General features: G+C 51.3%; 4 protein-coding genes and 1 non-coding gene across 5 annotated transcripts in view; 3 read left to right on the forward strand and 2 right to left on the reverse strand.

The window, feature by feature from the left end:
• Positions 1 to 5,413: 5,413 nt before the first annotated feature.
• AC3HAE_007825 (transfer RNA cysteine (anticodon GCA)) lies at positions 5,414 to 5,485 on the reverse strand. Its single transcript has one exon. It is a non-coding gene; the product is annotated as a tRNA-Cys (tRNA).
• A 4,890-nt stretch (positions 5,486 to 10,375) lies between these two features.
• On the reverse strand, positions 10,376 to 14,383 carry dcaf7 (ddb1 and cul4 associated factor 7). The gene is made up of 7 exons (XM_084478132.1): positions 14,020 to 14,383; positions 13,402 to 13,560; positions 13,156 to 13,267; positions 12,915 to 13,033; positions 12,287 to 12,496; positions 12,031 to 12,148; positions 10,376 to 11,702 (listed from the first exon to the last, which is right to left on the reverse strand). The coding sequence occupies exons 1-7, from the start codon at positions 14,155 to 14,157 to the stop codon at positions 11,530 to 11,532; spliced, it is 1,029 nt and encodes a 342-aa protein (XP_084334258.1). The 5' UTR covers positions 14,158 to 14,383; the 3' UTR covers positions 10,376 to 11,529.
• Positions 14,384 to 15,299: 916 nt separating this feature from the next.
• ccdc47 (coiled-coil domain containing 47) lies at positions 15,300 to 22,499 on the forward strand. The gene is made up of 13 exons (XM_084477628.1): positions 15,300 to 15,426; positions 16,683 to 16,990; positions 17,611 to 17,712; positions 18,163 to 18,337; positions 18,731 to 18,852; positions 19,061 to 19,126; positions 19,269 to 19,370; positions 19,536 to 19,646; positions 19,769 to 19,854; positions 20,328 to 20,386; positions 20,489 to 20,598; positions 20,952 to 21,119; positions 21,710 to 22,499. Exons 2-13 carry the CDS (start codon positions 16,691 to 16,693, stop codon positions 21,788 to 21,790), a joined length of 1,482 nt encoding a protein of 493 aa, XP_084333754.1. The 5' UTR covers positions 15,300 to 15,426; positions 16,683 to 16,690; the 3' UTR covers positions 21,791 to 22,499.
• Positions 22,500 to 23,608: 1,109 nt separating this feature from the next.
• Positions 23,609 to 53,588, forward strand: setd1a (SET domain containing 1A, histone lysine methyltransferase). Its single transcript, XM_084477004.1, has 21 exons — positions 23,609 to 23,621; positions 24,679 to 24,823; positions 24,936 to 25,034; positions 25,529 to 25,799; positions 26,206 to 26,333; positions 27,106 to 27,365; positions 27,966 to 29,730; positions 30,618 to 31,613; positions 35,721 to 35,891; positions 36,684 to 36,768; positions 37,273 to 37,424; positions 38,015 to 38,045; positions 38,254 to 38,467; positions 38,936 to 38,979; positions 39,687 to 41,074; positions 41,627 to 42,029; positions 42,964 to 43,145; positions 45,613 to 45,723; positions 49,900 to 50,019; positions 50,736 to 50,873; positions 53,074 to 53,588. The coding sequence occupies exons 2-21, from the start codon at positions 24,686 to 24,688 to the stop codon at positions 53,245 to 53,247; spliced, it is 6,870 nt and encodes a 2,289-aa protein (XP_084333130.1). The 5' UTR covers positions 23,609 to 23,621; positions 24,679 to 24,685; the 3' UTR covers positions 53,248 to 53,588.
• A 2,751-nt stretch (positions 53,589 to 56,339) lies between these two features.
• hsd3b7 (hydroxy-delta-5-steroid dehydrogenase, 3 beta- and steroid delta-isomerase) overlaps positions 56,340 to 61,788 on the forward strand; it is a gene marked incomplete at its 3' end in the record, with an annotated part of 80,876 nt that continues 75,427 nt past the window's right edge. The window contains exons 1-3 of the mRNA XM_084488805.1: positions 56,340 to 56,591; positions 58,445 to 58,600; positions 60,549 to 60,657. Of these exons, the coding sequence (XP_084344931.1) occupies positions 56,435 to 56,591; positions 58,445 to 58,600; positions 60,549 to 60,657 (422 nt within the window). The 5' untranslated portion in view covers positions 56,340 to 56,434. The remainder of the gene's footprint in view (positions 56,592 to 58,444; positions 58,601 to 60,548; positions 60,658 to 61,788) is intronic.

The raw sequence follows: 61,788 nt of genomic DNA on the forward strand, positions 1-61,788 counted from the left end.
CTTCTTCTTCTACGGTGGACTAACATGTAGGTGAACCCCTCTTCTTCTTCTTCTTCTTCTTCTTCCTCGGTGGTCCCACAGGTAAGAACGACATCTTCGGCGAGCCGCTCAGCCTGTATGAGCGGCCGGGTAAGTCGAGCGCCGACGTGCGGGCGCTGACCTACTGCGACCTCCACAAGATCCTGAGGGACGACCTGCTGGAGGTGCTCGACATGTACCCCGACTTCTCCGACATCTTCTGGAGGAACCTGGAGATCACCTTCAACCTGAGAGATGTGAGTTCCATCAGAGGATCACCACTCACCTGGGGGGTGGACTGTGTGGAGAAGGCCAGGTGGTTGGTGATCTACCACAGGATCACCACTCACCTGGGGGGTGGGCTGTGTGGAGAAGGCCAGGTGGTTGGTGATCTACCACAGGATCACCACTCACCTGGGGGATGGAGTGTATGGAGATGGCTAGTGTGTCAATGTCTTGGAGACATTGCTGTTGATGATATAGATATAGACATATATATGTATCTATATATATATATATATATATCTATATATAGATAGATATATGTGCCATGCAAACACTTTCGCCTTGCCTATTCTTTTGGATCAGTATATATTTGGATGGACTTTACATTAACGTTAAACAGTAACTTTAATGTTAACACATTCGAATGACAGCCCATTTCCAATTTCCCATTTTTTTACTTTACTTTATACTTTATACTTTATAATCATCAAGTCTCTTTAAGCCCTCAAGTTTATAAGAGCAGTGAAGTAAAGATCTCTACAGAACCGTAGCGGGAGCTAAGCTGCACAGTGCAGTCTAACCGGGCCCAGCTAGCATGTATCTGCAGGCAGAGCGCTGGTCCATGTGGGGGGATGAAGGCGTGATGAAGGGGTGATGAAGGTGTTAGGTAGGTGTGATGAAGGTGTGATGAAGGTGTTAGGTAGGTGTTATGAAGTTAAGTTAAGTTAAGTTACCCTTTATTGTCCCTTTTTGGGGGAAATTCTTTCTCTGCTTTTGACCCATCCGGGAGCCGGTGAACACCCAGAGCAGTGGGCAGCCGCAGTGCAGCGCCCGGGGAGCAGGTGGGGGTTTCAGGTGCCTTGCTCAAGGGCATCTCATCCGTGGATGAGGACATAGGAGAGTGTTGCACAACCACTCCCCCCATCCATATTTTTGCCTACCGGTCGGGATTCGAACCGGCCACCCTCCGGTTACCGGTCCAACTCTTTAACCAGTAGGCCACGGATGCCTGAAGATGATGAAGGTGTTATGAAGGTGTGATGAAGGTGTTATGAAGGTGTGATGAAGGTGTTAGGTAGGTGTGATGAAGGTGTTATGAAGGTGTTATGAAGGTGTTATGAAGGTGTGATGAAGGTGTTAGGTAGGTGTTAGGTAGGTGTGATGAAGGTGTGATGAAGGTGTTATGAAGGTGTTATGAAGGTGTGATGAAGGTGTTATGAAGGTGTGAGGAAGGTGTGATGAAGGTGTGATGAAGGGGTGATGAAGGTGTGATGAAGGTGTTAGGTAGGTGTTATGAAGGTGTTATGAAGGTGTGATGAAGGTGTTATGACGGTGTTAGGTAGGTGTTATGTAGGTGTTATGAAGGTGTGATGAAGGTGTTAGGTAGGTGTGATGAAGGTGTTATGACGGTGTTAGGTAGGTGTTATGAAGGTGTGATGAAGGTGTGATGAAGGTGTGATGAAGGTGTGATGAAGGTGTTAGGTAGGTGTGATGAAGGTGTTATGAAGGTGTTATGAAGGTGTGATGAAGGTGTTATGACGGTGTTAGGTAGGTGTTATGAAGGTGTGATGAAGGTGTGATGAAGGTGTGATGAAGGTGTGATGAAGGTGTTAGGTAGGTGTGATGAAGGTGTGATGAAGGTGTTATGAAGGTGTGATGAAGGTGTGATGAAGGTGTGATGAAGGTGTGATGAAGGTGTGATGAAGGTGTTAGGTAGGTGTGATGAAGGTGTTATGAAGGTGTTATGAAGGTGTGATGAAGGTGTTATGACGGTGTTAGGTAGGTGTGATGAAGGTGTGATGAAGGTGTGATGAAGGTGTTATGACGGTGTTAGGTAGGTGTTATGAAGGGGTTATGAAGGTGTGATGAAGGTGTGATGAAGGTGTGATGACGGTGTTAGGTAGGTGTTATGAAGGTGTGATGAAGGTGTGATGAAGGTGTGATGAAGGTGTGATGAAGGTGTTAGGTAGGTGTGATGAAGGTGTGATGAAGGTGTTATGAAGGTGTGATGAAGGTGTGATGAAGGTGTGATGAAGGTGTGATGAAGGTGTGATGAAGGTGTTAGGTAGGTGTGATGAAGGTGTTATGAAGGTGTTATGAAGGTGTGATGAAGGTGTTATGACGGTGTTAGGTAGGTGTGATGAAGGTGTGATGAAGGTGTTATGAAGGTGTGATGAAGGTGTTAGGTAGGTGTGATGAAGGTGTTATGACGGTGTTAGGTAGGTGTTATGAAGGTGTTAGGTAGGTGTTATGAAGGGGTTAGGTAGGTGTTATGAAGGGGTTATGAAGGTGTGATGACGGTGTTAGGTAGGTGTTATGAAGGTGTTATGAAGGGGTTATGAAGGTGTGATGACGGTGTTAGGTAGGTGTTATGAAGGTGTTATGAAGGGGTTATGAAGGTGTGATGACGGTGTTAGGTAGGTGTTATGAAGGTGTTAGGTAGGTGTTATGAAGGGGTTAGGTAGGTGTTATGAAGGGGTTATGAAGGTGTGATGACGGTGTTAGGTAGGTGTTATGAAGGGGTTATGAAGGGGTTATGAAGGTGTGATGACGGTGTTAGGTAGGTGTTATGAAGGTGTTAGGTAGGTGTTATGAAGGTGTTAGGTAGGTGTTATGAAGGTGTTATGAAGGTGTGATGAAGGTGTTAGGTAGGTGTTATGAAGGTGTTAGGTAGGTGTTATGAAGGGGTTATGAAGGTGTGATGACGGTGTTAGGTAGGTGTTGTGAAGGGGTTATGAAGGTGTGATGAAGGCGTTAGGTAGGTGTTGTGAAGGTGTTATGAAGGTGTGATGAAGGCGTTAGGTAGGTGTTGTGAAGGGGTTATGAAGGGGTTATGAAGGTGTGATGACGGTGTTAGGTAGGTGTTGTGAAGGGGTTATGAAGGTGTGATGACGGTGTTAGGTAGGTGTTGTGAAGGGGTTATGAAGGTGTTATGAAGGTGTTAGGTAGGTGTTATGAAGGGGTTATGAAGGTGTGATGAAGGCGCTAGGTAGGTGTTGTGAAGGGGTTATGAAGGGGTTATGAAGGTGTGATGAAGGCGCTAGGTAGGTGTTGTGAAGGGGTTATGAAGGTGTGATGAAGGTGTTAGGTAGGTGTGATGAAGGTGTTATGAAGGTGTTATGAAGGGGTTATGAAGGTGTGATGAAGGTGTTATGAAGGGGTTATGAAGGTGTGATGAAGGTGTTATGAAGGTGTTATGAAGGGGTTATGAAGGTGTGATGAAGGTGTTAGGTAGGTGTTATGAAGGTGTTAGGTAGGTGTTATGAAGGGGTTATGAAGGTGTGATGACGGCGTTAGGTAGGTGTTGTGAAGGGGTTATGAAGGTGTGATGAAGGTGTGATGAAGGCGCTAGGTAGGTGTTATGAAGGGGTTATGAAGGGGTTATGAAGGTGTGATGAAGGCGCTAGGTGTCTGTTGGTGGGTGTCTGACGCTGGTGTGTCTCAGGCAGACAGAATCCACCAGGTGACCCCCAGCGGAGACTCCGAGTGCGGCTACCACCGGCCCCGCCACCGCAGGCACTCCCTGCGCCGCCGCAACCGACCCGGTAACAAACCCTCCAGTGTGTGTATCTGTGGGTGTGTGTGTACGTGTGCGTACATGTGTGCGTCCCTGCGTTTGTGTATGTGTAGGTGTGTCAATGTGTATGTGTGTGTGTGTGTGTGCGTGCATGCCTGTGTGTACGTGTGTGCGTCCCTGCGTGTGTGTGTATGTGTAGGTCTGTCTGTGTGGGCTTGTGTGTGTGTGTGTGTGTGTGTGTGCGTGTGCAAGCCTATGTGTACGTGTGTGTATGAGTGTATTGTGAGTGTGTGCATGTGCGTTTGTGAGTGTGTGTGTGTATGTGGGTGTGTGCATCCGTGTGTGTGTGTTTGCGTGTGCGAGGATGTGTTTGCATGCGTGTGTGAGTGCATCTGTGTGTCTGTGAGTGTGTGAGGGGCGCCCCCTCCCCTGGTTGTGACCCCCGGTCCCTCCTGTGTGTGTGTGTGTGTGTGCGCGGTCGGCGCTGCAGACGGGATGGACCGCGACGACGCCTGCCCCGACCAGGCCAATCACCGCGGCAACGCCGCCGTCTCCACCACCTGGGACGAGCTGGGCAGCAGCGGCAGCCTGTACTCAGCGTCCAGCGAGGAGGAGGTGAGGTCGGCGGGCCACGGCAAGGCCCAGACCTACCCCCCCGGGGGGGGCGGGGGACTGGACCCCGGGGACTACCCCCCCGCCGAGGTGGACTACCTGCCCTCCACGGCCCTGGGGCCCGTCCTGGACCACTCGGGGTCCCCCTACTCAGGTGAGGGGTTAAAGGTTAAAGAGGGGGGCAGTCCGTCCAACAACACTGGTCGGTGCGTGAGCGAGTGAGGCTCAGGATGAAACGATAGAGTAACATACACAACAACATCTACATCTACATTTGGGTTTCTTTTATAAAAAATAAAATAAAATAAAATAAAACAAAGCGACTTGCAATAAGTACATTTGTCAGAAGAAGGAGAAACAATACGTCGCTGTCGGTACGGTAAGGATGTTCATAGAACCAAGAGCCAAGCACTAACCATCGCTAGGTTAACCCATGTGTATACAACAAAGATAGCTAGGATATGCTACACAATGCTAAGTACTATTTTTAAGTGCAAGGACATAAAACACACAGCAGTAGGAGCATTATGTCATTTATTATGTGCTTGTCGTTCCGTTGTTTTAATCACTGTATGTTCCGATAAAAAAAAAATATGGAATTCTATCTGTTTATCTCTCCATGTATCATTCGTTATTTCTATATCTTCTTTCTATAGCGTATTACGTCAAAGCAGTCGCTTGGGTTATTATTTAATTTGTATAAACCTTCTGGCTCACATTGTTGGACGGAATTGCGCTCACTCGAGTGAGTCGCTGTGGACCAGAGCTGCCTGCTGAACAAACAGAACGTATTCCAACGATATCGACCGTCCCGTCCCTCAGCCCCCATGGACGTGACGGGACTCTGCGGACTCTGGAACGAGCGGCGGGCCAGCCAGCTCTCGGACCGGGTGGCCTACCACCCGCCGCCCCGCTCCGTCCCGCGGCCAGGCCTCCTGGAGTCCAGGCTGGAGCTGCTGCAGGGCCAGCTCAACAGGTAGGCCCTGCTCCACCGACCCCCCCAACCCCCCCCCCCCCACCCGGGAGCGATAATGAAAAATGAGGGGGCACCCGGACTTGAACCAGGGACCTCTTGATCTGCAGTCAAATGCTCTACCACTGAGCTATACCCCCTGATGACAGAGTTTACACGCAGGGCCGCCTTTATGTTTACTCTCCCTGGGCGGGCCGACGCGATTAGCCGCCTCTGTGGTGTCACCCGGCAACAGAGCCTCCCTCGCTGCTGTGTTTGCATTTCCACTCCCGGAAGATAACATCGGGAGAGCAGGGAGTGTGTTTGGAGAGGGAGGGAGGGAGGGGGAGGGATGGAGGGAGGCGGTGAGGGTGTGGGAGGGAGGGAGGGAGGGAGGGGGGGAGGGCGGGAGGGAGGGAGGGAGGGATGGAGGGAGGCAGGGAGGGTGAGGGGGAGGGAGGGAGGGAGAGAGGGAAGCAGGGAGGGAGGGAGAGAGGGAGAGAGAGAGAGAGGCAGGGAGGGAGAGAGATGAGAGGGAGGGAGGGAGAGAGACCGAACGAGTGTGAGTGAGAGAGTGTGAAAGAAAGAGAGAGAGGTTGACAAAGCGAATGAGAGAGAGAGAGGCCCCATCAACAAATGGTGACGGCTCTAGGCTCTAGGCTTGGTTCTGCACGGCTCTGTGTGTTCGCCTCTGTTCAGCAGACTGTGGAGCATCACTACTATCTTCATGGACCCGTCGTGGTCGCCACGGCGACTACATTTCTCTCTCCTCTTTCCTCTCAGACTGGAGACGCGCATGACGGCGGACATCTCCATCATCCTGCAGCTCCTCCAGAGACAGATGGCCCCCATCCCCCCCGCCTACAGCACCGTGCCCCCCGCCCCGCGGCCCGCCGCCGCCCCCCCTCACCCCCCCGCGGCGGCCCCCCCCCCCTCACCCCCCCCCCGGGCCCGCCCCCCTCCGCGCAGCGCTGTCCGTCCCCCCGGTGCTGGTGGACGGCACCGCCACGCCACTACAGGTAGGGCGTGCACACGTAGACACACACACACACACACACACACACACACACACACACACATACATAGACACACACACACACACACACACACACACACACACATACACATACACATTAACACACACACACACACACACACACACACACACACACACACACACACACACACACATAGACACACACACACACACACATACACATACATATACACAGACATACAGACACACACACACACACACACACACACACACACACACACACACACACACACACACACACACACACACACACACACACACATACATACACATTAACACACACACACACACACACACACACACACACACACACACACACACATACATACACATTAACACACACACACACACACACACACACACAGACACACACACACACACACACACACACACACATAGACATACACGTACATATACACAGACATATACACACACAGACATACACACACACACACACACACACACTCACACACATAGACACACACACACATACACATTAACACACACACACACACACACAAAAACATTCACACACACACACACATAAACATAAACAAACACACACACACAAACTTAGAAACACACATATTAAAACAACACACATACTTACACATACACATGCACACACACACACACACACACAGACACACACATAAACACACATACACACGTAAATACACACACACACACACATGCACACAAATCATACCTGTGTGTGTGAACACGGCGTGTTCACACAGGCTAGTAAAATGTGGCCATTCTGATGGGTTCAAATGTAGTCACTGTATTTTAAAGATCCTTATCATCTCCTACATATACCAGACACTGCCCTCATCAGTCACATGGCGTTGTTCACTAATTGCAGGCAGCGTATTTGGGAAAAGCTTGATTATATCAACTGGTGGGGATCATACTAGTGAGGTCCCCCCTTCACCATAAAGCGTCTTTGAGTGTCTAGAAAAGCGCTATATAAATTCAATCAATTATTATTATTATTATTATTATTATTATTATTATACTGTCCGTGTGAACTCACCTTCACCCTCGGCGCGCCTTCACCCCCCCCCTCAGAGCCCGGACCCGGACCCCCGGCGGCAGTCGGAGGAGGAGGAGGAGACCCTGTCCAGCGGGGTGCACCTCACGCCGGGCTCAGACGACACCATGTCCCTGTCCCCGGACGGAGACCCCCAGCCCCAGCCCCAGCCCCGGCCCCCCCCCTCCGTCGCCCTGGGGCTCCGCTTCTCCCTGGCCACCCCCGGCGGGGCCCGCCTGTCCAGCGGGCCCCGCTTCCCCTCACTCCCGGAGCTCCTGGAGCCCCCCGCCGAGAGCCAGGAGGAGGTGCAGCAGCGGCACCTCTCCGACCCCAGCCTCCCCGCCAGTTAGTGCCCCCCCCCCGGGGTCTTCATTTGGGACAAAGCACGGAGGACGGATGCGGATCCCACCGGGTACCACCGGGTCCTCTGTACCGGGTACTGGGTATCGGGTACTCTGTACTGCGGTGTTTTTCCGTGCTGGTGAACATTGCCCCCCCCCCCCCCCCCCATCCCCATCCCCATCCCCATCCCTGCCCTATCCCCCTAAACATGAACCACCCCCCTCCCCCCCCACCGACCCCCCGATTCACTGGAAAGACCTCCTTCAGATTCACCACAGAAGAAGAGGCTTTGATGGGAGAGACCGGGGACAGCGGTCGGACCGGAGCCCTGACCCAGGACACTACTCCCCCCCCCACCCCCACACCCCACACCCCACACCCCACACCCCCACCCCCCACCCCCCACACCCCACACCCCACACCCCACACCCCCACACCCGACCCCCGAACCCCAGCCTGCTGAGCCACACCCCCCCGGACCTGAGCGGACATCGGACACATATACAGCACACATATATATATATATATACCTGTCTCACAGTCAGTATACCCCTTATTAATAGATGGTGTACGAACTGGTGTATAACTGTTAAATACGAGGGCAGCACTCAGCCTTTTTGAATTGTTTGAATCACTGTTCAGAATCCAAACGGAGTAGATACCGTTTCCTTGTTTGGTTCCATGTAAAAAAAAAAAAAAAGGTGTCCAAAGTTTGCTTTGAGCGCCAAACAGCCTGTAGAGCGTCGTGCTATTTCATGTTTCGCGGGAGTGTCGAGGTGTCCCTGAGCGAGACGCCCTCACCCTGACTGCTCCTGACGAGCCGGCTGTCGCCCTGCGTGGTCGACATTCTCACGGTGTGTGAACGTGTGAATGAATGTGTGTAAAATGTAATGTTGTGAACAAACGTCTCCAACACTGTGAGGAGGAGGAGGAGGAGGAAGGACGGCCGTACACTTCCTGGACGTGACTGATGAAGTGCTCTGTGAATAACCCGTTCTAGTGTACATTGTATCTAACAAGCCCCTATTTTAGGTAAGAGTAGTCATCGAATCACGGTAAGCCGTGGCAAGGATTCAGGATTCAGGACGGAACAATATGATACAACAGAGCATATACAGTATGTTACTGTATATCTACGCTGCTACACATTAGAGAGTCGACTATTGCTGTTTTTTAGAGACAATAACATGTATTTGATATTCGCGGTCCGCATTTTTACCAGGACATTTTGGTCACACTGTAGTGTTTCGATGTGGCCTCTTGAATCGTGTGCTCGTATTCGACTTGTGATGCCAACATTACCGTGTCCCGTCAATGTTATTTAGATGTTATGCTGTTTTTTTGTTCAACGTGCGGCGGAATGAGCTGGTAGGAGAGCTATTCTGGGACAGCACCGTAGTCAACCAGTGGACAGTGGAGGCTCCTTGTTTCCATGCAATGCGTCTCAACACCGTTACACACCTACTGTCTGTTAGCCTGGTCACCACGCTCGTGAAATTAAAAACGACACAGGATCGCCGAGGTAGGGTAGCAGGTGATGAAGATGATGATGACGATGAGATGATGATGACGATGAGATGATGATGATGATGATGATGAAGATGTAAATCCCATGCACTCAGTGTGATGTCTCGTCGTCTGCACCTGCTCTGATGACTTTGGGCGTTAACCCTGCAAAACAATCAGGAGAATGTTATAACCTTTTAAACTGATTATAATCCTGTATGAGGTTGATCGAAGCACAATTTCCTTACTATTGTAATTTTATCCTTTTTTTTTTTTTTAGATTAAAGATTATTTATTGCACACTACCATCACAGCTGATGTTTTATTGGATCGATGCTGACTGTTGACATTCGAAGACGTGTCGATTAAAAACGAAACATGCTAAAAAAGAGCTACGTCTGTTAGCGGCCCTGGAGAGGAATGGCGGTCCAATGAGAGGCCTGTTTGGGAGAGGAACCGTTGCTGGTGGTCGGTGGAAGCACGCCCCCTACTGACACCCCACCCCGACCGCAGAGGATCCGGTGTCAAACAGGTGGTCTGCCTAATGGCCAACTCAGCACTAATCTCCTTTTGCTGTCTGTCTCGGCTGCTGCTGCTGCTGCCTAATTCTCTGACTTGCCTATCCAAACCTCAGCAGGGGAAGAAGACACACAGAAACAAGCCACGTCAAGGCCCAGAAATAGTAGAGGGGCGGTTCACTTTTCCTCAGACATTCCTGTGAATGAATCAGATACCCTGCCACCAGATTGTTGTAGTATGTGTTGAAGTAATGGATCAGTGGCGATGAGGTGGCGTTCGGTAAGCTGGAAGGTATGCTATGAGCATTGGCTTCTGACCATGACTGTGCATCGGCCACAGATGAGCGCAGGCTGCGCAGCCCAGCTGTCCAGGATTTGGAAAGGATCACTATCACGTTGTGTGACTGCTGTATTTGAAGCCACACAACACAACTAGCGCAAGTGCATCTGACGATTGAGGGTCGAACAGAACGGCAATAAAAACAACCATCACAGTCATTGAAGAAGTCTTTAGGACCATCAACTGTCAAAAGGTTCTGCTTATATTATGAATTCAGTGTTACTTCTAACAAAACAAGGACACAAGACATTCTTCCTAGGGCACAGAATACCATTTATTAGTAGAGCAAATTCAATAATACAAACTTTATGAAAAAGGCTACAACATGAACACTCAACAATATCTTAGGTAATATATTTATATGTATATACATTTCCCCTTGCATTGGCATGCTACAAGGTCGTGACCTTAAAGTTCTAAGAAAACAGTAAAACAAGATTGGATAAAGACGTTTTACTATTCTCCTAGACCAAGATGCAGATCTCATTGCCTGGACAGCAGAAAATGCTGTTCTTCGTAACTCAAAAAAAAGAAAGCCAAAAAAAAAAGAAAATCCAAAGTCTTAACGATTTGCGACTGAACTTAATTGTTCCAAAAGGTTTGTGAGTGTGGATGGAGTATTTGACCTGTAAAAACTGTCCAAATACACTGTACAAATATGGACACCATGGCAGAACAGCATCTATCTCGCTCCTCTGAGAACTACCGAGATACTGGACGACTTTGGATACAAATATCCTGAAAGAAAAATGTCTTTCTGTATTTTACATGAAACTGATGAAACTGATTAACTGGCAATGAATGACATCAACCAATAAATCCCAAATGAAATTGTTCCTACATTTCTAAGAGATAATCTTCCCAGATTTGGCCATCCTTTACCAAGACATACACATCATATTGTGGTACACCTTCATAATAATCTCATGGCGGGCTGAAGTGAAAGCTAACATCAAGGAGAAAGTATATCGTTTTTTTCATTTATTTCCACTTTTATGTTAACTGCCAACTGCACAACAGAGTCCAAAGCGCTTACGGCCTTCATCATAACTACTCCGAAAACATTGAACTCCGTCGAGTAAGTCAAATAAATACGAGCAGGGGAGCGGGTTCAGACAGAAGACATGGCGGGGGGGGGGGGGGGACGGACGGACGGGGACTGAAGGCGTAAACATGGATAAAGAGGAGCTGGATGCAGGGGGGGCGGGCAACTCCGAAGAAGAAGAAGAAGAAGAAGAAGAAGAAAAACATAAGCCATGAGAGTTCACTCGCTGCCGGCTCCTTCTCTCGCCGAGATCCGTGTGGATGAGGACCACGAGACCTCCCGTCTGAGAAGTAATGTCCGAGTCTCTAGCAACGCTCCCCCCTGCCGCCCAGGGGCCGGGCCGGGACGTCCCGGGGGGGGGGGGCTAGACCCGCAGGATCTCCAGGCAGTTGTTGTAGCAGATGGCGATCCAGTCGGGCTGGGTGGAGGCCCACTGCACGTTGTTGATCTCCCCCTCGGCCGTGTAGGCCAGGATGGGGTCCTCGATGGCCCGGGGCATCTGCTGGATGTCCCAGATCAGCGCCTGGTGGTCGTCGGCTGGTGGAAGGAGAAACAAAGACACAGCGTTGTCCATCGACCCATAGAATAGAATTTAATGTATTGTCATTGCACAGGATACAACCAAATTGGATGGTAGTCCTCATGGTGCTTTATAAATGAATAGTAATAAAAAAATATATAAAACAATACAATGCCCGGCTATTCACAGACAACCCCCCCTCTACCCTCCCACATCCCCACACGATACGCCCTCTGTAAGGCAGGGGAGTACGGTAACAAACGTTGGACTTAGCTCCGAACCAGCAGTCACAGCATGTCAGGAGAACGGTAGTTTGGACGGGGGGTTATTTTTACGGCGGCTCACCGGCGGTGCAGATGTGGCAGGAGGAGTGCGGCGCCCAGGCGATGCCGTTCACGCAGGCCCGGTGGTTGTTGAGCCGAGCCACGGGCGTGCAGGGGACGCGCACGTCCAGGATCACCACCTGGCAGGAGGACGGAGACACCCGGGGGTTACAAGACAAGAAGACTCTGCAGCTCCACACAGAGAGACGCCGTTCCAAACACAACAACGCCTCCGCTGCTTGGCCGCCGCGTCGTGTCATGCCGCCACGCCCACTCACCTCCATGCCGTCCATGGCCATGGTGGCCAGGTAGTTGGGGTCCTGCTTGTTCCAGCACAGGCGGAGCAGCGGGTGGTGCTGGGGGTCTTCGTAGATGATGGTGCTGTGCTCCAGGTGGCGCAGGTCGAACATGCGCACGGAGCCGTCGGCGCCCACCGAGGCGAACATGTCGCGCCCGCCGCCGGCGCGGCTGAAGGCGATGTCGTACACCTGCGGACGCACAACGAAGCGGCATTAGCATACAGCACAGAGCCCGGACCACCTGGTCACTGCACATCAGTGTGGGGATCCCATTGGCTGATGGAAGACTAAAGAGCAGCACAGGTGAAGTGAAGCTGAATTGGTTTAAGAAGGAGGTAACCCAAACTGGTACTAATGAGATCAAAGTGAGGAGAAATGGTCATATTATCCAACATGGGAGTTCCAGACACTGCCATGTTTGGGAGTGTCTAGAACTTGTGGAGCCATAGGGTGTCATCATGCAGCCCTACTCTAAAGTCTCTCACACACACACACACACACACACACACACACACACACACACACACACACACACACACACACACACACACACACACACACACACACACACACACACACACACACACACACACACACACACACACACCTCTTTGTCGTGGGCGATGAGCTGGGTCTTCACGTGGCCAGACACCAGGTTGACTCTGCCCAGCACCTGTCCCGTCTCCAGGCCCCAGATGGTGCAGGTGGTGTCGATGCTGGAGGTGCCTACAAATCAACACCAGTCAGCAGGTTAGAAGAGTCAAATTGTAGAAAAGAAGCAGTTCTCCCTGGCCTTCACCAATTTGGGTTGCGAGCAGTGCAGCGAGTTCAGGTCCCGGTTCACTCACCCAGGAGATTAGGATCAACCTCATTCCAGTCGAAGGAGGTGAGTGGGGCACAGAAATCTGAGTTCTTGTTGTTGTTCAGCAGACACTCCAGACGCGTCTCGGTGTCGCTCACCTGAAATGGGAATGAACAGGATGTCAAAGTTGACATTTTACCAAGTCTCCAACCATCCAGCCATAGAGTGGCAAAAAAAAACTAATTGTGAGTGCATTTACGAGTGTATTCAGTTGATCATCTTAGGAGCCTACCCTCCAGATGCGCAGGTAGTCCCCGCTCGTGGCCAGCAGGTCCGGGTAGACCCCCTTGGTGTCCGGGATCCACATGATCTTAGTGGTGGGGTACGGGTGGTCGAAGGTGTTCCTGCAGATGAACTCCGAGCTCTCCTCCTCTAGACCCACCAGCTGAACCTGTACGAAGGGAGGGGAGGGGGGGGGGCATCGATTGGATGATTAGCTTTGATATTATACAATTTATGCAATTATTATTATACACAGACAGCGAGTCACACTATGTTTACGCTATGCGATGATGACCCGGTTGAACCTGTAATAATGGTGTGTGTGTGTGTGTGTGTGTGGGGGGGGGGGGTTAGTTAGCTAACCCTATAAACAATGCATCGATGGGCCGATCAGTTTGGACATCATGCAATTATACACACACACAAGCCAGTCACACTTTGATCACGCTATGCGATCTGCAGATGACAACACAAGTGTGTGCAGAGTAGACCCCGGTGACACCACCACCACCACGCAGGGGCGCTCCGGCCCGCGGGAGGGACGCTGCAGCTTTCAGCGGGCTAACGCAGTTAGCATAGCATCATCCAAGGAGAGAAAAAAGATAAGCGCCACAACACGGAGACTCGCCTTGTTGTTGTACTCCTCCACGAAGCTCCCCAGGGCCAGGCGGAAGCGTTTGTCCGGCCGGACGCTCCAGTTCATGGCGTACACCGTCCATGGCGCCTCGTATTTGTAGATTTCTTTCCGCTTTCCGTGCAGCGACATCCTCGGCTGGGCTGCGACAACGCTGTCGTCGGAACCCGCTGATCCGCAAACTACGAACAATCGTTACAAAGGTGTGATCGCGGTGGCTTCGGGTCGAACCGTGTGTCGGGATTTCAACCAGCGTGTCCGAAGCCCGTCATTAAACCCGCGCAGCCTTCGCACCTGAACGATGTTTTTCTTCAGCGGTTTAGCTGACAAAGACCATCTTTGCTAGCAGTGAGTGACCGAGTGACGACGCTGCGCATGCGCGGCCTGAACGCCACTCAAACCCCGGTTAAAAAAAACTCCCCCCCCCCGCGTGCACACCGCACACACACACACACACACACACACACACACACACACACACACACACACACACACACACACACACACACACACACATAACGCTTTTATTGGGAAAAAACAAAACAACGGGATTAATATGCTGATATGAAATTAACCGACGTCTTCGCGTGGCTTGGACGTTTTCTAAATATAACTATTGAAGTCCACCAAGTATGAGTGAGAGGGGACAAAGAAGACCCCCTAGTGGTAGATAAGTGGTACTGCAGCCACCCCACACACACACACACACACACACACACACACACACACACACACACACACACACACACACACACACACACACACACACACACACACACACACACACACACACACACACACACACACACACACACACACACACACACAGGCAGTGTTGCCAGATTGGGCCGGATTTTCCGCCCAATCTGGCAACGTTGGCTGCATCCGATCTGGCCCAATCTGGCAACACTGCACACAGGAGACCTGGGGGTGCCCCTAGTGGTAGAGAAGTGGTACTGCAGCCGCCCCCCACTCACTCACTCACTCACACACACACACACACACACACACGCACACACACACACACACACACACACACACACACACACACACACACACACACAGGGAGACCTGGGTGCCCCTAGTGGTAGAGAAGTGGTACTGCAGCCGCCCCCCACACTCTCACACACACACACACACACACACACACACACACACACACACACACACACACACACACACACACACACACACACACACACAGGGTGCCCCCTGGGTGCCCCTAGTGGTAAAGGAGTGGTAGCGCACCCGTCCCCCACTCACTCACACACAGGAGGAGACCTGGGTGCCGCCGCGCTGCCTTGTGGGTAGAACGCTGTCAAGTAGCCGAACGGAGCGGGTTGACGGTCAGACCACAGCAGTCCGCCGATTCATTCCACAGTCCTAACTACGTCTTGCCAGGTACTTTCCTCCTTCCTCCGGTTGAATCCCGAACTCGGTCCAATGTTTAGCCGCTCGTCGCGTTCACACTTAGCCTTAGCACGCTAACGCCTAGCGCCAGGGGAGTGGAAGGGAGCCTGTTAGCTCCCCACAAACATTCACGCCGTGTCGCTACTAGCCGTTAGCATGCTAAGGCTAACGCCAGATTTGCTAGTCGTAGTAAGTGAGTACTGGTGGGTGGTGGGGGGGATGGGAGCCGGTGGGATCTACACTACGAGGAGTTTCACGAAGCCCCCCCCCCCCCCTGCTCCTACAAATGAATGGTTTTCATCCAGGGAACATTTTTGACAAGTTGTTAATTTAAACGATTTGGGAATAGCGTCGAAAAGCAGTGTAAGTGACCCCCTTGGTCTCACAGGTTATTGTAGTTAAGTCGTCGAGTAAAGTTAATCAACAACTCCCTGGCCGGAAACCAGATCATGTAGTAGCAGTAAGGGCCACTAATCCCTAATTAGTATACGTGTTCCTCACGCTGGCAGCTGCGATCGAGCCGAGGGGTTTCTGTCTTTATTTTGTTAAAGTTGAGGATCCCCCCCACCCCCAGCTGTGAGTCAGCAGCCCGACGGCGGACCTGATGAGCAGCTTTCGTGTGGTTATATAGTATTGATGGTGGATGCGATGCAAAAGGTCGTCCACATTGATCAGGTGTTACCCCCCCTCCGGCTATAAAGGCTTACCTAATCCTTTCCCTAGGGTGCATATTTCATCACTTGGCATGGCTGAAGGATCCTGTGTGTGTGTATACGCTTTGAACTGCTTGTGTTGGATAATGTAACGACGCTTCAGATCGAAAATAAATTGATCCGAGATTCTAAAAACCCCACCCCAATCACTGGTGGAAACTTGCTCGGTCACGTATTGCTATCTACAGCCACTTGCTCCATGGAGTGCCCTATTCACGATAATACAAGTATCATCTGATGGTATTTAATGGCGTTTTAAAAGCTTGGGTTGTCCTATTTGTAGCCACAAACTGTTAAATCAGAAAACAATCTTTTAACAGCCTTATTGAACTCATTCAAGTTAGTTTATTCGGTACATTGCATTTATTCTCACAATCATCAACAACAAACAAACAAACAAACATTTTTTTCAAGCCTTTTTCGCAGCCAACCTTAATTCCTTTACTCTCTCACTTCCTCTATTTGACCCTCTCTGTCCTCCCTACCCCCTGATTCACCGTGTTTCCTGTCTCCGGTCGCGCCGTGTTGGTGCAGTTGCTACCATGAGGGCGTTCCGCCTCCTCCTGGTGCCTGTCCTGCTGCTGCTGCTCGCCCTCCCGTACTCCAGGGGGCGCTACAACAACGACGACTTTGACGACGGCGAGGACATCGCCGACTTTGACGACAACGACTTTGCCGAGTTCGAGGACATGAACGAGGACGGCGCCGCCGAGACGGAGACGGCCCCGCCCCCGCGGGCCTCCCCGTCCTCATCGCTGCCCGAGGAGGAGGAGGAGGACGAAGACGAGGCCACCGTGGAGCTGGAGGAGGAGCAGGACGGCTTTGAGGAGTCGGACAACAACGTGAGCCTGCGTGGTGGTCGGGCGGCGCGATGCACACTAGGGCAGTCAAAATTGCTCAAAAATGACATTCAAACTATTTGAATATCTATATTTGCGCATTGTGTCAATGACGCGCATTACGTCAATAACGGGACAAACTGATACAATGAGACATAACTACTTGTGTAGGTGGTTTATTTAAGTTTAAACATATTTGACAACATATTACCTACACACAAAAATAAGTAAATGAACTCTCTCGCTCTCTCTCTCTTTCTCTCTCTCTCTCTCTCTTGCAGACAGCCTCGGGTGTGTGTTTTTCCACATTCTAATATTAATTTTCACCTTCGAATGTCTATTTGAATATATATAAAACTATTCGAATATATATTCGAATTTAGAATATTTGTTGACAGCCCTAATGGACACCAGTCTGGCCTTGGCTGGGTTGGGGAGCAACAGATTGACACATATAGCAAAAACATTTTCTCTTCTGAGAAAAGCTCTTCTGTTCCTCTTTTATCATGGTTCTATGGTCTGTTGAAAACCTTTTTTGATTGCTCTCCGATGGCGAGGCTACAGGTTCATGGTGATTTCTGTCGACGCTCATTATTCAGATTATCATCATGTCTCTTTATTAGGACCAAGATATGTACAGCAAGTACGATCAGGAAGAGTTTGAGGGCATTGGGGACATGGACAAACCGGGCCATTCCATGAAGGACCCGCTCATCATCCACAAGGTAAGACCTGAATGAGTCCTTTCATATGCTGCAAGCACACTTTATCATCTTGTCCTTTGTGATCCATATTGAAAGCCTTATTGCTTTGAAATATTTATTTTTCCTTGAACGTGAATCATCTCCCTTAACTGCACCTCTTTGACAGTTCGACAGTTGCCATAGTTATAACGCATGCTTGTCTTGTGTCCCTCCTCCCCTCCCCCACACACCGCAAGATTCTGGCCTACTTGTAGTTCAGGGAGAATCATTTCCCTTAACTTTATGTTCCCGCTATAGACTGGCTTTTTGACGGTGTACGGTTGCCATGGTTATAACACATGCTTGTCCTACGTCTGTCCACACACACACACACACACACACACACACACACACACACACACACACACACACACACACACACACACACACACACACACACACACACACACACACACACACACACACCTTTAGGTCCCCGCCCACCTCCAGAACAGCTGGGAGAGCTACTATATGGAGATCCTGATGGTGACCGGCCTGCTGGCCTACATCATGAACTACATCATCGGCAAGAACAAGAACAGCCGCCTGGCCCACACCTGGTTCAACTCTCACCGGGAGCTGCTGGAGAGCAACTTCGCCTTAGTGGGTCAGTACCTTTTTAGTGGTTTATGTTGTACCGTTTTATGTGGCTGCAAATCATGACCAATAAAAGCACATCTCTGGTGCCTCTAGTGGTCGGTACCCTTTTAGTAGTTTATGCTGTAGCTGTTATGGGGTGTTATTGGTCATGATTTGTTGCAACATAAACAGTATGTCACACACTGCAATGTGGGAGGTAGGAGTTACCTTTTAGGCCGGGGGGCAATATAAACTTTTTAGAATTGTGGGAAAATCGACCAGTCGAGAAATGGGTTTAAAATGTAAGCCAGGATTTCTTTACCGGTCAAATATTTCCGCTATAGACTGGTGTTCACTTAGAACGCTGCTCCAGGTGTCGCTGCCTGTAACGGACGTGTCATACGTGTGTGTGTGTGATCAGGTGACGATGGGACCAGTAAAGACGCGGTCAGCACTGGGAAGCTGAACCAGGAGAATGAACACATCTACAACCTGTGGTGCTCCGGACGTGTGTGCTGCGAGGGCATGCTCATCCAGCTCAAGGTGTGTGTGTGTGTGTGTGTGTGTGTGTGTGTGTGTGTGTGTGTGTGTGTGTGTGTGTGTGTGTGTGTGTGTGTGTGTGTGTGTGTGTGTGTGTGTGTGTGTGTGTGTGTGTGTGTGTGTGTGTGTGTGTGTGTGTGTGCGCGCGCGCCATACACACACCATGTATTCATCTCAGTTTCTTATGTGACGTCTCCTCTCCTTGCTCCAGTTTCTGAAGAGGCAGGACCTTCTCAACGTGTTGGCCAGGATGATGAGGCCAGCCTGTGATCAAGTGGTGGGTGACCACCAGTCCTCCCAGCACAGCTCATATTCATACTAATGTCCGTGCATGCACTCCACTCGAGAGTCAAAAATCCGAAGCTGCTTGTTGATGTTTAGTAGTAACCATCACGACGGCTCTGTGTTTCTGTCCGTAGCAAATTAAAGTCACGCTGAACGATGACGACATGGACACGTTTGTGTTCGCCGTGGGCACCAAGAAGGCCATGGCGAAGATGCAGAAGGACATGCAGGACTTGGTAACCCTCCATAATGACTTGTCATTTTCTTGGATCGTGGATCCAACATTACACCATCTGTACTGTATGTATTGCTTTGTGCTGTTGGCATCGTGATCCTGTACTGTTAACGGGACGTTTTTGATCTATGACTCACTGTGCTTCCTTACCACTTCCTTACCACAGAGTGAGTTCTGCAGCGACAAGCCCAAATCTGGAGCCAAGTATGGGCTCCCAGAATCCCTTGCCATTCTCACTGAGATGGGCGAGGTCACAGATGGAGTGATGGACAGCAAGGTAGGCCATCTTCTGCTTTTACTTTTACATGTATACGTGTCGACAGAACATTGATGCGTCATGTATGTGGAAATGTACTTTGACAGAATTCTTTTTTTTCTTTTCCCAAATTTGTTTTTCAGATGGTACATTTTATTACCAGTCATGCTGACAAGATTGAATCCATCCATTTGTCGGACCAATTTTCTGGTCCAAAAGTTATGCAAGAGTACGTACTTGTTGTGTTGCTTTTTGTGTGGTCGTTTTTACAAAGTTACACATTCAGCTTTTGTGTACTGTCCCTGGCCCATCATTGATATCAATTATATGGTATGAATGATATTGTTATACATGATATGGTATGAATAATAGTGGTATAAACATTATTGGTTTACATGATATGGTATAAAGTATATTGGCTTACATGTTGAATAAGTTTTTCATCAACTGCGGTATGAATGATATTGGTATGCATGATATGGTATAGATGCTATACATGGTTTTTGCAATCATGGTATGGTGTTCATGGTATGGTGTTCATGGTATGGTGTTCATGGTATGGTGTTCATGGTATGGTGTTCATGGTATGGTGTTTATGGTATGGTGTTTATGGTATGGTGTTTATGGTATGGTGTTCATGGTATGGTGTTCATGGTATGGTGTTCATGGTATGGTGTTTATGGTATGGTTTGTGCGTTGCAGGGAGGGACAGCCATTAAAGCTGCCAGAAACCAAGAAGACTCTTCAGTTTACATTCAATGGTGAAGAACTCTCTCTGACCTCTCTCTTTGTAACACACGTCTGGTTTACTGAACATTAGTCCATGTTTAACATCATATCTCTTTTTGTTTGTGTGGCTGCAGTGCCTGGCATGGGCAACACCTCCCCCAAAGACATGGACAGCCTGCTCCCTCTGATGAACATGGTGATCTACAGCATCGACAAGGTCAAGAAGCTCCGCCTCAACCGGGAGGTGAGTGGTCGGGGGCGGGGCCTCTGCTCGTTATACTCCGCCCGTCACAGAGAGATCTCAGCGGGGGGGGGGGGGGGGGGTTCCGCACCTTGTTAGCGACAATCGAGGTGCAGACGTCTGTGCTGGTTACGAATGAAATGGCCTCTTGAGACGTGATCTTGTCTCCTTGTCCTGTTGATCAAGAGTATTTTCTTAAACTTGTAAGTGCCTTTTACTTTCTAGTTAAAGCCTTAATGTTTGAGAAACCTATTATTAGGTTGAGGTCGAGGATGCTCTTTTCCTTATCCATCCCCCCCACGTCTGTGTGTGTGTGTCCGTCCGTCCTGACGTTCTCCGTCCGTCCGTGCGTCCAGGGCAAGCAGAAGGCCGACCGGAACCGCGCCCGCGTGGAGGAGAACTTCCTGAAGCAGACCCACGCCCAGCGGCAGGAGGCCGCCCAGACCCGCAGGGAGGAGAAGAAACGGGCGGAGAAGGAGAGGATCATGAGCGAGGAGGACCCCGAGAGACAGCGCCGCCTGGAGGTGACCCGCCCCCCGCCCCCGCCCCGCCCCTGCCCCTGCCCCCGCCCCCGCCCCGCTGTTACTAGGAGGCTGAAAATGTGTAGCTGCATGCATGTGTAGATGAATGAATGTGTAGCACTGGCTACATGAATGTGTCGATGGCTTGATCATCAAGCCATCGACACATTCATGCAGCCACACATTAAGCCATCTATACATACAAGCCTTGATGTATAGATGGCTTAATGTGTGGCTGCATGAATGTGCAGCTACCTGAATGTGTAGATGCTTAATGTGTGGCTGCCTGAATGAATGGCTACATATATGTGTAGATGCATGAATGAGCAGACGACTGTGCAGCGTTCATTTGTCGAGTGCGGCGGTGTGGTAAACAAGGTCATGGGAGCCGTAATGAGTTTGATATTTTTAGTTCCACTCAATTAGGCCAGGTCTGTTTCTTGTCGGATAAAAGTAAGTGTTATTCCCGGGGGAATTCAACCGGGACTCAACCTATGAAGACAATCGCCACTTGACGATGGGCTGCTTTTGTTTAGTTTCACCGGTAATTAAACCCATGAACCGTTCCGCCGCTTGTGTCCCCGTGTTCGCAGGAGGCCGCCCAGCGCCGCGAGCAGAAGAAGATCGAGAAGAAGCAGATGAAGATGAAGCAGATCAAAGTGAAAGCCATGTGAGACAAGGACCACTACTGGGAAGAGGAGGAGGAGGAGAGGGAGAGGGAGAGGGAGGAGGAGAGGCTGAGGGGTGGGGTGGGGCTGGTCGGGGGGGGTTACAAGCACACACAATGCACCCCCATGCTGTTCTTCCGCTGGCGCTCACTGCTGTACACACTGACTCCGACCTCACACACCCCCCCCCCCCCCCCCCCCCCCCAAACACTCCAGACATTCCCTGCACACACGGAGGGTGTGTCGGCCGGGCTTCGTCTCCATGGAAACGTGCTTCCTCGTGAGTGCGTCAGGCTGTGGCTGTGGCTGAACGATGTTTTTGTGTCGTCGGGGGGGAGCCTGGGCTGACGGGAGTATCACATCCGCTGCAGCAGAATCACGGCAACTTTCATCCCCTCCTCCTGCTCCTCCTCCTCCCTCTCCTCCTCCTCCTCTTCCGTCTCTTCTCTCTGGAACAATCTTTCTCCGAAGTCCGCAAGCGACGTAGCTCAGTGAGCCTTTTAAATTTGTACTTCCAACCCGACTCTATGCGACGGCCATCTTTTAAATGTAATAAAGAACACTATGGTTGGCATTTGAATCGATGAGAATTTGGGATTTATCAAAACATTTATTCTTTTTTTATTTATTAATATTTTTGTCATTGGTTTTTCATGGGCTGTGTCTGTCTCTGATGGAATGTGCGAACAAATTGAATAAAATGCACTGAAGCTCATTTACTGTTTCATTTTGAGTTTGACATTTTCGAGATTAGTCCAGACATTAACTGTCATTCCGATGTTAATCTAATTGGTCTTTTGAGTTTTGCGTAGATCATTACTGATTTTGATGTGTGCTAATTTTAGCAGGCTATCTTTAGACATGGCTGCTAAATGAGGTCGAGCAGTCCAATAAATTTAAACTGCAGCGACAGTGTGTCACTAGGCTAGATGTTTATTAGGGTATATCAACTGTAGATGGGTCTTTAAAAAAAAAAAGTTACCTTATTTGTAATTGAAATAACACAAAGGATTGAGGTTCGAATTAAGGAACTTAAGCAGCAGCATAAAGAAAAAAAATGTTAAGGAACCGGGAAATGTGATATCAAAATCGGTATGTCTAAATGGGTGTAATGGCGCTGTCATACATGGAAAGTGATTCAACAAAATGTACGTTAATTACTGACAGCTAAATGGCGCCCCCATGTGGCAGCTTTCACCATTGTTTTCCGTTTACATTCGTTTCGCGCGCTTGTGTGATTGAATGTATCTGTACTAATACATGTGTACAAAAAGTATATTATAAATAAACAAAATGTGTTTAATATAACAATGACTAGTATTGTTGTTGCTTTTATTGCATGTTCAGCCCACTTACAGACATTGACAAATAGCGATCCCCCCAAATCCCTATGTCCACATTTGGTCTATGAACCATAGACACGGGGGTCTGAGAACCTCCATGGTTCACCGGGGAGGAGCCAGGGAGCCTAACCCTGACCGTTGACCCGAACTTAGTGGGAGACGGTCGGGTCGGTGTCATGAAGGTCCCCTCGTCTTTCTGCGAACTGCAGAGCACAACCTAACCCCAAGAGGGCGCTGTGTTAATCCTCCGTTTGAACTAGTTGTGGCTTCATGAAGCAGATTCGATTATCTTTTAAAAATATATATTTTAGTCTCTCGCGTATATTAACGTAAACATAATAATATGTATGTATTTACAGAAACACAACGACTAATTCTCGGGGCTATTTCGTTGTTTATATCGCATCGTATCGACTACATTCCTTGTCGAAAGTGCGGGCGCTGAGGGGCGGACTGCGTTTACCTCACTGATGGAGAACAGGCGAGGTTTTCAGGTTGGTTTCGCGATGGCCGATCGCTCCATAATATTTAGATTTTGTCTCAAAACAACGCGTCGGTCGTTCGCAGGGGGGTCGTAGCGCATCGTCCGGCCACCGGAACGCCAGGGGTACCGTAAGAGACCGCCGGCGGGCTCCCAGGGCGGAGCTTTGTACGCGGATTTAGCGTCGGGGAGCGGGTGTTTTTCTGCAGGCCTCACGGGTCGCTGCTGCGCGGAGCGGCGGGCTGCTGCTCCCGAATGAGCGGGCAAAGCGTCCCGCCTCGGCCGGCTCGCTCTACGGTCCGTATCCGCCCCGCGTCGCCCCGCCGATCGTTAGCGGAGGGCGACGCGGCACACGTGTGACCGACACATTGCGTGGAAGCGGACCCGATAAGGTCTTAATTTGACTCGGCGCTAGTGGAGCTGTATGCTAACGCGGTTAGCGGTGGCTTAAACCCGAGGAGGGAGCCGAGATGGCAGGGAGGCGCGCAGGCTCCGCTAGCCGCCTTTAACCTAGGTCGCTGGACCGACTAACAACGGTAACCCCGTACGAGTGTGTGTGTCTGTGTCACATGTGAGCAGCGGTATTTTGTGTGTTTTTGACACCGCTGTGCGTTAACGCTGAGCGCTGCTCCTCCGGCGGCGGCTAATAACGCGCCTAGCCGCCGCTCGGAGGCGGTGACGTAGGGCGGCGCGTTGTTGTGACAGCGGGGAGCCGAGCCGAGTCCCGCGGTGGGAGCGATACGGGGACGCGCGTAAACCTGACGGGTCCCGAAAGGAGCTGACCTGTGTTCTGATGAGATGAATGCGTGATGATTCGTTGTTGTGACGCAGTTTATGGCGTTTGGATCGAAAGCTTGGATAGCACAATAACAAAGAATACCATGAAGCCCCTGCCACAACAACAACACACCGACACACGCTTTGGCACCGCCGTTGTGTGGCGTAATTATAACAGTTTATCCGGATAACGCTCATCTCTTAGTGCAACTCGGGGTATGTTCGTGGTGGTGACCTTATTGTGTGCCCAGATTTTGTATCGTTGAGCAACATCTTGGTGTTTCCGCGTCCAGCTGTAGGATGGATCCAGACAGTGGGACTGAATCACAACGAGCCCTCAGTTTGCAGTGGAAGAGCTACAAGCTTGTGCAGGACCCGGCAATACGGAGGGTCACCCAAAAGATCTACCGCTACGATGGAGTGCATTTCAGCGTGCCGGTGCGTTCCTTTCCTTTCCTTTACACTGTACTGTACATCTACAATCGAAACGGTTCCACTGAAACGTCTTATTTGTTGTGTCTAAAAATAAACTGTTTGTTTTCCATCCCAGGACCCCGAGTTTCATCCGGTGGGAAATCTGCAAGACCCCCGACCTCGCAGAATCTGGTCCAGATACACAGAGCTGTCCCTGCCAGTGCCCAAGTTCAAGGTGGGAGAAATGACTTCAATGTTTATGTTTAAGTCAACTGCAGTATTATAACGCATGACTCATTTTCGCAGCCACTCCAAGCTCTTAAAGTCGCAGTGTGTAACATTTGAACTAGCTTGTAGCGGAAAATAATAGTCAATACTGATCGATAGGGATTTCAACAATGCCATCAATGTAACCACATCCTATAGCTGATATATTGTACAGATTTAAAAAAATGCTGGTCAGCCCTGACCTCTATTTGTTTACTGTTGACACTCCTAAACCCCTCCCACTCGCTCCACGCAACCAGCAGAGCTACGCTAGTTCGCGTCCCTCAGCTGCACAGCCGGTTAGAGTGTACTGAACACTTCAGTGTTACTGAAGTTTTAAAAACTTCTTACACATTGTGACTTGACAACGTGTGTCTGACTCTCCTCCGTACGTACACATGCGCGCATTGATGCACCGAGATCAAATACTGACTCCGACCGCGCCGTTCCCCCTCCCCGCAGCTGGACGAGTTCTACATCGGCCAGATCCCGCTCAAGGAGGTGACGTTCGCCCGCCTCAATGACAACATCAAGGAGCCCTTCCTGGCCGAGATGTGCGCCAAGTTCGGCGAGGTGGAGGAGATGGAGATCCTGTTTCACCCCAAGACCAGGAAGCACCTGGGCCTGGCCCGGGTGCTCTTCACCAGCACCCGGGGGGCCAAGGACACAGTGAAGCAGCTCCACAACACCTCGGTCATGGGCAACATCATCCACGCCCAGCTGGACATCAAAGGTAGGGTGTGTGTGTGTGTGTGTGTGCGCGCACCCCCCTTTCGTCCTTTCCCCCTCGTATGACCGACCTGTGGTGTTTTCTGAAGGCTCTGTTGAACAACTGTTGCTTTGCTGTTGTGTTATTACTCAGTAGAGAACAGAGAAGGAGTTTCGTCCGAAAAGAATGATCATTAGTTTGGTCAACAAGAAGGCATCTGGGTTAAAACATCTGGGAATTAATACCTGTCATTGTTTTCAAGTTGTTAAAATATAGTTTAATCCAAATTCCCATAGAAGCCAGCGCTGTTTCTGTGTCTGATTTAGGTAAAACGTTAAAACATTCAATAGCAGTGTGTAGTGTGTTGTGTCTGGATGTGATCTGACCCTGTGTTTGTGCTCTTCCTGCGACTGCGGTGTGTGCCCTCCAGGCCAGCAGAGGCAGAAGATCTACGACCTGCTAGTCAGCGGCGCTTTCACCCCCCAGACGGTCCCCCTCGGGGGGAAGGCCCTGACGGAGCGCCTCCCTGCCACACAGCCGGTGACGCAGCCCGACACGGTACAGAACCCCCCCCCCCCCCCCCCGTGTAGCCTCGTTCACCTGTTGGTACCAGCGTCCCGAACGCTATGCCCACACATCACTTCTGTTGAGGGTGTGATCTCTCCACCAGCCTCCGTAGAGGGCTGTAGTGATGCTCTACCATGTCCAATATACAGTCTTATACACTGTCGTGGCTACCTATGCATTTCAGTTTGAGTGCAAGGCATCCTATGTAGATTCTTTTTTTATTAATATTTACTTTACAGTCAATACCACGAGTTGGGCAGAAAACATCAGCACATTATTGTGTCGTAGAAAAACTGGGTGATCTCAGGAATTTCGACTGGATTTGATTGGATTTTAGATAAATCAAAGTATGAGAAAAAATTTATTTACAGATTTACAGACGCAAACGTAAACTGAAGGCAGTCTGTATTTCAGTGTTGTAGAAATGTAAACATCTGGTTTGTGATGAAGTTTCTTTGCGTGGAGTCGTGTGACCGGAGCAGGAGACCTTCTGACGCGCTCATGACTTTTAAATAACTTAAAGTTGATTAACTTTATTGACAACAAGTCATCACAGATTTTCATGATTAGCACATTATTTAGTTGTTTATTTGTTCAAGTAAACCTTTTCTGTGACGAGTCAAATTACAACAAAGCGGTGGCTTTTTATTTAAACGTCACACGCCAAAGTACGTCTACCCTTTTGGTTTGCTTTATCGATCGATCGATCGATCGATTGATTGATCGTCCGCTCTCGTTCCCCCCCCCCCCCCCCCCCCCTCAGTCCTCGGACATCCGGCGGAGGCTCTCCAGCGAGATGGTGGTCCAGGCGGCCGCCATGCCGGCGCCCGCCCCCGGGAGCGTCACCCCGTGCTCCAGCGAACCGGGCTTCAGCGAGCAGCAGCGGCTGGACACGCCCCCGCCCTCCCACACGGGGCCCTTCACCCCGGCCTCCTCGGCCTCCTCCCAGGGGGGCGGCACGCCGTACTCGTCCCGCTCGGGAACGCCCTTCTCGCAGGACTCGGGCTACGCCGGCGCCGGCAGGTGCGTTGCTTTTCTTTCTCACTCTTCTTACGCTCCAAAGTCCGTCCGGTCTGCGTGCGTCACAGGAACATACGATGAATACACGATGCACAGGAATATATTACTGGTCGAGGTTGTAGATGCAAGGGGGCTTAGTTATGGAGTTAGTTATTTCCACGGTTCAAAACCAGATACTATTTGTCCTGAGGCTTTGGTTTGTTATTCTTTAGTAACAAACCAAAGCCTCAGGACAAATAGTATCTGGTTTTGAATTGCCACGGCCACGGCCACGTCTGTATTTTTAAGTTCAAATGGGTTTAGATCCATCGACTAAGACGGTCAATAATGGATCAATTGAGGTGAACTGGGTTGTGTACGTATTAAGTGTGTTGTTTGTTGTCTAGCTTATGGTTAGCGGTGCGCTTGGCTGCTGAGCTGCAATGAGATCAATGATCAACGATGAGACGGACACACTAGACCTCTAACCTAAGAACCATCCATGTCGACGAACAGCAAAGCCCAGAAAGGGTCCAGCCTCCCTCCCCCCAGATGCTGACCCCATCATGTCCCTGAACCTGACGTCCTCCCTCTCCCTCTCCCCCTCTCTCCCTCTCCTCCCAGACACGCCGGCTACAACGCGGGGGCGCTGGGCAGCGGCTACCCCCCCCAGGACATGCTGCCCTCCTCCTCCTCCTCCTCCGCCGTCACCTCCTCCGTGGGGGGGTACAAGGTGTCCCGCTACCCCGAGGAGCCCCAGGAGCCGTCCGGGTACCACCGGGGGCGGCCCATGTACCCGCCCAACGCCCCGCCCTACCGCCACAACGAGCCGCCCTGCTACCCCATGTACCCCAACACCGGGCCCCCGGCGGGGCCCCACCACCTGTCCATGCCCCCGCCCGCCTCCGCCCAGTACGAGCAGCCCCCGCTGCCTCCCGCCGCCGCCGCCGCCTCGGACCGGGACCAGCGGGACCGGGAGAGGGAGGTGGGCGGCGGCGGTGGCGGCGGCGGCGGCGGGCGGTACGGCACCGGCGGCTCGCGGCGCTCCTCCTTCCACCAGCAGGACACGAACTCGTCCTCCTCGTCCTCCTCGTCCTCCTCCAAGCACCACTCCTCCTCCTCCCACCACTCCTCCCACCACTCGGAGCGCCGGGAGGATCGAGGCTACCGGCGGGACAGCCTGGGCTCCCGCTCCGGCGACCCGGGCCACCAGCGCCACCGCAACCACCACCACCACCACTCCCACAACCACCACGGCGGCGCGGGCCGGCGGCGCAGCAGCCACGAGCGGGACCGCGACCGCGACGCCGAGTTGTTCGGCGGCCCGCGCTACAACTCCTCCGCCTCGGCCGCCTACCGCTCGTCGTCCAACAGCATGTCCCCGCCCCCCTCCTCCTACTCCGCCTACCCGGCCTCCTCCTCCAAGGAGCCCGGCGCCGCCGCGCCGCAGGAGCCCCCGCCTCCGCCCTCCTCCTCCTCCTCCTCCTCCTCCTCCTCCGCCTCCTCTCGCCTGGGGGGCGGGGCCCCCGAGAGGGGCTCCCTGGCCGGCTCGGGCGACAAGGACTACCACGGCGGGCCCATGCCCACGCCCACCCCGCCGCCGGTGCCGGCGCCGCTGCCCCCGGCCTCCGTCATGGCGGCGGCGGTGGCGGAGACGCTGGGCTCGCTGGACTTTGGCCAGGACAGCCCGTCGCGGGAGGAGCAGTGGACCAAGCCCAAGCGGCGGCCCAGCACGCCGCCGGCGCCGCCCAAGACGCCGCCGGCACCGCCCGCCTCGCCGCCGCACTCCTCCGTGGCCTCCTCCTCCACCTCTCCGTCCTCCACCTCCCTCCCCCACCAGGGGCAGCTGCCCTCCTCGTCGGCCGGCTCCCCGCCCCCGCCCCCGCGGGACTCCTCCTCCCCGGAGCCCGACTCCACCAATGAGAGCCTGCCGTTCGTGTACCACAGCAGCAGCCTGGACTCTCGCATCGAGATGCTCCTGAAGGAGCAGAAGGCCAAGTTCTCCTTCCTGGCCTCGGACGAGGAGGAGGAGGAGGACCGGCGGGAGGAGCGGCAGAAGGCGGCGGCGGCGGTGGCCGGCAGCGGCGGCGGGGGGGGGGAGGCGGCCCGGGAGGGAGACGGGGGAGAGCAGCAGCGGAGGAAGGGGGAGGGCCGCAGGGGGAGGAAGCCGGGCAAGGGGGGCGACGGGAGGAAGAGCCCGCCGGTCATAGCGGCCGCCATGCCCTCCTCCTCCTCCTCCACCTACTCCCCCCACGTCCCCTCCTCCGACGACCCCCAGGCCGGTCTGCCCGGGGCCGCGGGGGCCCTGCAGGAGGAGGGCTCCCAGCCCGCCGCCACGGAGCCCCAGAGGGTCGGGGCCCGCACGCCCCCCTACAACGGACAGAGCCAGGTAGGAGGAGGAGGATTAGGATGAGGATGATGATGATGATGCACGGCTGTGTTCACACTGTGGCCTGGAGTTGTTGAGTTGAACCCACGCAGGAAGTTGCATCACGCACTAGGGCAGCATTAGCATCGTTGGGTTAAAGGTGATGCTGGAGAGCAGTTTGGTAGAAATGGAAATGGAATCTGTAAGGTTATTATAGAGAGTGAAATGTGCTGAGAGAATAAGCCTGTTTAGATTTTGGACTGCCCCAGGCTCATTTCTGACCAATTAGGGCATCTCTTCCCTGCTTGGATCAGAGAATGCATCCTTCCTGTCAATCACAGGTGCTTGGAATGCAAAACTTGTCAATGGTGGAGAAACGTAGGAAGGGAAACGGCAGAGATGGAGGGGGACATTTTATTTTGGTTTTATTTGAAGATCTTGCTCTCGTCTGCTCGTCTTCTCTCTCTCTTTACCAATTCTTGAAATTTACCTACAGCAATTTCCGAGTAGAATCTCTTATCCCCCACCTTCCCTGGAAGGGTGAGGTGGAGAAGAACAGAGTGCAAGGCATCCTATGTAGATTATTTTAGTCATATTTAATTAATTATTATTTACAGTCAATGCAACAAGTTGGGAAGAAAACATCAGCGTTTTCTGGGGTTGCAGAAAATCTGGGTCATTGCAACTCAGCTTTTTTTTGGACTGGATTTTATACGAAATCAAAGTATGTGCGAAAAAATTTGCAACGAATTGTGGAAAAAAGTGGAGACATTCACACCAACCACAAATTGAACGCAGTCTGTATTTCAGTGTTATAGAAAATGTAAACATGTGGTTCGTGATGATGAAACTTCTTCTCCATAATGTTGACGTCTGACTGACCCGCTGTCCTTTCCCCCCGCCCGCAGTCGTCCCCCCACTCCTCCGGCGAGGACATGGAGATCTCGGACGAGGACGAGGCGGCGAGCGCCATCACCACGGTGACGGCCCACCAGCCGTCGGGCTCGCGGGCCTCCTCGCCGTCGCAGTCGTCGCAGGCGCCCCAGCGGGGGGGGGCCGGCGACCCCTCCTCGGCCTCCCCGCCGCCCCTCTCCGACTCCACGCAGCAGCAGCACTTCGGCTCCTCCATGCACCCCTCCTACCCGCCCCACCTGCCGCCCGGCTACGCCCTGCAGCCCCCGCACATGGAGCTGCACCCCGAGTACCCTCCGCCCATGCCCCCCCACATGTACGACTACGCCAGCTCGGTGGAGCTCATGAGCCAGTACAGCGGCGGCCCGCCCATGTCCTTCCAGATGCAGACGCAGATGCTCAGCCGGCTGCACCAGCTGCGCGTCTCGTCGTCCAGCGCCCCGCCCGGCGACGAGGCGGCGCCCCCCGGCGACTACCCGCCCTCGTCCTACCACCACCACCACGCCATGCCCCCGCACCTCCCCTACATGGACCAGGACGGGACCGGCGCCGGGGGCAACGGCGGCGCCGGCACGCACTACGACCCGGAGCACCACTACATGCCCCCCCACATGGCGCCCTACAGCTACCCGGACCCCCACGCCTCGCAGCTGCCCCCGCTGCCCCCGCACCACGGCATCCCGCCGCCGCCGCCGCACGCGCACGCCGGCTGGCCCCCGCACGTCCTGCCGCCCCACTACCCGTCCTACCTGGCCCCGCCGCCGGGCTACGGGACCATGCCGCCCGGGGAGGAGCAGGAGTACGGGGCCCCCGGGGACGAGCCCCCGCTGCTGACGGAGAGCCCCCACGAGGCCACGGTGCAGCTGGCGCTCGCCACGCTCATCCAGGAGATGAAGAACATCATGCAGAGGGACCTCAACCGCAAGATGGTGGAGAACATCGCCTTCGCCACCTTCGACGAGTGGTGGGAGAGGAAGGAGACCAAGGCCAAGGTAAGGCCGCGCACACACATGTTGTTGTTAGTGTTGTTATGTTGTTATGTTGTTAGTGCTGTTAATGTTAGTGTTGTTAGTGTTGTTAGTGTTGTTAGTGTTGTTGGTGTTGTTGGTGGTGTTAGAGTTGTTAGTGTTAGTGGTGTTAGTGTTGTTGGTGGTGTTAGTGTGTTAGTGTTGTTGGTGGTGTTAGTGTTGTTAGTGGTGTTAGTGTTGTTAGTGGTGTTAGTGTTGTTAGTGGTGTTAGTGTTGTTAGTGGTGTTAGTGTTGTTGGTGGTGTTAGTGTTGTTGGTGTTGTTGGTGGTGTTGTTAGTGTTAGTGTTGTTGGTGTTGTTAGTGTTGTTAGTTTTAGTGTTGTTAGTGTTAGTGTTGTTAGTGGTGTTGGTGTTGGTGGTGTTAGTGTTGGTGTTGTTGGTGATGTTAGTGTTAGTGTTGTTGGTGTTGTTAGTTTTAGTGTTGTTAGTGTTGTTGGTGTTGTTGTTGGTGTTGTTGGTGTTGTTGGTGTTGTTGGTGTTGTTAGTGTTGTTAGTGTTGTTGGTGCTGTTGGTGTTGTTACTAGTGTTGGTGTTGTCGGTGTTGTCGGTGTTGTCGGTGTTGTCGGTGTTAGTGTTGTTAGTGTTGTTGGTGGTGTTAGTGTTGTTGGTGTTGTTACTAGTGTTGGTGTTGTCGGTGTTGTTGGTGATGTTAGTGTTGTTGGTGGTGTTGGTGGTGTTAGTGTTGTTAGTGTTGTTGGTGTTGTTACTAGTGTTGGTGTTGTTGGTGTTGTTAGTTTTAGTGTTGTTGGCGTTTTTGGTGTTGTTGGTGTTGTTACTAGTCTTGGTGTTGTCGGTGTTGTTGGTGTTGTTGGTGTTGTTACTAGTGTTGGTGTTGTTGGTGTTGTCGGTGGTGTTAGTGTTGTTGGTGGTGTTAGTGTTGTTAGTGTTGTTGGTGTTGTTAGTTTTAGTGTTGTTGGTGTTGTTACTAGTGTTGGTGTTGTCGGTGTTGTTGGTGTTGTTAGTTTTAGTGTTGTTGGCGTTGTTGGTGATGTTGGTGTTGTTAGTGTTGTTGGTGTTGTTACTATTCTTGGTGTTGTCTGTGTTGTTGGTGTTGTTGGTGTTGTTAGTGTTAGTGTTGTTGGTGTTGTTGGTGTTGTTGGTGTTGTTTCTAGTGTTGGTGTTGTTGGTGTTGTTGGTGTTACTAGTGTTGGTGTTGTCTGTGTTGTTGGTGTTGTTAGTTTTAGTGTTGTTGGCGTTGTTGGTGTTGTTGGTGTTGTTACTAGTCTTGGTGTTGTCGGTGTTGTTGGTGTTGGTGTTGTTGGTGTTGGTGTTGTTGGTGTTGTTACTAGTGTCGGTGTTGTTGGTGATGTTGGTGGTGTTAGTGTTGGTGTTGTTGGTGTTGTTGGTGATGTTGGTGTTGTTGGTGTTGTTGGTGGTGTTAGTGTTGTTAGTGTTGTTAGTGTTGTTGGTGTTGTTGGTGTTGTTGGTGTTGTTAGTTTTGGTGTTGTTGGTGTTGTTACTAGTGTTGTTGGTGTTGTTAGTTTTAGTGTTGTTGGTGTTGTTGGTGTTGTTGGTGTTGTTACTAGTCTTGGTGTTGTCGGTGTTCTTGGTGTTGTTGGTATTGTTGGTGTTGTTGGTGTTGTTAGTGTTGTTAGTGGTGTTAGTGTTGTTGGTGTTGTTACTGGTGTTGTTGGTGTTGTTGGTGTTGTTACTAGTGTTGGTGTTGTTGGTGTTGTTGGTGTTGTTACTAGTGTTGGTGTTGTTGGTGTTGTCGGTGTTGTCGGTGTTGTTGGTGTTGTTAGTTTTAGTGTTGTTAGTGTTGTTGGTGTTGTTGGTGTTGTTGGTGTTAGTGTTGTTGGTGTTGTTGGTGTTGTTACTAGTGTCGGTGTTGTCGGTGTTGTTGGTGATGTTGGTGTTGTTGGTGTTGTTAGTGTTAATGTTGTTAGTGTTGTTGGTGTTGTTGGTGTTGTCGGTGTTGTCGGTGTTGTTGGTGATGTTGGTGTTGTTACTAGTCTTGGTGTTGTTGGTGTTGTCGGTGTTGTTGGTGATGTTGGTGTTGTTACTAGTCTTGGTGTTGTTGGTGTTGTTAGTGTTGTTAGTGTTGTTAGTGTTGTCGGTGTTGTTGGTGATGTTGGTGTTGTTGGTGTTGTTACTAGTGTTGCTAGTGTTGTTATCGTTGTTGGTGTTGTTACTGGTGTTGTTAGTGTTGTTGGTGTTGTTAGTGTTGTTAGTGTTGTTAGTGTTGTTGGTGTTGTTAGTGTTGTTAGTGTTGTTGGTGTTGTTACTAGTGTTGCTAGTGTTGTTATCGTTGTTGGTGTTGTTTGTGTTGTTGGTGTTGTTGGTGTTGTTGGTGTTGTTGGTGTTGTTGGTGTTGTTACTAGTGTTGCTATCGTTGTTGGTGTTGTTTGTGTTGTTGGTGTTGTTAGTGTTGTTGGTGTTGTTACTAGTGTTGCTAGTGTTGTTATCGTTGTTGGTGTTGTTTGTGTTGTTGGTGTTGTTGGTGTTGTTGGTGTTGTTGGTGTTGTTGGTGTTGTTACTAGTGTTGCTATCGTTGTTGGTGTTGTTTGTGTTGTTTGTGTTGTTGGTGTTGTTGGTGTTGTTGGTGTTGTTGGTGTTGTTGGTGTTGTTGGTGTTGTTACTAGTGTTGCTATCGTTGTTGGTGTTGTTTGTGTTGTTTGTGTTGTTGGTGTTGTTGGTGTTGTTGGTGTTGTTGGTGTTGTTGGTGTTGTTGGTGTTGTTGGTGATGTTGGTGTTGTTGGTGTTGTTAGTGTTGTCAGTGGTGTTAGTGTTGTTGTTAGTGTCGTTAGTGTCGTTGGTGTTGTTGGTGTTGTTGGTGTTGTTATCGTTGTTGGCGTTGTTAGTGTTGTTGGCGTTGTTACTAGTGTTGTTATCGTTGTTGGCGTTGTTGGCGTTGTTGGTGTTGTTGGTGTTGCTGGTGTTGTTGGCGTTGTTGGTGTTGTTGGTGGTGTTGTTGGCGTCGTTGGTGTTGCTGGTGTTGTTGGCGTTGTTGGTGTTGTTGGTGGTGTTGTTGGCGTCGTTGGTGTTGCTGGTGTTGTTGGCGTTGTTAGCTTTATTAGTATTACTAGCTTCAGCGTCAGGGTCTGTGAGCTGGTATGGAGTCAGTGGATTGGGTTGCTAACCACAAGGCTGTGTTTTCTGCTCCATACAAACTATGCACTGTATGTGTGTGTTGCTACGGCTACTGCAACAGAGCAAACAGTGGAACAACAATAATGTGTCTACGGGGAGTCATGCATCTCTTGGACTGCATTAGGGCTGAACGATTTGGGGAAATAATCTAATTGCTATTATTTCAACCAATATTGCGATTGCGATTTAGTATGCGATTATTTTTATTATTTTTTTTAATGTTCTGTATTATTCACTAAAAAAGCAATAAATCATTCTGTAGTACGACCAACACAACATCGGAAGCAGTCAACATATAAACTGCTCTTTCTTTTAGGCCAGGCCGATGTGTTGAGATGAATTGATGCATGAATTGACATTATAACATCTTACATCTAACTATTGAAATGTAAAATAAAAAATACGAATCTTACTGATCTCCAGTAAGTAACACAAAAAAAAAAACACAAAATATATATATATATATTTTTTGTTTTTTTTAATCGCGGCCTTTGCGATTTGCCGATCACGTTCTATTACATTGTGATGTTGGTTTGAATTCAATTAATCATTCAGCCCTAGACTGCATAGAAGACGCATCCAAGACCGAAGTTTGATGTGTAAACTATACTTTAAGTTCTATGCTGCGTTGTAGCCCTAGAGGGCAGTGTTGATTAACTTTGTGAGTGTGTGTCTCTCTCCCTGTGTGTGTGTCATTCTTTGTGTGTGTGTGTGTGTCGTTCTTTGTGTGTGTGTGTGTGTGTGTCATTCTTTGTGTGTGTGTGTCGTTCTTTGTGTGTATGTGTGTGTGTGTCATTCTTTATCTATGTGTGTGTGTGTGTGTCATTCTTTGTCTTTTGTGTGTGTGTGTGTGTCATTCTTTATCTATGTGTGTGTGTGTCATTCTTTGTGTGTGTGTGTATGTGTGTGTGTGTGTGTGTGTGTGTGTGTGTGTGTGTGTGTGTGTGTGTGTGTGTGTGTGTGTGTGTGTGCGTGTGCGCAGCCCTTCCAGACCATGGTGCGCGGCGTGTCGGCGCTGCGGGACGAGGAGAAGAAGGAGGAGAAGGCGACCAGCCGGCCGCGGGAGCCGCTCATGTCCCTGGTGGACTGGGCCCGCAGCGGGGGGGTGGAGGGGTTCGCCCTGCGGGGGGCGCTGCGCCTGCCCTCCTTCAAGGTACGCACGCACTCACGCACTCACTACCTCACTACCTCACTCACTACCTCACTACCACCTCACTACCTCACTACCTCACTACCTCACTCACTACCTCACTACCACCTCACTCACTACCTCACTACCTCACTACCTCACTACCTCACTACCTCACTACCACCTCACTCACTACCTCACTACCTCACTCACTACCTCACTACCTCACTCACTACCTCACTACCTCACTACCTCACTCACTACCTCACTACCTCACTCACTACCTCACTACCTCACTACCTCACTCACTACCTCACTACCTCACTCACTACCTCACTCACTACCTCACTCAGTTACTCACTACCTCACTCAGTTACTCACGCACTCACTCACTCACTTACTCAGTCCCTCACTCACTCCTTCACTCATTCACTCCTGTATCATTCACTCACTCACTCCTTTACTCACTCACTCACTCACTCACTCACTCCTTCACTCCTCCACTCTCTCTTACTCTGGGCTACATGACACCCCTATGAGACCAGATTCCACCTAGTTCCTTAGTTGATCTATAGACTACTTTCATAAGCAGGGTATTAAAAGGTATTATTATATTGATAGATAATATATAAGGCTATAAGACTGGACTATAAGGCCTTACATCCTACCTGATGAAACCAGCAGAGACCCTGATATGTACTGATGCCTCTCTATCGTTTCCATCCATCTTCTGGTTGAGCTCATGACTGAAGGTTGCTGTGATTCCTAATCAAACACTGGTGTGATGTTTCATATGTGACCCGTGTCTTCTCCCAGGTCAAGAGGAAGGAGCCACAGGAGCTGGACGAGGAGGACATGAAGAGGCCACGACCCTCCACGCCGCCAGACGAGGATGACGAAGGTGAGCAAGGCTCAACTGTCACACTACGATCTTCTAAATATATTCTAAATATTCTATTAATAAAAGGGGGTAAAGGGGTCTGCACTTTGAAATGGTTTAGAATACCAAAACACAGAAGAAGCAGACAATCGGTGAAACATCACAAAACAACAATCAGTGAAACCTCACAAAACAACAATCAGTGAAACATCACAAAACAACAATCAGTGAAACCTCACAAAACAACAATCAGTGAAACATCACAAAACAACAATCAGTGAAACCTCACAAAACAACAATCAGTGAAACATCACAAAACAACAATCAGTGAAACATCACAAAACGATGACAGGCCTGAAGACCCGGGCATAAACGACCGGAGACATGAATAGAAATCATTCCCATTTAGACGGGATCAACGGAGACGTCAACAAGGGGAAAAAACAGAAGACAAAAATAGGTCATGCGTCGGAAGTTTGTCTGTTCTCACGTTTGTGTGTGTGTCTGCGTGTGTGTCGCCCCCAGGTGCAGAGGGCCGACGTTCCGACAGGGAACGCCATGGTGGGCCGGAGCGCGGCAGCAGCAGCAAGAGCAGGAAGAGGAAACCCAGGAACCGCAAGCCCTGGGAGCTGGACAGCGAGGGGGAGGAGACCTCGGACGGCTCGTCCTCTGAGAAGGTGTGTGGGAGCGGGGTCCTTCTGGGTATAAGTGGGTCTAGCTGGGTCTACGTGGGTCTAGCTGGGTCTACGTGGGTCTAGCTGGGTCTAGCTGGGTCTACGTGGGTCTAGCTGGGTCTACGTGGGTCTAGCTGGGTCTACGTGGGTCTAGCTGGGTCTACGTGGGTCTAGCTGGGTCTACGTGGGTCTAGCTGGGTCTACGTGGGTCTAGCTGGGTCTACGTGGGTCTAGCTGGGTCTACGTGGGTCTAGCTGGGTCTACGTGGGTCTAGCTGGGTCTACGTGGGTCTAGCTGGGTCCACCTAGGTCCTGCTGGGTATCAGTGATGAGAAGAGACCTGAGAAGAGACCACAACACGTGTGTGTTGTAGTATATAGTCGCGTGGATGTTTTCTTTGATCCTTTCACGTTGTTGATACATGAATAGCTTTAACTCGCAGTAGATCGTGAATGGGTGACTGTGAGGCTGTTAATTGTTAAAGTGCTTTGAGTCTTTGAATGTGCGTGCGTGCATGTATCGCTGTGGTCCTCAGTGCGGTCTGTGGCCAGTGTTGTAACCAACGTCTTGGCGTGTGTTTGCTTGGTTCTGCAGGAGGAGGGAGAGAGTGGAAAGGAGAGTGAAGGTGAGTTCATCCCAAAAAGTCCTCCAGTACAACTCCAGTTCGTATTTTGTAAATGCCCTCCATTTCATCTCAATGTTGAGGAGTTTTGTTTCTCTTAAATAGTGACATTAACTTAAGAACGTCGTCATACATCAGGCCCGGTTTCCTTGACTGTTCACCTCCCACTGCCTCTCAGATGTCACTTCTGACCGTACCGCTTTGGTTTCAGACGACGCACTCAGTGCGGACAGCGATGACGAGAGCCTATCCTCATCGTCCGGGGGCTCGTCCTCCTCCTCCACCTCCTCCTCCACCTCCTCTTCGGAGGACGAGGGCGAGGAAGAGGAGGAAGGGGAGCGGCTGGACAGCGAGGGGCTGGACACCATGGACGAGACCACCATGGACGGCACGCCCCCGGACCGCCACAAAGAGGCCGACGGCAGGTGTGTGTGTGTGTGTGTGTTTTTGGAATAACACACCTGGTGTGAGTGGGATCAGCCATAACAAGCCGTTTGAAAACGGGCCACCACACCGGGTGTTGTTCCACCTGGTGTGAGTGGGATCAGCCATAACAAGCCGGTTGAAAATGGGCCTTTCCCTGTGCCTTAGTGACAACACCTAAGTGGGAGGGACCACCTAAATGTACGATGGATAGATCAGCAACATTTGCATAGGGAAGGCTGGTAGGCTGATTTATCCAGTGTACATCTAGTTCCCGGCCACAGGAAAAGGCTAACTTTCCGAACGGGCAACCTGGCGGAAAACCGGGATCGTAAATGGCTCAACGCGCCCTGTTGTACCAGGTGGCACAATAGGGCCCTTTCATCACATTTCCTCACCACCCTCACCACCCTCACCCTCCTCCCCTCCCACACGATGACATTGATCTGATACCATGTTGTTTTCCCCAGGGAGAATTCCACGGCTGCGGTTTCCAAAGCGGGCGACAGACCAGGTGGGTGGAGCCGTCTGACTCACAGAGACCCGAGGTCACAAGGGACTACCGGCGGACGCACTGGTGGGACCGAGTCCCCGTGCACCTACAGAACACACACCCTTTGTCTTCTCCACGTTTCTTTTAAAATGTAGCGGCCGGCCGATGGCGTGGTCTGAATGTTTCATTAAGCGTTCCAAATCGACAACCGGCAACAGGGCAGTCATGCACTAGCATGCAAGTGCATGACTTACCGGTGCCTGACCCATAGAGGGCGCTTTGAGCCCACGTTGGACCTCCTCTCCTGCTCATGGAGGTCTGGCCCAGGCTCAGTCCTGGGGAGCACGGCGTCACTTTGGATCTTTAAAGAAGTGATTTTAGGGTTTGGGTTTCAAAAGTTACGGGCTGCATGTGGCTCAGGAGGTAGAGGCAGGTCGGCTGGTGACCCCAAAGGTTGCTAGTTCGATCTCCGGCTCCTCCTAACGTCGAGTGTCGAGGTGTCCCTGAGCGAGACGCCCTCACCCTGACTGCTCCTGACGGGCTTGGCTGTGGCTGAATGGGTGAATGTGAGGCGATACGGTAATACGCTTTGCGTGGCCACGGGTTAGAAAAGCGCAGTATAAATGATCCATTATATTATTTATATTCATAAATCCATTTCCCATTCATTAAAAAGAAACCTCATGGCTCCCGGTCGAACTGACGCCTCCCTTCTCCCTTCTCCGCAGCGTCCCGGGAAACGAAACCCAGCGGCCCGGCCAAGCGGCCCCCGTCGCCCCCCTACCCGCGGCCCTCCTCCCCCGTGGTGCTGCTGCCCCCCCTCAAGAAGCGCCGGAAGGCCGTCTCCTTCTCCACCGAGGAGACCGACGTCAAGCCGCCGCCGCCGCCGGCCCCCCTGCCGTCCCGCTCCCCCCAGCAGGGGGCCGCCGACTCGCCCCTGCTGTCCCCCGTCCGGCCCTCGGACTCCCCCCTCTCCGCCGGCCCCCCCTCCCACGCCGCCCCGCCCGCCATCCAGCTGCTCCCGTTCGCCTCCAAGCCCGGGGAGGGCAACGCGCTCACCGTGCCCCCCGGGCACGGGCGCCCCGCCGCCGCCGCCGCCAGCCCCGAGGACCACAAGAGGCCCCCCGGCCCCCTGGGCTCGCCGCAGAGGAGCCCCGGCAAGCTGCCGTGGAAACGGGGCAAGGAGTCGCCCAAGTCCCCCGTCGGTGGTCCCCCGCCGCCGCCGGCCGCCACCGCCACCGCGGCCCCGCCCGTCATGGTGTGCCTCACCGTGCAGAACCTGCCGCCGGACCACGCCTCCATGTGCAGGATGGCCTACGAAGAGGCCCCGCCCCCGCCCCCGCCCCCCCCACCCCCCATCATCAAGCGGGGCCGAGGGCGGTCCCCGGCGGCGGCGGCGGCGGCGGGCCCCCACCAGCGGGGCCCCGGCGAGGAGGACGAGGGGCAGCTGAGGCTCCGGGAGCAGCTGGGGGTCTCCAGCCTGCTGCAGCTGGCGGCGGCCCCCGCCGGGGCCCCGCTGTCGGTGCTGGCGGACCTGGCGCTGATGGAGCCCCCCGAGGCCGGGGACTCGGAGGAGACGGAGACGTCGGACGAGGCGGAGGAGCAGCGCATGGACGAGGAGCTCTTCCTGTCCCCGGAGCCCCTGACGCTGGTCATGGACCCCGAGGGCGTGGTGGTGCTCACGGAGCACAACTACTCCAGGCCCCCCGTGCTGCTGGCGCCCGCCCCCCGGCGCGGCTCCGCCTCCCTGAAGCAGGAGCACGCCCCCCCGCTGCTCCCCGCCGAGCTGGCCGCCATCTCGGGCGTGCTGGAGGCGCCGGAGGAGGTGATCGGCGAGGCGTCGCGGGGGGACGGCGGCGGCGGTGCTGGCGGCGGCGGCGGCGGCGGGGACGACGAGCTGTCGTCGAGCGCCGCGCTGTACGAGGCCCGGGACGGCGTCGGCAAGGGGACCGCGCTGCTGACCCCGCCCTCCAAGAGGAAAGGGGCGTCGGCCAAGGGTCTGGAGGCGGAGAAGGACAAGAGCAGGAAGAGGCGGAGGAAAGAGAAGCCGGAGCGGAAGCCGGCCAAGAAGCAGAAGGAGCGGCCCGGAAAGAAGCAGCGGAAGGGGAAGCTGGCGGTACGTTGTGTGGCGCCTGGCGCCTCTGAGCTTCCTGTCTGACGTGTGTTTACCTGTAAGTCATGACGCAAGAGGTCCTGGTGATCGTGACTCAGCGACACGCAGTCATGGGTTGGGAAGGATGCAGATTCCTAAGGATGATCTGATCATGATCCATGATCTGTATCTGTGGTTCGAGTTTTTTTGTGCGGTTTGTTTATCCTTCCGGGCAAACGGATATATACCAAACAGGCGAATGAGAGAGAACTCATAAGTCATGTCATGTTGGTTCTTTTGTTAGGAGAACGGTTTAATCGAAATGACAAGCGAGCCTTGAGCCATCACCACCGTGAGGAACGATAACAATGACGCAAGTCAAATCCGGTTCAATGTGTTTCTGACACGCTGCCTTTGACAGCGTGGGGGTTCACGTCAACGTGAAGCGGTTTCAAAAGCCATCATGGTGGCGCCGTCCCACCAGGGGAACGGTGCTAGCGAGCTAAAGATGCTAACCATGCTAGTGCTAACCGTGCTAACGCTAACCCTTCCTTCGCCCCCCCCCCCCCCCCCCAGGACTCGGAGGAGGACGTGGACGTGGAGGAGCTGGAGTCCGGCGAGCTGTCCAGCTCCTCGGAGGACGACGAGCTGGAGGACGTGAGGAAGAGCGAGCGGCTCTTCCTGCAGGAGGCCGGCGTCACCACCTCCTCCCAGCGCAGGCCGGGCCACCCCCCGACGACCGCGACCGCGACCCCGGCGGCGGGCGGCGGGCCGCTGGCGCCGGCACCGCCGCCGCCGCTGGTCCCCGTCAGCTTCGACACGCGCAGCGAGTACGAGCAGATGACCATCCTGTACGACATCTGGAACTCGGGGCTGGACACGGAGGACCTGCTGCTGCTGAAGACCACCTACGAGAAGCTGCTGCAGGAGGACCACCGCACCGACTGGCTCAACGACACCCACTGGGTCGGCCACACCAATATCCTTTCAGGGCTACCGGGGGGGGGGGGGGGTCGGGTTGGTGCTCGTAGCTCGGATAAGGTGCTACTGGGCATACCGCTAACTGCTGACTGCTGACTGCTAACTGCTAACTGCTAACCGCTAACCTCTTACTGCTAACCTCTAACTGCTAACTGCTAACCTCTAACTGTTAACCTCTAACTGTTAACCTCTAACTGCTAACCTCTAACTGCTAACTGTTAACCTCTAACCTCTAACTGCTAACCGCTAACCTCTAACTGCTAACCTCTAACTGCTAACTGCTAACCTCTAACCTCTAACCGCTAACCTCTAACTGCTAACTGTTAACCTCTAACTGCTAACCTCTAACTGCTAACTGCTAACCTCTAACCTCTAACCTCTAACTGCTAACTGTTAACCGCTAACTGCTAACTGCTAACCGCTAACCACCTGCTGAGGGCGCTGTTGGGTATTCACCAGTGGTCAACGGTTCTGTTCTGCAAGCGTTCATTTACACAATTGGGGACACGACACGGCACACCTTTGGAATATTTACATAGTAATTAATTTATTACAATTTATTACAGAATCATAAGACATCGTTATGACGATATGTCTTTCACCGTGCTGGTGCGCGGTGCTAGTCGATGACTTCCAACGACCAACACCCATCACCATAGTTACCGAAAAGTCGGAGCAGTATTTTTTTCACTTTTTCGTCCGATACTCGCGGACATTTTAACCCCGATAAATACTTCCGATACCAGAGGAAAGGTTATCTGAGCCACTCTCAGACTTCAACTCAAGTTATTTGCTTTTACGTCTGAATAACTTCCACCAGCGTCACTTTCCGACTTTAGCGTCTCTCACTCGGGTGCTCCCGTGTCGTACGTTAAACGCCGCTACGCGCTACCCATTTATGTTACCACTGGTTCCCTTGACGACGCCCGCACCGACCAACCTGCCGAACCCGCGGCGCAAGAAGAAGAGCGTGGAGCGGCTGCTGCGCGAGCACGTGACGGGCTGCGCCCGCAGCGAGGGCTACTACGCCATCAGCCGCAAGGAGAAGGACGCCTACCTGGACCTGGACCTCCCAGAGCAGGTCCTGCTGGAGATGGAGAACCTGGACAGCATGGTGAGTGGGGGAGTGGAGGAGGAGGAGGGGGAGGAGGATGGAGGAGCAGAGTTGTGTTATGATGTCGTTAGTGATCAGGTCCTACTGGAGATGGAGAACCTGGACAGCATGGTGAGTGGGGGAGGAGGGAGGAGGGGGAGGGGAGGAGGAGGAGGAGTCAGTGAGCAGGTCCCGCCGGAGATGGAGTGCCTGGACAGCAGGTGGAGGAGGAGCAGAAGGGTGGAGGGAGAGTGGGGGAGGTTGAAGGGTGTGGAGGAAGGGAGGAGGAGGAGGAGGAGGGGTGGAGATGGTGGAGCGTAGTCCATCAGAGTTTATCTGAGGCATGGCGCCGGTGCGTGATATGAAGCTGCTCGTCATTGTGTCCGCGGTTGCGTCAGAGCATGTCCTTGACAAGCTCAAGGCCTCTCTCTAACCCTGGGCTGATAATAGAGAGCTAGCAGATAGCGCTGGCCGGGGGTGCGTGGGAGGGCAGTTTAGGTAGTTGGCCATCACTTTGATTCAGGGAGCCTGAGGTCTGAACTTCAAGTCCTGTGTTCAGATCAGGATGGCAGGGTGACAGGGGAAACAATTGGAGCTACATCTGCAGGTGTAGAAAGGAGCGTCTCCTGTTTAAAGCGGCTCAAGTCCTACACCTAACACAGTGGACCAAGGCCGTTTAAGCAGCCTAGCTCTGCTGGCCATTGAGAGGACACTGGTCAAGTCACTGGAAAAGACAGCTAGTTGGTATGACAGAGCATGTCCTTGAAATGGAACAGAGAGCATAATTTACATAAATTGACTAATTGACAATTTATATGATGTAGGCCGAAAACAAGCTTCCCCTCTTTGAAAGACCAGCAGCCGCCACTGCTTTACTCGTGTGAATAGTTTTTACTCCAGTATGACACAACTCGGTGACTATAACCTCTCTAACCGGTCGCTGCTACTTCAGCAAACGTGCTCGCCCACATAAAGGATGGGACTCATCTACACACCTTGACTTTTGTAACACTCTTTGTGATAAATGTGTTACAACACTAACCCGAGTAGCTGTGGTGGTCAGGGGTCAGAGTGTAGGTGTTGGGCAAGATTAATTCAGAACAGAACGAAAGCGCTTTCGTATGCCTTGCTGTCACTCATGTCAAAGGGCGGCTCACTGCAGAGCCGACTGGCTGAGCTGAGCTTGTCCAGCTCCAGCTCTCTGGACCCGGTCCACCTGCTTGTTGCTGGCCAATAAACCCTGTAATGGTTATGATTATGGTTATGGCAGCATAGTCACCCGAAGAAAATGTTGGTAATTGTACGTTTCTGCAAACCACAGACGCGTTGAATCAACGATTCTGAACCTTTTATTGAATTGTCTCAAGATGCAATTTCGTCAACATAGTTTGGTTTTTAACGCTTTGGATGAACTTTTATTGTTCTAAAGGAATAGAATGGGGAAGGCGACCTTCTGGTTATGAAATTATTGAAATGATATGTTTGTATTGCACACCACAATTTAAAACATATTGAACAATGATCTGCGTTGTGGTTCAGAATCCCCCCTGTTCTCCTTTACCTCCATACGCCTTGGTCTTCATTTTATTTTCGGAACATGCGCGCATATTTCCTGTATTGTATTTTATTTACGTCGATCCAAATCCACCCATTTGATAATATTTCATTCTGAGTTCACATTGGGTGGACACACATGTGTGAATATAGAATAGCACTCGCATTGTATTCTGCAACTCAAGGCAACACGCTTTGGCCCTATCTCACATCTTGACCTTCGTCTGCACTGCGGTGCGCTGGACTGTCTCCACTTGACTGAATACTAAGTATAGGAAACAGGTAGAATTAGCGTGTGTGTGTGTGTGTGTGTGTGTGTGTGTGTGTGTGTGTGTGTGTGTGTGTGTGTGTGTGTGTGTGTGTGTGTGTGTGTGTGTGTGTGTGTGTGTGTGTGTGTGTGTGTGTGTGTGTGTGTGTGTGTGTGTGTGTGAGAGTGAGACGTGGCTTCAGACATAAACCAGAAGTCAAATAAGGGAATTATGAGTCTGCATTTATTTATAGATGTGTGTTTCCTGTTATGGAGACTTAACAGTGTTATACTGTTAAAAATACGAAATGCTTCCACTTTACTAAAATGATGTGGTTAGCAGAAGCAAGAGTCACAGTGAGAAACAAGCGCGTGTGCGTGATGTGGCTTCAGGGAAACAAGTCTGTATTGTATAAATGAATACACAAGAAGAACACAAACACCATTACCTTAGTCGGCATGTCAAACAGCTTCAGTGAACATGAACACCTTCAGTAAACAACGACTAGTCCATTAGTTTACTGTTAGTTCATCAGAAGCTCATGCTTATTACCTCATAAACGAATGTCATGAATCAGTGGATCACTGTTTTACCCTTATTGTTAAGTGTCATTTGTTTATAATATCACACACATTAAGTGCTGTGTAAATGCATTGAATGAACGTTGCCCCCTCTCCTCTGGTCAGGGTACGAACCGGCTGCTGTCGGAGAGACGCTCGGAGCAGCGCCGCCTGCTCACGGCCATCGGGACGCCCGCCGTCATGGACTCTGACCTCCTGAAGCTCAACCAGCTCAAGGTAAACACACAGCCACACACCTGGGGACACACCGACACACACCTGGAGACACACAGCCACACACCTGGAGACACACAGCCACACACCTGGAGACACACAGACACACACCTGGAGACACACAGACACACACCTGGAGACACACAGCCACACACCTGGAGACACACAGCCACACACCTGGAGACACACAGCCACACACCTGGAGACACACAGACACACACCTGGACACAGAGACACACACCTGGAGACACACAGCCACACACCTGGAGACACACAGCCATACACCTGGACACACACACCTGGAGACACACACCTGGAGACACACAGCCACACACCTGGAGACACACAGCCACACACCTGGACACACAGACACACACCTGGACACACAGCCACACACCTGGAGACACACAGCCACACACCTGGGGACACACCTGGACACACAGCCACACACCTGGAGACACACAGACACACACCTGGAGACACAGCCACGCACCTGGAGACACACAGCCACACACCTGGACACACAGACACACACCTGGACACACAGACACACACCTGGACACACAGACACACACCTGGACACACAGCCACACACCTGGAGACACACAGACACACACCTGGAGACACAGCCACGCACCTGGAGACACACAGCCACACACCTGGAGACACAGCCACGCACCTGGACACAGAGACACACACCTGGACACACAGACACACACCTGGACACACAGACACACACCTGGACACACAGCCACACACCTGGAGACACAGCCACACACCCAGAGACACAGTCCTACAGCTGGAGACACAGCCACACACCTGGACGCTAGCTGCTGACCTGGTGCTGAGTGACGCACTGTAAATCCCGGTCCCCGAACCCACACCTCCTTCATCCTCAGACCAGCGACTCTACCTTCTCACCGATAACCACAGCAGACCTCTCAAATACTCTCCACCATGAAATCATCCACCTCCCCCCTGGACCCCATGCCCCTTTGAACTCGTCAAAGCCTGTTTCACCTCTCTCGCCCCACTCATCACTGACACCATCAACTCCTCCCTTACCTCTGGCACTGTCCCCCCCACCTCTTAAGCTTGCTGCCATCACCCCTCTCCTTAAAAAAACCTGGTCTTGACTCTGACGACACCCAACAATTTCAGACCCATCTCCAACCTCACATTCATCTCAAAACTACTGGAAAGAGCCATCGCAACTCAACTCAAGACTTACCTCCTCTCCAATAACCTAATATGAAACATTCCAATCCGGCTTTCGAACCCACCACAGCACAGAAACAGTTCAAATCAAAGTCACAAACGACCTCCTACTCTCCTCTGATTCCGGCTCCCTCACCATTCTTCTCCTCCTGGACCTCAGTGCTGCCTTTGACACCGTCAACCACTCCATGCTCCTCAGCCGCAAATCCCAGGGCTCAGTGCTTGGCCCCATCCTCTTCATCCTCTACATGCTCCCACTTGGTCACATCATCCGCCGCCATGGACTTCACTTTCACTGCTATGCCGACGACACTCAACTCTACATCACCACCAAAACCATCACTCCAGCTGTTCTCTCCACCCTCACCAACTGCCTCACCGACATAAAAACCTGGATGAGCCACAACTTCCTCAAACTCAACAGCAATAAAACTGAAATTATAATCTTTGGCCCAAAATCCACCCTCCCCACCTCCCAGAACTTCTCACTCTGCATCAGGATGGTCACTCTGTCCCTCCCTCCCCCCTGGTCAGAAACCTTGGCATCTACATGGACCCCACACTCTCCTTCAAGTCACACATAAACCACGTCACCAAAACATCCTTCTTCCACCTCCGGAACATAGCACGCCCTCGACCCACTCTCTCTTTCCCAGCCGCTGAAACACTAATTCATGCCTTCATGACTCGACTACTGCAATAGCATCCTGTATGGTCTCCCCCTCCACTGTTCTTCAAAAACTGCCATATGTTCAAAACCCCCGCTGCCCGACTGTTCACCCACACCCCCTCCAGATCACCCACATCACGCCCATCCTCCGTCAACTTGCACTGGCTTCCCGTAAAAACGACGCATACATTTCAAGATCCTCCTCACCACCTACAAAGCCCTAAACGACCTTGCCCCTTCATACCTGACGGATCTCCTCCATCGCCCCATTCACCCCCCACCACAACACGCTCCACTGATGCCAACCCCCTCACCACCATCACCAGGACCAAATACCGCACCATAGGGGAGAGAGCCTTTGCCATTGCCGCCCCTACCCTCTGGAACGCCATCCCCCTGGCCATCCGTGAATCCTCTGATTCACTGCCGCTGTCTCTCAAAAGTCATCTCAAAACCCATCTCTTCAACATCACTGACAAATCATTTTCCACCCTCTCTTTCTTATTTTCCTATCTACTCTCTCTGTATTGTTGTTTTTGAGTATCTGTATGTGTCTGTATGCATGTATGCACTGTATGTATTGTCCATTTGTATCCTTTTTGTTTTGTGTTTTTGTAAAGCGTCTTTGGGTACCTAGAAAAGCGCTATATAAAACCGCTATATAATGTATTATAAAACAGGTGGCTTAAATCAAGCGATCTGATTGGTTCCCAACTGTTGTATATTGAGCGTATACACACAGCTATGACGCCCGTTCAGTTTACAGAGTTCAGTATCACTCTGCGCCTAACTCTAACTGTTGTTTATTTATATATAAAAGCGATAGCATAGTTCACTGAAGACTAAAAACATGTTGATTGATGGAGAGGGTGGAAATGTTGTAAAGCAATAGGCACACAGTGCCAGAGTGAACAGAGTGAACTCGATAGTAGGCTAAACTGCCGGCGAACCGAGCTACCGTCTCTAGCCTTCTCTCTGAAGGACGCTACAGTGTGTTGCATAGCAACCGTCGTACACTTTGCAGGCAGCCAGGAGGGACTACTTTTTTGTATTCGTTAAAAAAAAATGCTTTTCCGACTTTCTCGCTTTTTCAAAATTGAGGGTGTCTATGACTTTCATTTCGCCATACTTACATAACCGTCGCCATCCCTCCGCTGCGCGTCGGGACGGACAACGCCCCTTAACTGTGGTATTATGACCGTATACCACAGCCTGTCATGATCTATTGCTTAATTATTATTATTAATAAGTGATTTACTTATGATTTTCCTCGTTATTTTCCACACCCTACAGCGTGGGACGGTGGTTCACAGCTGTTTTGTCACAGCTGGGTCGCCCTTTCTAGCTCTGAAACGGGTTCAACCCCAACTTTAACTATTGTGAGACTGCGTCCACACAAATGGCGGTGTCGTTCAACCGAACTGGCTAGGTTTGCGTTCATGAAATCGTGATCGCAAGTTAGTTAACATCTCTGGGGATTCTGAGATATTTAATTAATTGTGAACCACTAGGCCGCTCCTTTCTCAGTAATTCTGCGATGATAATCTCGTTGACTCAGAAAAAGAAAAACGTGAGGAACTGAATTTTGACCATGAAGCCGGTTCTCTGAAGGCTGAGATGACAATCTGTGTATGAATGCAACACTCTTCCTAAAAAAGGACAGACGGAGAGCGTGGGAAGCGATATTCTTACAGTCCAGATAAAGCAGAAGTAAACATTGCAGATGGTCCACTGTACGGTCAACAGCCTCACGAGGCCAGCCTGAATCGCCAGCTTCAGGCTGGCTCGTAGACATCTGAGCCAGCCTGAGATGGGGGCGCTAGGAGACTTCAATATCATTTGTCTATTACTTCCATTGGGTTGGCTGAGAGAACCGTAAGTCCTAGAAGCCTCCTCCAGACCCCATGTCTGAACTGAATGTGGGCCTGTAGCGCTGACCTTCACATGCAGCACTCGGGTTTGGCACGACCTTCACATTTCAGCTAGTCGATCTGATCTGTCGTTCCTGTGGAAGTGCAAAGTGTAGCGTCTGCAAACTCTCTTCCTGAGCTTTGTGCATGCATCGCGTCTCCATCTATGCAGCAGGAAGTGGCAAAGTGTGTGTGTGTGTGTATTGTGTACATATATATGCATGCCCAAACGCACACACACCATAAGTGTAACTGAACAACACACACCATAAGTGTAACCGAATCTCACACACACGCACACACACACACACACACACACACCCCTCCCTCCTGTTCCATGTGTGTTAAGAAGGCTTATGACCGTCGTGTTCCCCCCTGCAGTTCCGTAAGAAGAAGCTCCGGTTCGGGCGCAGCCGGATCCACGAGTGGGGGCTGTTCGCCATGGAGGCCATCGCCGCCGACGAGATGGTCATCGAGTACGTGGGCCAGAACATCCGACAGGTAACGGCCCACTGGTCTCCACGGTCTGGGTAGAGCGCGACCCATGCTGGGTTTAAGGGCCCCATACAGACACCGATGTTAGAGAGCGAAAGATGACCTATGTCGGCCGATGTTCAAGATATCGACATATTGGCCGATGTTTAAGATATCGTCATGTCGGCCGATGTTCAAAATATCAATATATCGGCCGATATTTAAGATATCGATATATCGGCCGATGTTCAAGATATCAACATATCGGCCGATGTTCAAGATATCGACATGTCAGCAGACATTCAAGATATCGACATGTCGGCCGACATTCAAGATATTGATATATCGGACGATATTCAAGATATCGACATATCGGCCGACGTTCAAGATATCGACATATCGGACGACGTTCAAGATATCGACATATTGGACGACGTTCAAGATATCGACATATCGGCCGACGTTCAAGATATCGACATATCGGACGATGTTCAAGATATCGACATGTCGGCCTATATGCAAAATATAAGATATATCGGCCAAAATGCAAAATGTCGATATATATATATATATATCGGCAAACACATACGCCGATGATATATCTGTGGTAGGCCAATATCAGCCGATTAAAAAAAAAAAAAAAAAACCTCGGGGGGTTTTTCAGATCGTCTGGGTCTCGTGTTTCACATCCTAACGCTCCGTCCCGTCCCGTCTCTCTCTCTCTCTCTGTGTGCTTTTCCAAGATGGTGGCGGACAACCGGGAGAAGCGCTACGCCCAGCAGGGCATCGGCAGCAGCTACCTGTTCCGCGTCGACCACGACACCATCATCGACGCCACCAAGTGCGGCAACCTGGCCCGCTTCATCAACCACTGCTGCACTGTGAGTCGGGGGGGGGGGGGGGGGGGGGGCGATACATCGGGGGGGGGGGGGGGGGGGGCGATACAGGGCGATACATAGTCGCCCTTCTTCATGCGATACGAGAATCGATACGCTGGCGCCAAATATCGAGAGATGAAAAAATAATATATATATATATATGTATTTTATTTTATTTTTTGCATTAAGACCGGAAATATCGCCCCTAAATATCAATATTTTAATAATACAATAAGGCGCTCTAAACGCTCTTTCCCTGCTCCTCGGGGTGGCACTCAACACATGAATGATGGAAACTTGAACGGGAGTTAACTAGCCAAAGACGACTAACTGAAACACTCTTGACAGGATAGGATTGTCCAACAATATATTGATTATCTCAGTATCGCGATATAAACGGTATCGCGCGGCCATGTACCGTACCGTACCGTGAGGTGCCCTGTGAGTCCCACCCCTACTGGGAGCGCGCTCCCTCGGACCGCCGTGGCACCACACCCACACACTCAGGGTCTGGACCCCGTTAGGGGGGTGAGTGTGTGTGTGTGTGTGTGTGTGTGTGTGTGTGTGTGTGTGTGTGTGTGTGTGTGTGTGTGTGTGTGTGTGTGTGTGTGTGTGTGTGTGTGTGTGTGTGTGTGTGTGTGTGTGTGTGTGTGTGTGTGTGTGGGACAGATGCCGGTCTGACTATTGTAGAAGTTGTAGTGTGTGTGGAGTGCTGGTTTCCTCCTGTGTTCTTCTGCACGAGTCCTGAGGCCTTTGTCATGAAGAGGATGCAAACTGACAACAGCAGGCTGCGGTTCATGAGGTCAGATTGATGCTTGGCACGAACTAGACTAGCACCATGCAGTTGTTTCTGCAGCGCAGCTCTGTCACAGATTGCTGGAAATCATTTGGAAGGTTATCCAGTGTTTGGAGTTTTAGTCGTTTTAGGCTGTGTGAGCATAACTCAGGAGCCGAGTGAATCAGCAGGGAGCCCGAAACGTGCTCTCCAAGCAGATCATCTTGGATCAGCTGTGTTTACGGCTCTGTAAACCAAGTGTCTGCGTTTTTTAAACAGCATCAGAGTATACTGGGGGCTGAGTGTATCAAGGTGCTTCGCTGAGTCGGCTAGGGGAGTGAGTCAAAGCGTTAACATTGACATTTACATTTAGGGCATTTAGCAGACGCTTTTATCCAAATTAAAATAAGTACATTTGTCAGGAGAATAGAAACAATATATCGCTGTGGGTACAGTAAGGATGATCATAGAACCCAAGTGCTGAGCCACCCATTCCCCGTATAAGACAAAGACAGCTAGGATAAGATGCTACACAATGCTACACTATTTCAAAGTGCAAGGACGGACAACGTACAATAACTGTGTAGACTATCAGCATTAGCAATCGTCCGTAGAGGCAGACCCACAGTGTGAGCCACCTCTCCTACTCCGGCCCCCAGTGTTGAGCCCCTATTCATGTCTGCGGATGTGTCTGTTTGAAAAGGGCTTTTGTGCTGTTTGGGTTTTCCCTTGATCCCGGGGCTTGTTTCCCAGAGATTTATGACTGAGGATGAATCTGTGATCCGGCGGGCCTACTCTGTTAGAGCAGGCGTTCTGGGCGGAGATGGCAGACTGCCAGGCCCGGAAACCTGAAAAAGCACAGAGTTGCACCTTGCACTGTTTCCTGTTTCATTAAAGAGGGGAACCACAGAACTGTTTCTGCAGAGGCCAGGCTAGACGCTGTTGAATTTAGACAGTCTAGACAGGAGGATTTAGCTCGCCTTCAAGGCGTCGGGGAAATGAACTGAGGCTGGCTGCGTTTGAATTTGTAATTATAATGATGGGTAGCAACCAATAAGAAACAAAAGATAGTGAAATGCCAAGTTCACCCAGATCGGAGCTCGTCTGCCCCGAGACTTTAGATTATTCGTCTGAAGTCGGATTCGTAGGACTGAAGGACAGCTGTGGTGAGATTAAGGAGTTCAAAAGAAATGAGATTACCGAACCAAAAGAAACTCCCTCTCTCCCCGAGTTTGGCCACCATTGATATTGTCTCTCACAGGCAGTCGCACGAAGCAGAGATCCTCAGAGACCCGGTCACGTCTAGCTCTTGAATCTCATCTACAGCCTGTGGGCTTATCGGCCAATAACGTAGGCCAATATCGGCCGACAACGATATATCGGCGACACTGGTGTCACTAACGGCCTCCTCCGTCTCCCCCCCTCCAGCCCAACTGCTACGCCAAGGTGATCACCATCGAGTCCCAGAAGAAGATCGTCATCTACTCCAAGCAGGCCATCGCCGTCAACGAGGAGATCACCTACGACTACAAGTTCCCCCTGGAGGACAACAAGATCCCCTGCCTGTGTGGCACGGAGAACTGCCGCGGAACGCTCAACTAGAACCCCTTCCTCCTCCTCTTCCTCCGTCTCCTCCGTCTCCTCCTACTCCTCCGTCTCCTCCTCCCTCCTCCTCCTCACCAAGAATCTCACCTTCTTCCGTCCCGGGTTCGCGTTTCAGTTGGGCCCCCCAAGGGTAGAGTCCCACGCCAAGACCCCCCCCCCCCTCCCCCCCAACCCACCTGTGGTATAACACAGCTCAATCCAGGAAACAGAGATGCACACACTTGCACTTTTGACACATGCAGACACACACACACACGCGCGCGCACACATATTCACACACTTTGCTTCCTCTGTTGCCCTGGCAGTTCCCGACATTATTGCATCCGTCCCCCCCGCAGCCCCCCACCCCCCCCACCCCCACCCACCCACCATCTGTGTGTGGTTTGTCAGACTCATCAGGGGGAGGGGGGGGGGGGGGGGGGTGGTAGTAGTCTCCTTTATTGCGCTCTTCCATTCTCTTCTTCCCTTACCCACAAACAAACGTGTGTGTGTGTGTGTGTGTGTGTGTGTGTGTGTGTTCCCCCCCCTCCCTCCTCCTCTCTAATCTGCCAGTGATGAAAGCAGCACCCCTTCCTCTCTTCCTCACACACACACACACACACACACACTGACATCTGCGCGCAGGAAAGACGCGCAACAAATTCAGGGTTTTAAAAGATGAGGCCGATGTCTCTCCGGCCGATGTTTTCAGCAGAACCGCCCCTGTTCCCGTTGGTCTTCAGTTATGCAAGGTCTTTCGAGTATGAAGATGATTTCAGAGCTTTTTTCTTTTTCCTTTTATCTTGGGTTCATTTACTTAGTATTCAACATGAGTATTCTCCTTGTTCTGGTTTTGGTTGCGTTGCGTTCTGTGTCTTACAGCCCGTGTGTCGGGGGGGGGGGGGGGGGGGTGAAGATTAACACCGGTACCACGCCCCCCCACGCCCCCACCCCCCCTCCCCCCCCCCACTCCGGATCAGAGGAATGGGACAGTTTTATAAGTTTTTAGTTTTATCGTTGCAAATGTTACAAAAAAAAAAATCTGCGAATAGTAGTGGCGACTACTCCGGAGCTCGTGATGAGGTCCACGTCGTCCGCCGTGTGGCTGTAGTGTTGGCCGGTCGAGGCCGTGCCACTGGGGTTTAGTGTCTAACCAGTTCAGTGTGTGAGGTTCACCCCTTTTTTCTTTGTGACCCCCCCCCCCCCCCCCCCCCCCGCCACCACGGTAGACCCCTGATCTCTGGGTCCGGGACGTTCCCGCCCGCCCAGTCAGCCCCCGCAATCAGTCCGCTCCCCCCCCCCCTTCACCACGTTCAATCGACCCCCGCTATTCCGACCAAACATCCACTACCCCCCCCCCCCCCCCCGGTTCTGTGTTTCCCGTTCATCTGTTGCTCGCTGAGCTGGGAAATGTTTTGTTTTTTGTTTCATTGTTATCGTCAGGCCCCTCAGCCTGCGGACTGATCCGACAGTGATTAACGACAGAGCTCTCAGCTCTGCGGGGGGGTGTAGGTGTAGGTGTAGGTGTGGGCCGTGCCGTGCGTGTGTCTTCTAGAGATAACCGGCCGTTGTTCAGCTTCAACAAACGACGGGAAGACACAAAGGGCTTCTGGTTCCGTTCGGTCACGTTCTCCCGCCCCCTCCCTCTTGTTCCTGTGAACGCCCCCCCCCCCCCCCCCCGTTTCCCGGCTCTTCTCTTGTTCTTTTTTTTTTCTTGCGTTTTTCTGTTTGATTGGTCGATGGTCGGTCCGCCCCCCCCGGGCACGACGAATAGAAAACCGTGTTTTTGTCTCTTTGCAAACAGCAGCCGCTCGGTACAAAGCCACCCGCCGCTGCGAAAAAAAGGTTCACAAAGAAGATCTTCAAAGAAACACGTGTAAATATTGTAGATGTGTCTGTTTCTCGTAGAAACACTCGATTCCAAGCTGTAAATAAGTTGTTTCTCTTCCTCTGTCTCCAGGAGGACAGATGTACATACCTTCCAATTCAGTTATTTTCTATTGTTTCCTTTTAATTGGATGATTATTATTTTTAATATTATTTGCAATATTTCTCTTGTATTAATGCGTTGGACTCTTTATTAATGGTGCATTAAAATATTTTTTAAATAAAAATGACGCCGCCCGTGTTTATTTTTGTGAAGACGCGTCACCCACCTTGTGATTGGGTCGAGAATCCACCTGGTCCGTCGATCACAGAAGTGGCCTGATTTGTCGGGCGGCAGTAGCTCAGGAGGTAGAGCGGGTTGACAGGTAACCGGTAGGTTGCTAGTTCGATCCCCGGCTCCTCCTAGTTGAGTGTCAAGGTGTTCCTGAGCATGACACCTCACCCTTAAGCCCAATACACACTGCCGCCGAAGCGCAACGCAGCGTCAAAAAGAACGCCCCAATTATTTCCGACGTACACCGGCAGCGCCTTGACGCGCGTTACGCGCGTAAAGAATATTCTCAGGCAATGCCAAGGGATCGGATCTGTCCCAAAAGACCCTCTGTCTCCGGAGAGACCCCTGTACGATACGGGCTCCGAGGTCTACGGGGAAACCCACAAATGGAGACGTCAACGGAGGGGCGAGGAAGCTGCGCTTATCTTATCTGCTCCCGGCCAGGGTTGGTGACAGCATAAGTCACCATGGTGATACAGCGACTTTCGTGTCCCAGCTAACCTATAGGCTTTGAGCGCAACGTACCTCGCTAACCCACTAATCGAGGTTGTAGTAGTACAGGGCACTGGGCCATATATGTAGTCATAAAACAACTCGTAGGCCTAAACCGTAATGGTAGCCTATAATAACGACTATGTTTGTTGATCTGCTGCTTTCAAAACAAGCGCGACGCTTCCTATTGGCGCTAGGGGCGGCATTTGACGCGAGTAAACTGCGCGCTACTGCGGCGGTGCGTGTTCGGCGCATGGCTGAGTGTCAACAAAATTCCTAAAATGAAAATGATTGGCCAGAAATTAGCCGGAGGAGGTTTAAATTTCCAATCAACTAACCACTAACAGTGAAGAGTTCTGCTGCATCAATATTGTGTGGCTGGTCGCTCCTCAGCTGAGCTCAAAGTTTAGCGATAAGCAGAGCAGTGAACGCCCAGAGCTTATAAAGGGTTGGAGCTCCGAGTGAGGGACTAAGTCGCGTCAATAGCAGAGAGCACCGTGCAGGAGGACTATAGGACTGCGGCGGGAGGACTATAGGACAGCTGGCACCACGATGTCCGACGGACGGAGCCTCGTCTACCTGGTGACCGGGGGATGCGGCTTCCTTGGCCGCCACCTGCTCGGCGTATTTCTGGAGAAGGAGGACCGGGTGTGTGAGGTCAGGCTCTTCGACAAGGTGGTGGACCCCCGTCTGACCGGGCACAGCACAGGTAAACAAGGTCCTCCGGTGAGGTGGGTTAGGGGGTCTCAGCACAGGTAAACACGGTCCTCCGGTGAGGTGGGTTAGGGGGTCTCAGCACAGGTAAACAAGGTCCTCCGGTGAGGTGGGTTAGGGGGTCTCAGCACAGGTAAACACGGTCCTCCGGTGAACCCGGGTTACGGGTTAGGGGGTCTCAGCACAGGTAACACGGTCCTCCGGTATATATATATATATTTTTTCTATTTTCAATATGCAGTATTATCATGCGAACACGGAGGACACAATAGTTCTGTCATGGGGGATCGATGAAGAACCATTTCCATCCTTGGATTTCCATTGCTGAGATGTTTTAATTTGAATAATTGGCTTCCTGTGTAATCGCTCAAAGTCCAACATCCAGTTGATATCTGCAACTGGATGTTGCAGATAACCACTATGTTGTTATCTCAACTAGGCTACGAGTTACTGGAACAATTATGTAAAGTAGGACTATACGGTTGCATTTATTATATGCAATTTATTATATAACATATTTAACATGTCATCTCTTCTCTGACATGTCCTCCGATTGACAACTCATAATTCTTTCCACATTTCTCGATCGAAATTTCCTATTCCTTTATGAATATTACAAAATTCAATGACAATAAGAAATATCAGAACCAGACCGTTTCTTATTAATAAAAACGCAGCCCTCCACGAGTCAATCGATCACCGGTTAACTGATTGACATAATGATATTGTAGGTTAATGATTAAACAGTTGTTTAAATGTTAACATCTCTAATCATACAATACAATTCCTAATCAGATTATTCAGTTGTCATTAATCCTTCACTTGGTCCATCTCTTCTACCGTCTACGTTTGCTGATTTTAAAACTGCACTATGTACGGTTTCATGAGCAGCCTCTAGTGCATTGAGTTGGGACATTTTGTACCCCACAATATTTGCAATGTTGAACTTGACAATTGTGACCTTACAGTAACATGACAAACTCCCGAAAATAGTAAACAAAATAATTAAAGACAGAGAGGAAGAAATAATCAAGGCAATTGATTATTGCTGTGTTGCCAGATTTGGGCAAAGCTCAGCTGAATGTACTGGACCTGCTGGGGACAGCAAAGAAGACATTTCTTAACAATCATTAATCATTAATCAAGTCTCAATCTATACGAATGAGACTTGTCTGTATTGAATAATGAACCATGAAAGGCGTTTTCTTTTCTGCGTTTTCTTTTTTGTGATGGCAAAACCGTTGTGGACACAGGACACATTTAGCTAGTGAGTTAGCTAACGAGGGGAAGAAAGCAAGAAAGTGTTGTTTTTGTCGTTAAACCTGTCCTGGCCTTGGAAAACAATGTGCAAACATCCCAATTCTCCCGGGAAAACAATCCTTATTTATCTTGGCTTTACTGAGTGCGATAATGCCTCGTAAAGCCTTATTTTAGACTTGTGATCAATAAATAGTAAATGGACTCCATTTATACAGTGCTTTTCTAACCAGTGGCCACTCAAAGTGCTTTACAACACTGCCTCACATTCACCCATTCATGCACACATTCACACACCGACGGCGGAGACAACCATGCAAAGCGGCTCGTCGGTTCGTCGGGAGCAGTCAGGGTGGGGGGCGTCTCGCTCAGGGACACCTCCACACTCTCACGCTAGGAGGAGGAGCCGGGGAGCCAAACTAGCAACCTTCCGGTTTAACAGCCAACCCCGCCTCTACCTCCTGAGCCACCCTGAGCCAGCCTGAGAGATCGTTCTCCAGATGTATACCGAACCCCCTTCTCACATGTCCTCCCTCCCTCCCTCCCTCCCTCCCCTCCCTCCCCCCCCTCCCCTCCCCTCCCCTCCCTCAGACGCGGTGAAGGTGACGGTGATCCAGGGCAACATCACAGACTACGCCAGCGTTCGGGAGGCCGTGCGCGGGGCAGACGTGGTCTTTCACTCGGCCAGCCTGGTGGACGTCTGGCACAAGGAGTCCCCGGCCCTCATCCACGCCGTCAACGTCACAGGTGGGCGCTAAGCGAACACACAACACACGCAGCGAGATGCAGGCGATCCTTTGTACCCGGCGGCGCCGGTCCGAGGGCGCGACATTGTTCCACTCAAAGCACTTCACGATATTCCCTGACATTCATTCACCCATTCATGCACACACACACACACGCACGCACGCACGCACGCACGCACGCACGCACGCACGCACGCACGCACACACACGGCGGCGGTGTCAGTGTATACGGAAGGCGACAGCCAGCTCGTCGGCGTCAGTGAGGGGGGGATGGTGCTCTTGCTCAGGGACGCCTCGACGCGCCGGGGAGTCCGAACTAGGAACCTTTTGGTCACCAGCCAACCACCCGCTCCCAACCACCTCCCTAGTTGGGATTGAACCCAGAATGTGTTGGCTGGGAGTGGGCACCACCCCCGAGCACATCCGTCAGTCCTGCTTGGTGGAGCAGCCCCTCCGCTAAGCCACTACATACGAACATCGAACTCCAACCACCAATTATTCTGACCTCAATATCGACGGGGGGGGGGAGGGCAACTCAAACACTTCCACATGGTGACCCCCCCCTCCCCAGGATTGTGTCGGTTCCCTCCCAGAATGGTTCTGGGGCGTCCTGCCAGGATTGTGTTCACCCCCCCCCCCCCCCCCCCTTCCAGAATTGTGTTTGGGCCCCCCACAGAATTGTGTCAGTCCTCCCCCCCCCAAGGATTTTGTTGGGGCCCCCCCCAGTATTGTGTTGACACGTCCCCTCCAGGATTGTGTCAGTTCACCCCCAGGTTGTGTTGCCTTGCACTGTGGTTGTTTTGGGGCCCCTCCAGGGTTGTGTTGCCTTGCACTGTGGTTGTTTTGGGGCCCCTCCAGGATTGTGTTGCCTTGCACTGTGGTTGTTTTGGGGCCCCTCCAGGGCTGTGTTGGTGTTGGTCGTCCCCTCCTCTCCCACATCGAGGATTCCCTAATGTCAAATTTACTGGCAAACATGAAATTAAACCCAGGCTGACTGGACAAGAATTACGTTCCCCTCTCTAATATCTGCGGGGGGGCCCCGGGGGGCTTTTTCGATTTTCTGACCCCCAATATCACTTCTTTATCTTACAATTGTGATCAATTTATTTATTTTAAAATATTCAGATTACTCAAACCACGTTTACCCACTCACAGTGTTTCACTGAATGAAGCCCTTGTTTGCTATCTGGACCTGGTTTTCCTGTTGTGTGGAGGGGCGGTGGTTCACCCTCTGAGCAGTCATTCAACAAAGGATGTAAAGATCCAGGCAGCAACTGAACCCAGTTGGCCTTGTGGAAGCGGGCCCTCCCTCCATCTGTCGTCCTACGGGATTCAGCAGGAATCCTATGGCGTGTTTGGAAGTTGTTTTTCTGTGAACTGAATGATATGTCGGCACATGTTGAATGATGGTTATTATTTACGAGCTGTGGCTGACCAAGCCCTGTTAGAACAACGTAAATAAATATATATGTTTATATATAAATATGTCATCAATGGGATCGCACCGCCCGCCCCTATTGCAGCCAACAGAATTTGCACTTATGGTTTGTTTGTACTATGCTATTTCGGATTCAAATCATACGCCCATGAAATTATTCCTCTACGGCTGTTCCCACACAGTGAGTCACAATTCATGTTTTAATGTTGACTCACAGACGAATACGAACAACATTAATCAACGTTAATCAACATTAAGCTTCACAAAATGTCTGTGGTTGGCAGTTTGTGTCAACAGAAAACAAGGCTAAGCTAATAATTACAGTGCAAACACCGCTATCCAGGCTGTTTATGGTGTCCCCTGCCCAACCAAACAAAGGATTCATCCCTCCGTCTGTGAACCTTCAGTCACGACCAGCCACGTCTGAAATGAGCGATGACAAGATGTTAAGTATTCCCCGTCGACGTGCGTCACCTGTTCCTCACGTCGGTGCTTCCTCTCCGGTCCCCAGGAACAGAGAACGTGATCCAGGCGTGTGTGGAGCTGGGAGTTCAGTACCTGGTCTACACCAGCAGCATGGAGGTGGTGGGCCCCAACGTCAAAGGAGACCCCTTCATAAGGTACGCCTCTCAAAACTGCTTCCTGATCACTCTCGTCCTGAAGTTCTCCTCGTCTTCCTCCTCGTCTTCCTCCTCGTCCTCTTCCTCCTCCCTATTTGTTGTCCTACTCCTCCTCCTCCTCCTCCTCCTCCTTCGACCTCCTCCTCCTCCTCCTCCTCCTTCTCCTCTCTCTTCGTCCTCTTCCTTCTCCTCCTCCTCTTCTCCTTCCTCCTCTTGTTCCTCCTCCTCACCAAGCCAACATGTTGATGTTGTTGTTGTTCTGAAAACGTGTGCACAAACGGGAAAGTCCTCGGGCTGGAAGACATACTTTTCAAATTAAAGACACTCATGCGAGTTTATTCATTATCTAGCGTCTTAAAATAGAAGATTCTCCCTCTCATTCAGACCAACGAGAACTCTTTCATGTTAATAAATATCGGTTCTCCCTACGTCCGTACATCTCTGCTCGGCTGAAATCCCCCTCAAGGATTCGTTCGGGCCTTTGTGTTGAATTCGGGACTCAAGTTGCCTCTAGTTTGAGTTGCAATCCATTGAGGGTGCAGACTGCTTTGTGTTTAATTAGAGACTTAAATTACATCTAGTTTGAGTGGCATCTCCTCGAGGCTGCAGTGCGGTTTGTCTCGAGCTGTGTTCGTGAGAGAGGACCCCTCCAGATGCTCTCATCCTGAAGGAATTCAGGGATCATTCAAAATGAGGCTGGGTCTCCTTCCAAGGAACTCTGGCGTCAGCCGGTGTTCTGCCAATTTCTGTTCTGCTCCCTTGTCAGATTTTTCCAGGGTTCTGCGAATGCGCATGACGACACTATTGATCCGCCTTGTAGTATTGGTGTAAAATACACATACTGTACCCCTGAAATCTCCAATAAAGACAGAATCTCCAATATCAGAATCTATCGAATTATGCTACCATGTCAAAAAGTGCTACCTTATGTGTTTGGTAGCGTATTTAATCTGTTGACCAATTGCCTCTATCAAACGATGCTCCCACTACAGAATCATGTTATTTTACACCACTACTCGCCCCATGTACACTGTAAGAATACAGAGAGCATATTTTGATACTGTATTAACATCTTTATTGGAGATTTAAGGGGTACAGTATGTTTAATTTACACTAATACTCAATAGCGTC

This window comes from Micromesistius poutassou, assembly GCF_964030765.1.
Source record: "Micromesistius poutassou genome assembly, chromosome: 1".
Classification (NCBI taxonomy): Eukaryota; Metazoa; Chordata; class Actinopteri; order Gadiformes; family Gadidae; genus Micromesistius; species Micromesistius poutassou.

Excerpts from the sequence above, each read along its gene's own strand:
- dcaf7 (XM_084478132.1), bottom strand. The coding sequence starts at position 14,157 with ATGTCGCTGCACGGAAAGCGGAAAGAAATCTACAAATACGAGGCGCCA. Across the intron at positions 13,561-14,019 it reads TGGAGGAGTACAACAACAAG|GTTCAGCTGGTGGGTCTAGA; the intron begins GCGAGTCTCCGT and ends CCCTTCGTACAG. Across the intron at positions 12,497-12,914 it reads TCATCGCCCACGACAAAGAG|GTGTACGACATCGCCTTCAG; the intron begins GTGTGTGTGTGT and ends GTGCGTCCGCAG.
- ccdc47 (XM_084477628.1), top strand. The coding sequence starts at position 16,691 with ATGAGGGCGTTCCGCCTCCTCCTGGTGCCTGTCCTGCTGCTGCTGCTC. Across the intron at positions 18,338-18,730 it reads GAGCAACTTCGCCTTAGTGG|GTGACGATGGGACCAGTAAA; the intron begins GTCAGTACCTTT and ends GTGTGTGATCAG. Across the intron at positions 21,120-21,709 it reads AGAGACAGCGCCGCCTGGAG|GAGGCCGCCCAGCGCCGCGA; the intron begins GTGACCCGCCCC and ends CCGTGTTCGCAG.
- setd1a (XM_084477004.1), top strand. The coding sequence starts at position 24,686 with ATGGATCCAGACAGTGGGACTGAATCACAACGAGCCCTCAGTTTGCAG. Across the intron at positions 27,366-27,965 it reads GGCTACGCCGGCGCCGGCAG|ACACGCCGGCTACAACGCGG; the intron begins GTGCGTTGCTTT and ends CTCTCCTCCCAG. Across the intron at positions 37,425-38,014 it reads ACGGCTCGTCCTCTGAGAAG|GAGGAGGGAGAGAGTGGAAA; the intron begins GTGTGTGGGAGC and ends TTGGTTCTGCAG.